The sequence below is a fragment of the Ammospiza caudacuta genome, chromosome 11 (assembly GCF_027887145.1).
Source record: "Ammospiza caudacuta isolate bAmmCau1 chromosome 11, bAmmCau1.pri, whole genome shotgun sequence".
Classification (NCBI taxonomy): domain Eukaryota; kingdom Metazoa; phylum Chordata; class Aves; order Passeriformes; family Passerellidae; genus Ammospiza; species Ammospiza caudacuta.
Window position 1 is genome coordinate 16941253 of NC_080603.1, and position 71755 is coordinate 17013007.

At 46.5% G+C, this 71755-nt stretch overlaps 1 protein-coding gene across 2 annotated transcripts; it reads right to left on the reverse strand.

Moving 5' to 3' along the window:
• Positions 1 to 4909: 4909 nt before the first annotated feature.
• Positions 4910 to 54382, reverse strand: IL1RAP (interleukin 1 receptor accessory protein). Of its 2 annotated transcripts, none has more exons than XM_058812055.1 (11): positions 54285 to 54382; positions 38460 to 38527; positions 26199 to 26484; positions 25257 to 25449; positions 23376 to 23541; positions 22364 to 22435; positions 21133 to 21262; positions 20057 to 20205; positions 16589 to 16738; positions 15202 to 15345; positions 4910 to 5628 (listed from the first exon to the last, which is right to left on the reverse strand). In XM_058812055.1, the coding sequence occupies exons 2-11, from the start codon at positions 38524 to 38526 to the stop codon at positions 4910 to 4912; spliced, it is 2076 nt and encodes a 691-aa protein (XP_058668038.1). In that variant the 5' UTR covers position 38527; positions 54285 to 54382. The 2 variants fall into 2 exon arrangements, with proteins under 2 accessions (XP_058668038.1, XP_058668039.1); XM_058812056.1 differs by lacking the exon at positions 4910 to 5628 and adding an exon at positions 8518 to 12597.
• Between the last annotated feature and the right edge of the window lie 17373 nt (positions 54383 to 71755).

Below are 71755 nucleotides of genomic sequence, written 5' to 3' on the forward strand. Positions count from 1 at the left end.
AATACCAGACTGATTTTGACACTCTCAGTATAGCATATTTTGAGCTTTGTTTAAAAACTTTCCAAAACTTGTTTATGTTAAATAAAATATAATTTTAAATGGCAATCACACATTTTCCATTTTCATGGAAAATTTTGATGTCTTGTGTTGATTTTGTTCTGCTTGAAGACAGAAGAGGAGGGAAAAAAATAAAATCAAAGAAAAGGGATTTGCTGTGAATGGAAAACTCAAGTTCTTTGTGATTCTGTCTAGTTCACTGCAGGCTCATTCCCAGACTTGTCAATATGTAACTGCCCACATGTGGAATTTCAAGGTGTCACTGTAATCAGCAGTAGCCAGTGAAAATAGCTCAATGGGATCAGATATTCCCAAATTACCTTTTTCCATCAATAGTACTTCCAGCTTGGCTGTAACTGTGGGTACATAGATGTGGTAATGTTTTGTAAGCATCACCCTGCACACATTAATAGTAGGCTTTTGGTTCTTCATCCATTAACCTATAGATCTCAGAAGGTAAAAACTCGTTATTGAACAAGTTTCTGATGGGAGTCAGTGTCTCAGTGTCTTCATGGCTGATCTGGAGATAAATAAAACATCATTTGCTAATAACCACGGCAGATGGAACAAGGATTGCCTGTCATCGCCATTTCCCGCTTCACCAAGCATGCAACGTGATCTGCCTTGCCTGATGAACTGGCCCCAAGCAGGCACAGAGCACTGTAACAAAAATTCATCTAAGACCATGCCAGTGGAATGCCCAGAGACACCTCAGCCCTAGCACTTCCTTGGGAAAGGTGTTGGACACAACAGGCGATCAATTCCTGTTTCCCACTGAGATGCAGTGGGATGAAGAAGAGAGTCAGTGGGAAGCAGAGAATTCCTGCAGGTCAGGGACTTCAGTTCCTTGTTCAGCCCAGGCAACAGGAGAGACACTCTGCCACCTATGGTCTGAAAATTATTAATAGCAAAGAAAAGGAAGAAAATCTTTTGGAAAACAAAATCCTTTCATGGGCAATGGATTGTCAGATGATTTGGCAATAGAGTGCAAGTACTCCCACAGACAGAAAAATACCTGAAAAGTCTCTTTGCTGCAGCAGAGGCGTAGAACCATCACCCCATCTGGAAGCAAAACCCAGGTTGCACAACAATCAGACACAATATTAAGGCTGAGGCTGAATATTCACTTGAACAAATACTGATGAGTTGGGAAACTCATTGGCGTTTTCAAGCCAAATGAGTTGGTGGCAGATACATTTTAGTGAAGTACAAATCATTAGCCTGATTACAGGCACATCAGTGGAAATGCTGTGTCCCCTGATGTCTGGCCATTACTGTGTCTGGTGCTACAAAGAATTCAAGTCATATTCTTCTGTAAACCATTCTGTAGCATCTCTATGTGTCATTAACACCTTTGCAAAAGGAGCCTGCATGGTGCGTTTTTTCAGAACAGCACCACATTTCTTTGGATGTCCAGTGAGGCCAAATGCCTGGGTGGTGAGCAGGGAGCACATATATCCCCCTATAGACCCTGATATGGTCTGCCCTCCCCTGCTTGACATGGCTCTGGGTTATACTCCTAGGCTGGGTGTGTCACACAGGGAAAACACCATCCCAGAGGTGGTGCTGCCCTTCATAGATATTGGTGGTGAATCAACCACAGAAGATAAAATATAAATGTGGAGCAAGGATTAAAGGTTGGAAGCATTTTCCCCCTGTTTCTGGCATCTGTTGGTTCCTTCACAATCTTGTCATTGTTTGGAAAAATGTCTGCTATAAATACACTCAAATCAGATGCTCTGAGATCAGCATCTAGTGTAACAGATGAGAATAAAAATCTGTTTGATGTTAGAAAGAGAGTTTCTTGTAGTTCTTGCAGGTTAGTGATTCATATGGCATTTCAGATGTGACGAGCAGCCCATTTTTGGCATGTCCAGTGGCACTTGCTAGGGAGAGACCTCCTAGGCAGCAGGACAGTCACTGCAGTCACTAAAGTGAAGACAAGTTGATGCTGAGATGGACCATGTGGCTTCTCTCTGTCCCCTAACTGTTTAGTTACCCATGTTCAGAGTCTTCCTGACAGCACCAGCCTTCTACAGTTTAAAAACCTCTAGGAAGCAGTGGAAATATTGTGCAAATGGCTCTGCACATCATTACCTGGTAGCCTTCTACCATTGCATGCTTAGATAGGTATTCAACTTTGTATAAGTGTTTTTATATTAAGATATAGTAGAAATTGTACATATATACTAACTCTGCTCCTGCTGAACTGTTCTTTTGAAAGAACCATGGGGGGTGAAGGAGGTTGTAATACAGTGCTGCCAGTTAACTTTGGAAATGATGACATTTTTGTATTTAATTGGCAAATGCACGGGTACCAGAGAAGAGAGCAGTGAGTACAGTCCCTCTGCACCAGTCGGTGTCAGATGGGACATGAACAGATTTTACAGATTTTCAGAGAGCAGAATTCAACACTGCAATGAGTTTGTTCTGGTCCTAAAGTAGGACATTGAGATGAGATATAGGGTATCTCTAACACCTTCCTCAGCATGAGAGACAAACACAATGGAAATTGGTTCTAGGGTTTCTTACCATATCCTTGCTCAGACATCCCTCCAACATGATGTGCCTTTGGCCTCTGGGACCTTGGCCTTGGGAGGCAGGGTCTCTGCACACACTGGAAATCCACCATGTCTCAGTATTTGTTATGAGAGCAAACAAGACCCTGGATCCATTTGATGGGTCAGAAAAGAAGTGGTAAAATTGCACTAGCTCTGTTGAAGCATCAGGAAAGGCAATGGTCATTACTAGTTTGCATTTGGTCTTTCGTGAAGAGATGACAGTTTGCCCCAAAAGGCTGCATTTGGCCATTTTTAGCATCTGTGAGGAGCTCCAGCTGCTGTTTCCTCTATCTATTGTTGTAGTCAACTGAGACAATACCACACTCAAATAAGGGCAAAGTCCATAAATAAAAGCTGATTAAATGCCAACAAATAACAAATATGTTGACTCTGGAGGCTGATTGATTACAAATTATTTATATTTTGTAGCTGCACTTTTCATCACTACCAGACTCACTGACAGTACCATCCCACATTTAATTGTAAGCAACTGGAGTAATTTCATGGCATTTTGATTACGTCTCACAACACATCCTGCACTGTGTCAGCTTGCTCTCCAAATATCTCATTCCTGCTTCTCCTCTGATCAGTGAGAATAGCCACATATGGACAAAGCTTTTCTGAGCAATTTACAATGTTTCTGATGGAAATTAGAGAGAAATCCACACCTGGAAACTTCTCCAGTATCTGAATTTTTAACTCCTATGAGTTGGTAGGGGTTTGTTGCCTTTTTTTTTTATTAGATTGACTCAGCATCAGATTTTTTGGTTCCTATGTCTCAGTCTGTTGCGGGAGGCTCTTAGGATTCAGCTCACAGAGGCTTCTAACAGGAGAGCTGTCAGCTGTGCTTGATCTCAGAAGGAAAGGAACGAAAAAGTCAGGGCAATACTGAGGAAGAGGGTCTGCTGAGGGAAGGAAAGTGATATATGAATTATAACTGGATTTCAGCACTATTAAAATGGGTGAGACATGGCCCTGTTCTTCCTCACAGCTCCAGCAAGTTCACCTGATGCCATCAGATAAAGGTCCTGAGGCCACCAGACCCTGTAGCCCAAGGGCTCAGATCATATTTTCAAGGCAGAAGAAAAATAATTACTTGTCAATCTGATACACAATTACTGGACTGACTAGAGTGGTGGAGGAGACCTTTTTTGGTCTCAGGGAAAGGAAACAAATGCAGTGTATTAGCAGATCTGTCATGCCAAAGCATCAGCTGAAGGCGAGCAACTGGCTGCCAGGATTAGCACCCTTCCTTGGTGGGGAGAGAAGTCCTTACACAATGTGGAATGAGGCAAATTAAGTTTTCAGTGCAGGAGAAGAATGGGAAACACTGCTGACAGCCAGCTCAACAGACTGATGAAACAGCAGCCCCAGGGAGACTGTTCAAAGGCTCTTTTGGTTATTTAATGAAGTGTGGTTGAGTTTTGACCCCTCAGATTCAGCACCAGAGGTTTTCTGTGAGCATTTGAGGTCTTGCTCCTATCCCTGGGCTCATTGGCTACTCACAGAATTTTTTTAATCATATTCCCTGTAATGGTTTTCTTTCCTGCTGTGTGGAAGGCCTCTCAACTGACAGAACAAATTCCTCATATGGTGAAGCAGAGATAGGGAGCAAGCCCAGGAGCGCACTGCAAGCTCAGGGAACAGGAGGTGACCTCAGCCAGCTTGGGCAAACCACATCTCCAGGCACTGCCTGGTGAACATACAGCATTTACCAGTTCCTATGGAACTTTTCACAACAGCAGGTTAAAGAAATCAATTTTATTTCGAGAGAAAGGGCTTGTCTTGAAACTGTTGAGCAAGTTCTTTTAGACCATAGTGCATAACTGCAGTGGCAGGGGCTCCCATTACCCTCATTAGCAAAGTTTTTGACTTTGCAAAATGCAGGCTGCCTTTTCCCCAGGGGTTACTGCCAGCAGGATGGCTCTCCCTGCTCCCTCCCTCCCAGGCCCCAGCTCGGGCCCTGCCCTCCTGTACCCGACCCCTGCAGCAGCCCTGCTGCAAACACAGCCACGGTGTGGAAAAGCAACGCCAGAGAAACGCCTTTTCAGCTCCACTTTGTAATTTAAATTCAGGAGAAGCAGCCGGGCAGGAAGGCCCCAGCCGCTGCTCTGTGCACAGCTGCGGGTCCCTGGCCCAGGTCACCAGCAGTGGCATTGCTGCGGTCCTCTATGCAGGCAGAGCAGTGACACTCAGTGGCACCGTGCCAGCCTGTGACACGGTAAAAATATCCTGAGGCCGCAGTGAGTTCCTTTCAGCGGGCCAGCACCAGCAGTGCTTCGGCCTGTGGGTCAGAGCACGTAGAAGTCGTTGTTGTTTGACAGGTCACTGTAATGGCAGAGGGCCAGAGCGGGGCCCTGCGCCGGCGGGGGCTCGGCTCGGCCCCTGCCCTGAGGGCCCTGTGCCGGGGGCCGGCCCGAACCCGGGTTGCAGAGGTGACTGTCCCACCTGGGCTCGGCCACGGCCTGCTGCTTGTGTCTGCTGCTGCCATTGCAGGAGGTCCCGCAGCACCGGCACGTCAGGAAGTGCTTGGCTCGCTGCTTGGCCTTGGACTCGGAGGCCGAGGCCGTCCCTGCGCGGGTCAGAGTCACAGGAGTGGCGCCCCGGGACTCGGGCTGCCCTTTCAAGCGGCTCCGTCTCCTCTGCACGGGGTCCAGGCTGATGTCGGACTGCGAGGAGCAGCTCTCGTTCCAGCCGGCGCTGGCGCTCAGGCTGCGCAGGGGCAGCGCCAGCCGCAGCGCCTTCCAGAACTGCGAGCCCGAGCGCTTGGACTTCTCCCCCTTCCAGGTGACGAAGGAGACGGATTCCTTCAGCTGGAGGATGCTGGGGTGGGTGCACTGCAGCGGCCTGTACTCCACCACGATCAGCTTGGTGGCGATGGCGTTCTGGCACATGATGCCCAGCTTGAACTCCAGAAGGCTGATGCTCTTCTCTGTCAGGTAGTCGGGGCTCAGGACCACGATCATCCTGCGGCTCCTCTGGATGAAGTCGAACACGGCTTCAGTGGTATCTAAGAGTACAAGGGCAGAGGAATTGGGGTGCACAAGGAGGAGGGAGTGGGGAGAGAAAAGCTGAGGAAGCTGTTTGGTGGCATACCTGCACAGATCCCTCCTCCCACAGAGGGAAACCTGGCACAAGCTCTGTGACTTTCAACTTGCCCACTCTCCTGCTGGCAGCATTTGTGCTGTGCAGAGGGTTTTTGAGAAGGCTGAGGAGGTAAATGAGAAGCCAGGATATGCCACGATTGTACTCTGACTTCTGCACAGCACCGGTCACGCCCAGGCATTTGATAAAGGGTGGGTCTTGTTTGGGAACCACCTGCCCACAGCTTGAGCAATTCTTTGCATTAGGGGATCAAAGCAATCACGTCATCCTGCCCCAGCTCAAACTGCAGGGGCTGACCCACCTCGCCCCTGTCATGCTCTCTCACCTTTAAGAAGAAACCTCCAAATTTAGAAAGCAAAAATGTCAGCCTTAAAGCCCTCCACCAGTTCCCCTAAGCATGATGGGGGGTGAAAATACTGTCCTTCAAAGCATTTCTTGGGATTAATTGCAAGTTGTAAAGCTCAGGAAGAAGCTTAGCTGAAATGGTGCCAGGCAAGAGCAACACCTCTTTTACCAGTTTTGAAAAGCAGCAAACCTGAAGGATGTCCTTGGACTTCTACCTGTGGCTTGGGACACAGAAAGTATATTGAAAGTGTAGTGGCTAAAGGGTGAGCAGTGGAAAGGATGGGAACTATATGGCTGTGGCACTCAGCTCTTTAACAAAAGCTGAGTAATAAAACAGGAAAAAACTTTAAAAACCCATACACTTACGAAGTGCTGGTGCCTGAGATGAGAGGGGACCCAAGGACAAATTGGTGTTCAAGCAAGACAAGGATCATTAGAGAAAGAGCTCTTGCACATTCAGAGAGAAAAATCTGCCTCTAGGAATGTCTTTCAAAGAGCTGTTCTGGGAAGAAGAGCTACCTCCTGCTTCCCTTCCATTTCACACTGCTAAAGCCTTCATTCCTCAGGCTGGAGACTCTCCTCTCTCCCTGACAGTGGAACACTGCTCCTTTATATGAATAAAAATACTGTTCCTTCCCTGCAATGGCAATGCCTCTTGATTCTCCCAGCGCTTGGCTGTCTCTTATCTCACAGCAAAAGGTGCACTGTGTTGCATCTGAATGCACCTTATTTTAATATGGTACAGAGCAGTACTTTTCAAAGAAGTATGACTAGCTGTAAAACTCATTGTCACTAGATTATTTGGAGACCCAGATAGAAAAAATGATCATACAGTAAAATGCTAATGGAGAAAGTAGGGCACTGTTGGGATAATAAAATACTGGAATTAAAATCAAATTATTTTGAGGGGTTTTTCTTCTTGTATAAAAAGGTTAGTGGGATTTTTACCCCCAACACACACAGGACAACTGGGATTCATTGAAACCAAAAGTAGATGATAGTCAGTTCTGTCAGAGTTGTCACTTACCATCATGACACGTTTTTACCACCTTATTTCAAAGGCATAAAGAATTGGCAGCAATTCCTAAGTCCAGACCTCATTCAAACTTTTCTACAAGTGATTGAAATCTATTTTGAAAACAGCCAGGCTTCAACAGTTTGTGAAAGAAAAAGCTCTTTTGCTGTTTGAAAGGTCTTTCTTTTTGAAACTGGAATCACAGAACCACAGCAAAATGTAAGCAGGAGCAGCCCCTAGGAGGTCTACCTGCCTGTTCAAAAAGCCCAGGTTCAATTAACATAAATGACTCTGATGCTGCTGAAATGAAATGTTTTGATTGAGGTGACAGTGCTGGTTTTCTTTTATCAATTTTGAATTTGCAACGCTTTTTGAGACTTTTAATTTTGACACTCATGTTTTTCGACAGTCTTTTTTTTTTGTGACTTGTTGTTTGGTTTTTTTTTTGCAAGGAAGGTGTTCAAACTTCCAAAGATATATTTGATTTTGAGAAAGGGATGCATTTAGATTTGGCTGACCAGGATACCTTGGGATGTTCAGTTTGCAGTGTTTACCCAGCTCAGGAAAAATCCTGAGCAGACACTTCACAGTGTGCAGGTAGGATCTTCCCCCTCAGTGAAACAGCACTGGATGGGACAGACAGCAATAACACTGCAGGGGCCTGGGGATTCAATACTCTTGGTTATCTGCTTTGTACTACAAAACCTTGCATCTTTACTAAATGTTTACAAAAGGCACTGCCTATTTTTACTGGTTTACTTGTGTCTCCCCAGTTCACCCCAAAGATGTAACAGATTATAAGGATTATGGTCACAGATCCCATATCCATAAACCTCACATCCAAAGATGGTCACAGGTACTCATTTTGCTAATGGTCTGCAAGTGCTGGGCTGTCTCTCAACTTACCTGCAGGCGGGCAAACATGGGAAATGGGCAAGAAAGTGACTTGGATGAGAAAATACGAATCTCACTGAACCTAGAAACTGATGGGCAAAGTAGCCTGAGAGTGAGTTTGATTTCTGTGGGTTTGGCAGATTTCTAAAATTCTGATTGGATATTTAAAGCAGAGATTATGTTGCCTTTCCATCTTTCTGTCTGGTGATTGCCAAGTGAGCACTCTTCAGATCAGAGACTTTCTGTGTGTACGTGTCCACTGCTGTGAGACATCTGAGTGCTGTGTGTCACTGTGTTTCTGCTTGGGTGGTCCTGGGAGCTCAGGTGCCTCTGCAGGCACAGCAAGAAAAAGCCAGGAAAATGTCCCATTCCAAGGAGAAGCCCCAAATGATCTTGATGCTTGGACTACCCACAATCATCTTTCTTTAACAGCATTTTGCAGACGTAATGGGAAGATGGTACTTATGAGAAATGCACAAGGACTGAAATGCAAAAATGAAAATGTTTTATTGAAAAGCAAAATAAAATAATACTGACACTTCACAAACCAAATCACACAAAGGCAAAAACATACAGAAAAGGGAAAACTCTGCAACAGCTGTACAACATCAAACAGCACGGGAAGGGAAGATATTTTTTCCAATTTGTGCCACGCTGTTTCCCAATGAAAAAACAATGAAGAACTTTGCATGAGCTGCATGTTGATAAATGTTAGGTTAGAGCACAGAAACTCAAATCAACTGATTCGGATGGATGCTGTGACAGAATCCCACAATGGAAACTGCATGTGGAATAGAATGAAATGACAGGCATATCTGAGGCACTTGCACATCTGCTTTACAGTTGGGACTGAGCTTTACCCTTGGCCTGAAATACCCAGAAAAGCCAGTGGTAAAGCTCCTGGTGAGTGGGACCTGCTTCTGGACTGTTCCTTCCACACTGCTACTTCCCTCTGACCTCTCAGGCCCCTTCCAAACCATCACACCTTTTGCCTTGCGGCTGCTCTGCTGATGTCTCTCAGTAACCCTGCTCTGGGGTTGCAATGACACCAAAGGCCACTGCAGTGCATGCCTGAGAAAATTCAGGCCTATTAATTATTTGGACAACTCTTCCAATAAAATCAGCAAAATACCTGAGGCGGATTTAACTTCCTAAAATAATCAGACTTACTAAAACATCAGCATAAAACCTCTTGGTAACTCGGGTAAAAGTGAGATATGATGTGGTGAGGTCTGAGATGTCAATTCAATTTATGAGTATTTGGGAACTGATCTTTTAAAAATTAAATGGAACCTAATACAGCTCTGTTTGGCTTCAGGGCCTTCCCTCTGCCTGCAGATCTGGCAGCTGATTACAGAGATGCTTAAAACACAAACAAAAAGGTGAAGCTGGGCACAATGAGAGGGTTGCAATGGGTTCACAAAGCCAAGCATGGGTTTGGGTGCTATCTCTTATAAATGAAGTTTTCTGGAGTGTGGGAAGCAGCTCTGTCCCTCCACAGGCAACCACAGCAGAAAAGCTCATAATAAAACTTTTAAGCACCTCTGAGCAGATGAGGAGCTCCACTGCCTCCAGTGAAGCTGACTGCAATTCTACCTGCTTAAATCAAAGCTTACTTGGGGTGGAAAAGATGAAGAGGACGGTAAGAAAGAAGCCCTATTTGTTAGACATCTGTACAGTGTCCTGGTTCCAGCCAGGACAGGGTTAGTTTTTGCAGTAGTCAGGAGGGGGCACGTCCAGGACACTGAAGTTATTCTACACCACCTTGCATTTGCAAGGGGTAGAGGGAAGGGGGTCTCTTTTGGAGAAAAAGGGTCCCAGCACAGCGCAGCTGGGCCAGTGAAGGCAGCAGAAGGAATGGTAAATTATCAGGGGGTTTGTCCATGGGAATTATTCATTTCTTGTACCCTCTATCACCAATATTGTTGTTGTTAATGTTCATTTTCTTATCACATTATTGTTTCCAGTAAATTTTTCTTATCTCATGGCAGGATCTTTACCTTTTGTGCCTCAAATTCTCCTCTACTTCCCTCTGCAGAAGAAGGGAGAGGGGGAAAATAAGGGGCACATGGTTTCAGGGGGAGCCCTGAATTGTGGGGTACCATTCCTAAACACAACATACAGTACCTGACTAAGGGCATGGGGGGCTGTAGCTCCCTGCAGCCCTGGAATAACATTATTAATCCTAAAATGCTTTTTGCAAAGGGCAAAAGGCTTTCCTGACACCATTCAGTCCCACACCTTTAAGGCTGGGCTTTTTACTGGGACGCCCTCAAAGCTTCCAGCTCAGCTGGGTGAATAGTGCATAGACTCCTAATTGTAGTGCTTTTATAGTACCATTATAAATGCTAATGCCTCACCCACTGGACACCAAGAGAATAAATGCATGAGTCAAAGGTGACTCAGGAGCAACCATCACTAATAAAAATAAGTATGCACTTGGTGTGTGTAATACTGAACTCCACAATTAAGTGGGCAGGTCCTTGCACTAAGAGCTGCAGGAGTGTGGAGACACCTCCAGAGCCTGAAGTTTTATTTGACAACATTGTGAACCATAGCACCAGTCAATGCCAGGGCCCCACTGTGCTTTGGTTTGTCCTACAGGACAGATTAAACTCCCCTCCTCAGCATGAACTGTGTGATGGAGGTAAACTCACCATGCCTTCTCCTGCTGAAGCAAGGACACCTACACAGTGGGGTTTTGTGCTTCTGTTTTGTGCAAATGTTGCAGAAGCTGAGATACACTCTCTGTTCTGAAGCTTTGGGCTAGAATCAAGATGGGGAGAGACTTGTTTTGTAAAGCCAAAGCTAGTTTAAACCTAAACCCTGGATTAGAAGTGGCGACGTTGTTCAAAACCAGGCATTGAAGAGAGTCATTATAAAATCATAGAATAATTTGGGTTGGGAAGAACCTTCAAAGGCCACCCTCCCTGCAATAAGCAGAGATATATTCAGCTGGGTCAGATTGCTCACAACCTTGTCCAACCTGGCCTTGAATGGTTCCAGGGATGGGGCATCTACCTCCCTTGGCAACTTGTACCAGTGTTCTACCACCCTCATTGTAAAAGATGGCCTCCTTCAATGTAGTCTGAATCTATTCTCTTTTAGTTTAAAACCATTACTCCTTGTTCATAAAGGGGTAATTGCAAAAGGCACTACTAAAAAGTCTGTCCCCCACTTTTCTTGCAAGCTCCCTTTAAGCACTGAAAGCCACAAAAAGCCTTCTCCAGGGAGAACATCCCCAGCTTTCTCAGCCTGTCCTCACAGTCTTACCTACATGGACAGAACTAGTAGCTTTTAGGAAATTCAAGTAAGTTTCTGGGGTGTCCTTCTGAGTTGTACTTATATCCATGTTATTCCAAAAACCTTGGAAGCACCTTGTATGATGCTTTCCCCCAGCTAGTGGCACAGAGAGTAGGCAGGTTCAGTAGTACATTGGGGTTCCTTGTAGTGCTTGTGAAGTCCCCGAGTTTACTCTACAAATAAACATCTCTCACATGCTCCACAGCCTGCACTCATGAGAGATTTCCCTGGATTACAAGCAGCTCTGAACGATCTGGGGCACTTGTGAGACTGCAGAGTCCCAGAGATTGGGACACTTGTTCCTACATGTGCTACAATACAAATAGCACCCAGTACAGTTGTGGGGTTTTTTTAATACTTCTGTAACAGCCATTTCCCATTGCCAAACTACCTGGATGCATCTGCTTCAAAGGAAATTTGGGAAACAGAGATGAGGAGCTTCAAAATTCCACACTCCCCACAGTGCAGCAGGAGTCTGTGATCCCACAAGTGATTTGGACTACAGACCTGGGACATGCAGGAAAGGCTCCAGACTGGAGCCACCTTGCAAATTGTTCCTCAGCCTCTGCAACAGGGACTGAGGACCAGAAAGGAGTGAAGTTACTTAGGACTGGAAAGAAGCTCTGTCCTGGATGCTAATGAAGGTCCCATAGGAACTGGATCTAGGAGTACTGGCCATGCTATCACAAGGTGCTGGATGCATCCCACCTAGATAGCAAATTTAAACCTTAAGCCCAGGGCTTGTGTGGTTGATAACAAGGACATACATTTGCAGAAAGCAGGTGTTTGCATCTTCATTTCTAATGACAGAGCAATGTCAAAGCTGCAGGGAAAACATGACTATCCTCTGAAATGCTTGGGACATGGTCCTTCATGGAAAAAACCCTGAGTTCCTCCCCACTCCCTGGCCTAACTTGTGGATTTTTGAGGTGTGTTTTGGTTTGTTTTCTGACTGGGTCAAACATTTTTCAGGGATATGCATCAACCCATCAAGGCTTAAACTCCTGCTAATTTTTTTCACTGGCATTTCCACCTGCAGCTGCTTCCAGAACCTGCCCTTTGGGAACTTGGATTTCTCTCCTTTCCATTTAATGACATTCAAGGCTGCCTTGGCCTGCTTCAGTTCCTTCACTTTGCTCTTCTTGATGGCTTTGTACTGCACTAGAATGACTTTGATGTTGCCCTTGGAGGCCATATTCTCTAGGCCAGCCTTGAGCTCCAGCAGGGCCTGTGTCCCCTGCAAGACGTAGTTGGGGCTCAGGACAACAAGCAGACGCCGACTTTTCTGGATGAAGCTCAGGGTTTCATCTGTGACAACTGGGAGAAAGAAACATTGAGGTGGTTAGTGATGCTCAGAACATGCTGCTGAGCTGCTGCTGTGACAGCAGGTGACTCTTGAAGGGGAAAATAAATCCCTTGGAGGCTCTCTCTAGACTACACTGGTGCTTCCCAACCCTGTTAGTGACTCCAGGTGGGACTTCCTACACCAGGGCTGGTTCCCACTACCCCATCCAGTGGCATATTCTCCATCACTCCAGACTACCTATAGATGCCTGTCCTCCTCCCATGCTACACAGAGATAACCAAGAGAGCTACACCTAAAAGTCACTGTACTACACATCAGTGACACCACCCAGTACTGTGATATGCCTTGTGGCCAAGAGGGCTGATGATCTCAGGCTGAGATTTAGCTTCCTTCTAATGAGAGGGGGGAAAAGAGGCTCTCTGGAGCAAAGCAGGGAAACTGCCAGCTGCATAACACATGAACTCAAGGGAAAGACTCACCCTGAAGAGGCTTTAGGAAGTCTGAATGTCTGTGCTAACATCCTCATCTGGCAGATGTCCAGAATGACTCTGGATACTCCCTTCACTCCTCTTGCCTCAGTTTCCCCACACAAAGTAAGTATTCACACCGTCCCCAAGTGTCCTCATGGGATAATTTGCTTTGGTAATGCTACCATCCTAACTCCCGTTACTCATCCATCTGCTCCTGCTGCTGTCATCTATGAAAGCAGATTAGAGCATTTTTAGAACTGACTCTGAGGACTTTCAGTGAAGTGTCCCAAAAATGACATCCTTTGAGCTACAGAAATGTCATGGTAACTGTGGATCCTCTTTAATTTTCTAACATCTGCAGGTAGACTGTCCTTGGCCATCGTCTATAATTAATGTGAAAATCCCTTGTAAGTGTGAATCCGGGTGCTTGTACTCTCTGCTGCAGGATCTCCCACACTTCCTTGATAAGGGAACACTCTTGACTGGTCAGAAATTACAATGGAGAGTAAAATAATGCTGACAGACAGCTTCATTTAGCTGTCAAGCACATTTGATTAGTTCCTGTCAGCTAACTCACGGGATAATCCATCTCCCACTGTTTCTTCATCAAGGACAACATAACTCTCTACCCATGACACAGATGCACGCTCTGGAAGCATGACACCAGCTGCCAAAAGCTATTTCCTGGCCCCTGTGCTTTCCTGAGAAGGAGATTAGTCAAATCCTGGCTAAGAAGCTCCGGGGAAGCCCCAGCAGCATCACGGATGGCAGTGCAGTGACAAACCACTCCGGCAGCACTCTGCCAGGGCTGGCAGGGACTGAGGGGGGCACAGATGGAAACCTTTGGGGTAAGGTGAGGGACACAGAGCCCAGGAGAGCAGTGCTGGGAGGAAAATGACACCCTCTAAAGTGAACAGGGCAAGAAGCAGCAGAGGGAACAGGAGGGAGATGGACATCTGGTGAAAATGGCTCAGAGCAAACCTGTTCTGAGCCTGACATTGGCATCAAGGAAATTGAGCCTGGAGGGTGCCCTGCCACATCATTCAGGCTGTCTTCAAGGAGGAACAGCACCAGGATTGCCACTGCCTCACTGAGACACATATTTATTTACTCTCAAACTTTAAGGTGCTCCTAGATCCTGGCAACAATCTAGAAAGGAAAGATAACAAAACCCAGACTGATTCTGCTCCCTTTGTCAGGTAGGTGGGCTGAGAATCCAGCAGTCCCCCTGTTCCTACTCAAAAGGGACACTCCAATGGACTTTCCCAGCACAGGTTTTGTCACCTGCCCATGAATGGCTAAAGCCCATGAATTCAAAGCAGGGTGGCTGCACTGGCAGAAATTCAGACTTTGAACTTTTAATAGGCATCAGGATGATACAACCAACTCAGCCTCCAAAAAACTAAAAATCAAGAGTGTTGTCTAGATTTGTGCCCTTGCTGTGGAACTTGAGTGAAAGTAGGTGTATCTGGATAGCTCCACAAACTTCCATTCTTGGTGATTCCCTGCCTCCCTGAAGCAGACATTATGTCCAGAACCTTGTATGGTTTATCTCAAAACAGTAAAAAAGGACTACATCTTACTGCAGAGATGAGTCTCACTACCTGCAACGAAATTGTAGCAGCTAAATTGTATGCCATATTAGACACAAACTCCCTAATTAACGAGGATGAACGGGATGCACATTATCTTCTCACTGGAAGCTTTGACACCTTCCAGTCCTTCCTGAAGTAGACATTCCTGGTTTTTACAAGGATTCTCCGTTACCCTCTGTGAGCTGATCCAGTATAACACTTTCCCTGCCTCTTCTAGCCTTGACTTTATCCAGTTTTTTAAGGCAGCTCAGAGGACTTGCATGAAGATCAGTTTTCTGGTTTCCCATGCTGACATTCCTGCACATCACTCCTGGAAAGAGCAACTGAAACAGCCAACACCATCCCCACCGCAGCCATTTTGGTGGCCAGGAGCATCTGCAATACTGTCATGTGAAGCAAAAACATTAGAAGACACTAAAAAGAGTTCATTAACAGGGACAGGGAAAAAACCAAAACATGATCTGGATAGGCTCGTTGCAATCAATGATCAGTACCTCAGAGAACAATACAGAGGACGTGCATGGAGCACAGTCCCCTGTGAGATACTCACTTCCCCCAGGGAGGCTGTCTCTGTCGAAGATACACAGCTTGTACCCGAACTCGTTCTCCAGGACCCCGCGCAGCGTCAGCAGCACGAACTCCTCCTCCTCTGCGTTGCGCGCGTAGGACACGTACACATCGTACTCCTTCCCATCTGAGCATGAGAGCACAGGGGACACAAAGGGCACAAGGACACCTGTGAGACTGCCCATGTTGGGCCTTGGACTTGCAACAGAAGCAGGCAGGAAGGCTCACTTGGAGCCCAGGCACTGCAGGTTAAGGCATGTCGTGTCACAGACATATTTTAGAAAAATCCTCGTTAGGATCTTTTCTCCTGAGAAGCTGAGAAGCTTCAGCTTCTCCATGTTTTGCTGCTTTGGAATGTGATTTGGAGAAGTGTTTACCCAGCATGTGAAATTGTTTTTACTTGATGACCAATGACAGCCACCTGTGTCGAGGCTGTGAGCAGTCACAAGATTTTATTATCATCGCATTGCTTTCTATTCCTTTCAAGCCTTCTGATGAAATCCTTTCTTCTATTATTTTAGTATCGTTTGAATATATAATTTTCTTTTAATATAATATATATAATAAAATAATAAATCAGCCTTCTGAAACATGGAGTCAAGATTCTCATCTCTTCCCTCATCCCGGGACCCCTGTGAACACCACCACAACACAGATTCCCACAGACCAAGCCATTCTGTCCAGGCTTCTTTTGCCTTTTGACACCTCAGACTCTGCTCCCTCTCGCTGCTGTCTATCCACACGAGCAGCCCCACCAGACAGAGACTTGCACCCTGCCTACACCCTCCGAGAGCTGCCGCGCCCCGTGGCAGCTTCACACCACAAGCTGCAAGGGCTCAAACACCCTCCTCCTCCTCCAGAGGAGAAATCTCACCTCAGAGTCCCTAGCAATGAACTCCCAGTAACACAGGGAAGAACTGAGGACAGAACGGTGGTTTCCATATCCATCCTTTTGGATGCCTTCCCACATTTGAAAGCAGATCACTCTGGATCAGATCATGAATCCTTTACAGAGAGTCACCAGGGAATGAAGGGACTTACTGAAACCTGATGATGTATCTTGACAATCTCTAGATTGGATGATACAGCTAGATCAGCAGGGCAGGGCCCTGGGGAGCCTGGCATGTCCATGCTCCACCTCTGCAGAGAATACAGAGGACCTCATTCTCTTTTTCCCTGAGCCAAAAACCTGACTCCTCTTGCTCTAATGAGCAATGACCCACACAACTGCATGTAGATAGAGAAATGGAAGGTCAAAATGTTATTATGCTGTGAAGAGGCTTAAAAATAGCTTATAGGAAAACTCCTCTATGAAAATAAAGGGCCTGCAGCAGGATAAATAAAAGAAAGAAAGCATTTTAACTCCTTACCTAGAATGGTTTCATCCGTTCCAAAATGAGCCCGATAGAAGAGGACCATTTCAAGCCAATACACGTGATAGATGACTATGAGCACCACAACGAGCAGGATGGTGGCCCCCAGACCACAGGCCAGCTCCACTGTGTACTTGGGTGCTACAACTGAGAACAAAAATAGACAGGGGGTCAGGGTTAAAGAACAGGTGGGACCTTCAGGTGAGCAGAACAAGCTTGTGTCATGTGCAGCCAAACACCACAGAGGAACAGCCAGGAGCCAAGCTGCCCCTTCAGAGTAAGGTTATCAAGTCAAGGCTTTTCTGACAGAACACGTGATGGCTGGCCACCCTGAAGCCCCAGTCTGGGTTATCAGCTCTGGTTATGCTGGCAGAGCAAATCCATGGCACAGGCTGGACTTCTGCCTCTGAGTGAGGCCCTGGTGATAGAATGACCTGTTGGTGGAAGAAACCTGTGCAGGCCAAAGCCAGAACAGGAACATGACCTTTGCAGCAGTATCAGCAAACTCTTGGGGGAACACAACTGCTCTGAGTTCTAAGAGATCCAGATAAAGCATCTGCAGCAAAATAAAGGCAATGTTTACCATTCTCCCTCCCCATCAAACAGACACAGGTCTCGTGGCTTGTCCCAGACTGACACCCAGGATATAACTAGCCATGGCCTGACTCTTTTATACCATGAAAGAAGAATCAGAGTTCCTTACAGAAAAGCTGAAATGCTTGCAAACAAACTGGGCAACCTGTGGGCGTCAAGCCAGAACATTACAGGCCCCCTCCAACTCATGCACTGTCTGTCACACCACTGCTGCCTCTTTGTACTAAGGACAGAAAATTTCTAACTGTATCCCTGGGCAACTCTGTTGGTGGCAGTTGATGTGCAAATTGGCAAACTGCACAATAACAGAACAACAGGGAGTGGAAACACCACCACATTCCAATATTTAATAAGCTGCTAATAAAACTGAATTACAAAATCGAAAATGGAAGGAATTTATCGACATTCATTAGGTGATGAGCAGCAGAAGTACATGAGAAGGAGAGGGAAATCATCCAGAAGAAGCAAGAAATGTATATGACCTGATGTAATGGAAGAGTTGGAGCCAACACACAGAGCCACTTGCTAAAAGCCAGGTGCTGAGGGGTTGGGTTCTGGCATGCCAGATGCTCCTATGGATGTGCAGTGGGATGGGCTGCACTGAGCTTAGATAAGGCTGCTCTGCCAGCAGCAGCTAGGGATGGCTCTTGGACTTTGCTGTGGAATAGAGCAGGAAGGAGGAGTGGTGGGTAAGCATGTCTGCTCAGAGCAAACCCAGTCAACTAACCAAGAACAGAGCTGGGGAGGAAAAGGGAGGATAGTACAGGTCAGTCCACTAGAAAACAGTATTCAGGCACTGATATTTAGTGAAAGAATTTGAGTATTTCAGATTCACTTCTGCTACATGTACAAATATTATCACCCCAGAAAATTATATATGGAGTAGGAACTCACTGACAGATGGTTTCAGCCTTTCTCAGTTTTGTGTGTGGTCTATTGTTCCTCCCTAACAATCCAGAAAAGGTTTGTCTCAAAGGAATGAGACTAAAATAGAAGGACAAGTACCAGGAAGAAAAAGATCTTCCAGTAAAGACCTCCAAGAGCTTTCTCATGCTTATAATGCAGAGTAGAGGGAAGAAGGTGTCTGGTGTGAGTTACACACACCATGGCAGCATTCCCTGTGGGAGAGGGGAGGTCTGGCTTACAGTAAAAGCAGGTGTTGAAGCTCTAGATGAGGCTGATAAGGAGACAGAAAAATCCACCTTAATCAGGAAGCCTCACATAGCTTTTATTACTGAGAGGTGGGTCTGGGAAACAAGAACCAAATCTTTGATGAAAAAAAGATGTTGGAAAAACCCACACAGAAGAGAGCTGAATCAGTCTATACCATCCATGCTGAGGTGGCTGTATCTAGACTGCAGCATCATGACAGCAAGGAGTAAAACCAGAGAGCACCGTGGTGTGACTGTTGCGCTCCCTGAGCAATGCCAGCGAGTGCAGACTGTTTCTGGAGGATGCCAACTGCTAGGTTGTGTCATGCAAAACCCTCACACAACCAAATAACCTGAAATCATTTCAAGCAGCCTGTGCCCTCAGCTTCAGTTGTGATATAGTGTCACTGTCATATCTTCTGAAAAATACCTTTGCCAGGATTTCTTCTCCTGGGAAGATGAGAAGCCTCAGAGTAAAAAAACAATATTATCTCATTTGCTTCTCCCTGTTTTGCTGCTTTGGAATGTGGCTGGAGGTCATTTACTAACAGGTGCATGTTGGATTGGTTTCATGTGAATTTTTTTTTACTTAATGATCAATCACCATCAGCTGTGTCGGACTCTGAGGAGTCAGTCACAAGTTTTTATTATTCATTCTTGTTAAACCTTCTGTCTGTATCCTTTCTTTAGTATAGTTTTAGTATAGCATTCTTTAATATAATATCTTATCATATAATAAAATAACAAATCAGCCTCTGAGAACACAGAGTCAGATTCCCATCTCTCACCTTGTCCTGGACACCTTACAAACTCAACAGTACAGGGATGGGATAAGGACAACAGATCTGTCCTTTCTCTACCCACGAACTTGCCCATGGGGGGGCCCTTTGTTCCCTGCCTCTGAGAAATGCAGCAGTATGCCAGCAGTGCCTACAGAACAGACTGTGTTAGGCAGAAAGGCCTGATGGAACTCTTTGCTCCCTGTCCTGGTTTAGGGCAAATTTGGGAGAGAATCTCCAAAGGAGGGCCCCTCCAGAAAGCAAACCCATGTGGTCCGTCCCCCCAACTGGTTTGGGAAGAATTCCTCGGAGAGAAGTGGAAAGAACCTCTTTATTTAACAGGCACAGCACCCCCCAGCACACAAAATGAACAATACCAGATGACACCACTCTTTCACCGCTCTGAAAAAAGATGACAAATTCAGAAAGTCTCTCTTGGGGGTGGTCGCTCTGTTCTCAGTCCCTCCGGCGCCGGGGCAGCTGCTGCAGCCACAAGGTGCAAACTCTCGGTGTTCCCAGGTCCCAGTCCAGAGCCGGTGCAAGCAGGTCCAAAAAAAAGGAAAGGAGAAACAGTCCAGGAAGAAATTTGGACTGTTTAGCTAAACTAGCTAATGAGCAGAAGCAAGAGCAAGCAGAAGCAAAGCAGAAGCAAGAGTGAGAGCAAAGCAAAAAGCAAAAGCAAAAAAGCAAAAGCAGCACCATGTACTGTCCTGTGCGTCCTGCCAGCAATGGGGGAGCGGCTGATAAGAAACCAAAGCAAAACTTTCACTCTTCAGAGCCAGCCTTGAAGGCACAGAGCATGATATCCAGCATAAACAGCACACATGAATGGGGATACAAACATCATAATGTCACCCTAGGACACTCCCTTGCTGTTTTTCAGGGCAAGTCTGAAGGCAGCAGCAGAGCCCCCAGCACCCCCAGCCCTGCAGGCTCCGCACCTTTCACGCGCACCACGGCCTGGCTGCGCTCCTCGCCCTTGGCGTTCCTGGCATGGCAAGTGTAATTCCGCTTCAGCTCCTCCGCTGTGGCTTTTGCCACTGTCAGAGTCCTCACCAGAGTCTTGTCTTCAAAATCTCTGTTAATTTCACTGTAAGAGAACAACTAGAGCATTACACATGTGAAAGTGCAGCAAGTTTTTAGTGACAGGTATTCCTTTCCCTGATATAACCTCTTCCTTTAAAAAGGCCAAAACACATTATTTGATATTTGTAAATCAATATACACTTCAGATTGCAATACAGCTGCAGCTATTCCTTTATCTGATTTTCCTTAATATTTATTTTACCGCTCATAATTTTCTCATTGCAGCTGTGCCACATTGCCTTTTAGAGGAAATGGAAGTTCTTGCCTATAAACAAGAAGATCTCATGAACTCAAGATTCACAGCTCACGTCACATTCCCTATGCAGTCCTGGATGAGTCACTTTGTCTCTCTCTGCCTGAACTGACCATCTGCAAAATGAGGACACAGTATTTCCTTTTGCCTTTCCTTTTTCTACATTGGTTTTTGCAAATCAGCTGGGGCAGTGACTGCCTTCCACTTGTAACTCAGCATCCAGCAAATGGGACTTTGATCCTCATTTGGGTTCTTTATGTGATTCAATATCAATTCTTCCTAATCAATACTATGTATAATATTACATTTTTGTTTTCAGCCTCTATTTTTCTGAAACACTTTTATACCCTATGCTATTTGGGAACACTCCTCTAAATAGAATTGTCAGCCCCTGTTTTATAAGTCCCATAACAACAGCAGCTGTTGGCATCACTACCAGGACCTGAACAAATGATGATGTGAACTGGTTAACAAATCTCCCTCAAATCCATGTGTAAGATGTGACACTGTGCAGGTGTGGAGGCCTCCTCCTTGGAGGTCCTGGTGCTCATCACAGCATGGTGCAGACACAGGGGCTTCTGATTAACAGGGAGACTACACACTCCATTAGGACTGTCACATGCCTGTACCCACACAGGACCCAGGGAATCAGAAATGAAGGTTCACATTAGACATTACCTTTGTGTGACTTTTATCCTGGGGTCGGTGATGTCATCTGTGTTTCTCCCATCTATGGTCCACCACACCTCGGTCCGGGAGTCCTTTAGGAACGTGAAGAAAACCTCACAGGGCAGGATAAGGTCATCACCTGCAAAGAAAGGAACATCATCTCCTAGGAGAAAAGATATTGCAATGCAGGAACAGCACCCCCCTCACTTTGGTGCTTTCCAAAATCCTACCAGACTAAGCTCTGTGTCCCTTCAGGAAAGAATGAGGCCAACATCCACTTTCTGACATAAACTGTAATAACAGCTTAACATCCCTGGACATGAGGATTTGTGACAGACAGATAAATAGAAAAAGATGTCCTGCCTCCTCAAATGTGTTACAAATTCCTTGACTTCATGAAGTGACCTACCCAAAGGGACATGCTCCATGCCAACCAATTCCTTGGAAACCCAGGCAGTGCTAATCAATCCCACTGCACAGGGGACAGATGCCACAAAGTGATGGCTCAAGCTTCACAAAAGCATTTTGGTTTGGAAATACTTCTTCAGGAATTTGACTTCTGCCCAGGATCAGACTTGGGAGTGTGCATATCTTGGTGATCAATAAGTGATTTTATCTTACAGAGGACTACGGATGAAATCTGACCTTCTGAGCCAAAACAGCTGTTCTTTAAAGTGAAGACTCTGGTGCCAATCATCATCATTGACACCACATTTATTACAGCAATGTAATGGGACACAATCCATTTGATATAGGGAATTGCTCCAAAAAGCTATTAGGCAAAACTGATGGTGTGGGGGAAGGGGTGAGGGAAAGGGTGTGGTACCCCATTACCCAGGGATGCGAGGTCAGCATTAATTAGGAAGTCATCAGCCAATAAAAGGGGAGGTGAGCAAGAATTGGCTAGAATACTAAAGCCACTCTAGGCGTGAATGAGGGAGGATGGGAGCAAACCACAGCCAGGGCTGAAGCAAGGTCCTACAGGGATTCTCCTAAGCAGCTGAGTGTCCCCTTTTCATCTGCTTCTGCAGCTACAGTTCTGTATCATCACGCCTGAATATCTTGCAAAAAATCAGCTTTCAAAGCTGTGCTCTCTATCAAAAACTGGCATCCCATACTGTCCACCAGGCAACCCATGGCAGCTCCAGTCCTCTGTGAGGGAAAGCACCAGAGATGCAGTGGAAGGGGAGAGCTTTGTGCCTGGCTGTCCCACTGGGATACTGCGAGTGTTGGACTTTACCTGCTTCCAGTTCGTACACAACTTTCTCATTTGGAGAGGTGAACTGTGGTGGCAAGGCCTTGTTTGGAGATCCTGCAGGAGACAACAGAGAGCCCCATGGGGCCCCAGACTTCATGAAAACCTGGAATCCTTGCAGCCTCACTCCCGATGCCCTCGCGCCGCACTGCACGTTCCCCAGTCTGACTCGTGAGGCGTTCCTGCTGCAGAGTTCCATGCACACACACATCTAATCCTAATCCACAAACTCAGGGCCAAGTCCTGATTTTAAGGCTCCCCCGAAGTTTACGTAAGGTAGTTTGGGCCTCTCACATGAGAAAAGCTCCATAACCTTCTCATCTCCCACAAGGCATAACCTGCACCAGTTTCTTTTTACTGCTGCTTCTAAAAAACAAAATACAAACCTCATTTTGTGTCACCAATATCTATTTCAACCCTTAAAAAAGCTGTTTCCGTGGAACTCGGAATGTATCCTACAGCTCACGACGTTTTTAACTCTACAATTCCCTGGCAGGTAGGCTGAGCCTCTGTGCCTGGGATGGATGTGTTGAAGCAGTGGGCACCTGGAGCTCTGCCTGGCTGATTAGCAGTCTCAACCCCAGCACAAATGGCTTTGAGATGCCAAGAAGACCAAGACAAGCTGGCTATGGAGTGACAATCCCACAAACAGTGATGAGCAAAGGGCACAGGAGACCACAAGCAGGAGAGCCAAGGTTATGCATTCACATGCCAGCAGAGGGTACCCCTGGCCATCTCATGGGCTGAACCTCACCAGCCTGAGGCTGGCCACTCTCTGTGTTTGGGGCATTTGACAAGGTGGTAGGAGAGACATCTACTGCAGTATGTTCTGGACAGCCACACAAGTCTGACCCCAGCAAGAAAAAAACCATCAGGTCAGCTGGGTAACACAGATTGACTACAACCACAAATGGATCCTGCAACAAACTCTTCCAGCTGTTTTTGCCACTTCTGCAGTTACCCACATGCATTTTACACATTTTAAAGTCATTCTTACCCACCACCTTCATCTTTACGGTTCTGGTGAGATTATAGGTTCTTCCATGGTCCTTGAATGTCACAATGCAAGTGTAATTCCCTTTGTAGGCACTGCGGACAATGCCAATGACAAGCCTGGGCCCCTGGGGATATCGCTCATAGAAGCCATCCACCGAGTTGCAGTTCTGGAGTCAGGCAGAAAAATACTTGAGTTTGTACTCAAAAGTGCAGATATTGGTTTAAATGCTTCTATGAAGATCTGATTTAAACTGTTAATGTGACACTTGGGATCATGATGTAGGTCAGATCTAAATATCATGAACTTCGAGCATGTTGGGAGTAAAGACTGCTATGTTCACCTTGAAAATTAAGTGATGAAGCAGATCACCCTAATAACTTTATCCCACTTTAAACACAGACAATTTTATAAAGGAGAGATCTCTGATCCAGAAGTACCTTGGCAATCAAAGTGAGCACCTCAGCGGAGTGAAGAACAAAGTAAAAAGTGATAAGAAGAAAATGATGACGTAATCACAAATGGATACCAGGACTAAAGGACATGTACCCCATTGATCTCCATCTTTTGGGACTAATCAAGCTCTCCTGGCTGCCTTCAGTTGAGGATGAGGCCCCAGAATTTGCAAATAGCAAACGAGAATCTATAGTACATAAACCTTAATAACTCCTCTCTTTCTGTCAGGCAGGGAAGGAAAACTGCCAAAATACCAAGCTGGAGATCCCTTCTCAGAAAGAGGTTATGCAGATAACATCTTGATTGTTATAAAACCCAAAGATGTGCACATTTTCTAAGAGATTATTTTTTAATGGTACATTTCCAAATCTGATACATCCTAATGGGGTAGTTTAGGACAGGGGTCATATACCATTTTTAATGGTTTTTATTAGGCATGGGATGACTTGCTGTCTGAAAAATTACTTCCAAGGGGCTTTTTGTTTCATTCTGCTAATTGATTGCCGAGATGTGAATTTCAATGAATGATACAAGTAAAGCATTTAAACTACTGGAGTGAAATGGCTCCTCTTGAGGAAGTTTTTCTTGTAGGGTTTTAGAGGTGGGGTTTTTCCTTTTGGGTCTTTTTAATTTCTTTTTTAAATCAGCAGATACATTTGTTCACAATTTCCCTTATTATTAAATTCATTTATACAAAATCTTCTGTCTAGAAATACAAAAGTACTTTATAAAATGTTATTGAAGAACTTATTCCCATAACTCTCAGACTTTACATCCCCTGAGACTTCTTATTCTCCACTGACTAAAGGCATCCACCTAGAGAGAAAGAGTGAAATCTAATTTAAGAAAATTGAGCAGTAATTCTGTAGGCAAGAGCCTGAGGATGGCTGGAGACAGTCTAATAATCAGAAAAGTATGGAGGGTGGGGTAGAGATGTATCAGTCTTCAGAAAAGAGGTTTGCTATATTGTGTCAAACAGGACACCCATTGTCTTGCACAGCCTGATGTACTACTTCACTTCCTGACCTCAGAGGATTTTGGAAAGGATGCAATTTTCATTAACAGGTGGGGTTTTTTGAAAAAGAGGGAATACGAATGACAGTTTCCTTTACAGGAAAGTGAGAGGCTCTCACACAGCAGGTCAGTCACACTGCCCATAATTGAACTCAGCCACCTAAATCCCTCCTAGGAGTATTTTTCACTTGTGCACACTGGTCAAAAAAGCTTCAGTATTAGCTCTCAATTTCTTTCCAAGAGCAGTTTTACCCTTGAACCAAATGGAAGCAGAGCTCTTAAAATTAGTAAAGCTTCATTAACAGTATCATCACTGGGGAGACTCTGAAACGCAGTTCCACAACTGCCATGCCAACCAGTGATTTTTCACACACACCACTGCATCTCCCTGCTGCCCAAGCAAGTTCTTCTTACCAGGTACCACTTGACAGTTGGTGTCACACTGGCAGGGTAAAACCCATCAATATCTGGGCATGTGATCTTCTGATTGGCATGCTCCAAGTAGAACATCTCCTCAGTGGGTTTTATGGAATGGCTCACACAAGAGTGCTGGTCTTTTGGAACAACTTCCAAGGGAAAAGCAACTTTGCTGCAGTAGGTTGTGTTCCTAAGGGTGGGCAAGAACAGGGCTGATTAGTTGAAACTTGTTTACTCCTACAGCAGTGGAATGGAATGAAATAAAAATTACATCTGCAATAACAAGCATCATAGGGCTGATCAGGTACGTACAGCCTTAGCTGACTCATTTGTAAATGGGAAAGAAAACCCTACCAGAGGTGGCCACACAAGCTCACAAAAGCCTATAAAGATGACTAACAAACAACATCCACTCTCCTGCTGCTAAAGCAGATCATAAGGTCAAAGACACAGACAAAAGACAACGTGAGGAAGACCAAAAAGAGCTCTTACGCATAGCAGATGCCACGTTCATTCTGCACCACAGTTAGAGACACTTTTAATTTCCTAGAAGTCTGAATCTCATGAATCTTTGCCAAATTAGCGTGCAGTCAAAACATTACCCCTGTATCTGAAGCTATTTTTACTCTAGACATGCAGATCACTTCTTAATGGTGAGTGCCTGTGGATTTTGCCATGGGCTCAGCAATAATATTTTCACGGACACTTGCATCAAGGAGAGGCATGCTCATTAGTGTCTGCAAGGCTCCAAGCATTATTGCCATGTAAATTGGCTCAGCACTGAGCAGTCCTATAATTGCAACATTCTTTTCCCATTAATGCTTTTGTAAATGGTAGTCTCCCCACAGGAAGTTCTGGTGCTAACAACATCATTTCCCCACCTCCACAAAAGTCCTTTGATTGTACTGAAGATGTACAGAACTGCACCACACGACCTACCTGAGCATGCAGGTGTAATTCCCAGTGTCATTGAGAAGTGCAGGCCAGAACCAAAGGGTGTCTTTGTCCTTACTGATGTGATTGTCAGGGAGACGATAATTAATGGGCTCCTCCAGATCCCGGTCCTGCGCGATCCGGTACCAGATCAGGGTTAGGCCAGCAGAATGGGCTGTGCTGTAGTTGTACTTCAAGAAGGTCTCAAAAAGTGGGCATTTGATCTTGGCAGGTTCCCCATCATAAATCTGGATCTGCTTCATGGTGTCCACACCCCAGTCATCACAGCGCTCTGCAGCCAGGAGGAACAAGGCGCCTTAGGCTTGCAAGCGTGCAGGGGGAAAACAGCTCTGCCCGTGCCCCCCACAGCCCTTGGTTCTGTCCCCATTAAAATCAGAGACAAAACTGTAGTGTTCTCAGTGAAAGCAAACTGAGCTTTTATAAAACAGAGCAAGAACATTGAGCTCATTTCTAGAGAACCTGGAAACTTCTGTTTTCATTTGTACACCTCCTACATTTATGCCAAGCTATTTATCTCTCATCAGGACAATAGAATAGGATATTCCTGCATAAAACTAGGCTTCCTACAGAGCTCCAAGAAAATTTACCACAAAAGTCTTATGTAGGAAGACAAAATTTGGATGACAACAATGCCAGAGGTGTGTGTGCATCCACACACAATGATAGGGAAGATGGAAATAGATGTGCTGAAATAGGAGGGGAAAAAAAAAAGAAATCAAACATCAACCCTCCCTTAGAGCTGTGGGTCACGTTCCCTGCCAGAAGAAGCTGGACTGTGGGTTCCAGAAGTGAGGACTGTCTTTCCTGTGATGGATTCATGTGACAGCTGTGCACATCAGGATAATACAATGAGTACAAGCAGTACTAAGTGACAGAGAAAGACTGTTGATAGTGAAGTTTAGAACTGGAGCCTAGAGGGCAAAAGAACAGTAAGGAACAGGTATCAGCAGGTTATCTTGTATTTCCAGGCAGTGCTCAGGTGCAAACCCCAAGCACAGCTCAACAACAGGCAGTGGCTCAGTGTGGCTCACAGCAGACTTGGACTCACACAGAAAATAACCAGCATGAGAACAAAGCTGTATAGAGCTTTTTCTTTAATTACTTTCTTTTAAAAAATATTCTTGTCATTAGCAAACAATTTCACCACAAAAAGCACAGTCCAAACCCATTTCTCTTCCAAGGACTCCACTCCATTCCTCCTACCCATCAGGATGCACAGGCAGACAGGGACTCAGTGCAAGCAAAGCACAGTGCCAGGGTGTCAGCAAACCTGGGAGCAACCTGCGCTGTCAGAGCCAACTGAGACACACGGGGAGGCTGCTGTCACTGCACCTCCTGCTCCCCACGCTGACAAGGCACAGCACAGCGTGGCACACTTCCCAGTGCCTCTCTTGGAGCTGCTGGGAGGCATTTGCTAGGGCAGCCTGACGTCTGAGAGCCCAAAATGAGTCAAACAGGAGAGGGGTGTGCTGCCTGCAGCAGTCCTTGGGAGCAGTGTCTCAGCACATCACACACAGGCTCACCAGAGACAACACTGCAAATCCTCTCCCATTTGTAGATATTAGGAGAACTCAGACTGAGAGGAGAAACAGAACACAATATGCTCTTTGAGCCAAATTCTTCTGAATTCTTCTGAACTGACTTCACAGGCCCAAAGCAGGATTTCTGGCATTTATTCTTCCCTAAATAGACAGTGGGATGTAGCCTGCCCCCAAATTCATACTTAATTAAAAAAAGCAGAGATAAACCTTTGAGAAGACAGGCCTGCAGCACTTAAAGGCAATGATACTAACTCCTGTGGCTCAGCAATGGTTAGTCATGGGCAGGAGGAATCTGGGCCAGTAAGAATAGAAATGTTTTCTGGCGGGTTTACACATAAATGTAAATGCAAGCTGCACTGCTCCTCCTGCAGTATGCCAAACACCCATATGACAGAGTGCTGCCTCTGGAGGAAGAGAATGATTTGGGCTAGGAAAAGGTGGTGAAGCTACCCAGAACACAAGCATTTGTTCTGAGCAACCCCAACCCCAAATATCTGGAGAGTGTTCATCATCTGAAATCATACAGATCTTTCAGAAGTATCACACACTATGGCTGCTACCACAGAGTGTGTTGAGGCTCCTTTTCAAGGACTAAACCACTGTTGGAAGCCTCACACCCTGAGAAGGAAGGAGCATAATGACCCATCACATCCTGATCAGGGCAAACTGGAACCAGCAGGCTGCTTTATGCTGGTGGGGCCATGAACCAGGCATGGTCAAGTGTCCTTAGAGTGGCAATGAGACAAATGAGCCTGCAGAGACTGCAGGATATAGCAGGGACTGTTACTCATGGAGACAGGACATTTTTTTCTGTAAAGAAAGGCTTCCCCTCTGAAAGGAGCAGACCTGGCTCTGTAAATCAGGATGCCCAGGTTCTCTTCCCAGCATTGACTTGCGTCTCCTCTTGGGCTGCATAAAGGCAAATCACCCTTATTACTTCAAATGGCAGGACTGGGAAGAGAAGAAACTATATAAAACATTACTGTACTGAAATTCTTGGAGTCAAGATCAATGAAATTTGCAATCATGAGCAGCTCTTGCATTTTGCAACAGCCCATAAATCAGCACTGTAAAACTACTTACCCGTTCAACCTGAATGAGTTATTGAAAATAAATACAACTATTTTCTTTTTTTTTTCTTCCTGCATTTCTCTAAAACAATGCCCAGGCCTTGCCTTCTTGGCTTGGGAAGAAGGGACTGTTATTGTTTTGCTGTAAGAGCTGTACCTGGAGGTTTTGTCTCAGAGCTGGCCTGGCTTCAGGGACAGGGTCACAGCAAACAGGTGGTGCTAAGGCTCCCCACATGCCCTGCCCTGGGGTGCTGCAAGCTCTGAGCTGAACCCCAGACACAGCTGGCAATGAGCAGCTGCACCCAGAGCACAGGAGCAGCTGTGCAGGGGGAGATCCCAGGCTGTGCCTCCCTCCCAAGGCAAGGACTCCTCCTGGCTGCAGGGCAAAGCCACCCAGCAAACCCCGAGGGTCAGGAAGTGCTGCCATGACCCATCACTGAGAGCAGGGATGGCAGGAGCACCACAGGCTGCAGCAAAATGTCCTTAACACATAAAACACCGAGGACAGAAATTGGGGTGCTTTGCACAGCTTCCCTCCCCGCTGTGCCATGCTGACAGTTACTCTGCTATTTCTACATTTTGGGGTGTTTTACTTCCAATACAGCTGGGCTCTGCCTGATATAATGTGTGAGAACTGCAGGGCGCCCCTCACACACACCTTTATGAGCCTCCTCCTCCTCAGCTGTGACAGTGCTCTCCTCCCTGTGACAACAGCAACCTTTGCTGTGGTGGCACTCCTGCAGCAGAGCCCAGCAGATGGGGCAGCATGTCCACACATCCATCAAGTAGAGGGGATACTCACATTGTTATTGCTATAATTTTATTTGCATCCAACAGCTCCCCAGGACATTTTGTGCTCTTTCCACTATTTTAAGGTCTACTGGATATTCAAAGCCCACTTGCTGCTAACATCAGCATGCAACTGCTTGTGTGTCAGTCTAAATTGGAGATAGCCTGAATAAATGGCATGACTGACCCTTCATTGGCATAAAGCAGTCCCACTAGGAAAAGAAATATATGCACATATTGATATATCCTGATTCCAGCAACAATGTGATTTGAGGGAGCACTGCAGAAAAAGGATGCAAGGATCCAGTTCCAATTGTGAGAAACAGCACTAACTTCTATGGTGGTGTGCCCATTTGTAGCAACTCACACTTGTTTTCACTGGCTAAGCCTCAGAAGTGAGTTTCTTCTCTCTTGAAATGTTTCCTGCACAAAACAGCTGCTGGAGTTAAGAGCAGCTCCTGATTAAATCATCTGGGATCAGCATTCATGCTGTGACTCCAGAGGTCCCCTAACAAATGGAAACTAGTGAGAAGATGGAGCTATATCCAACTCCACCTCTCTTCTAGGCTGCAGCAAATGGAGCACTACACATACACCTGAGAGACACAGTAAAATTCTCTAAAAATACACCATCCCACAAATGCCCCTTCCTAGAAATGCCTCTGCAAAATGATTTTTAAAGAAGCCACCCTGTCCTCAGTATCAATCAAGAGCACTGCAGCTCCCTTGACCCCTCTCACTGCTGAATGCTGTGGAATTGCACGGTGAGCCTATGACCCACAACACCTATCTGGGACAGATAAAATGAGAAAAGGCAAGAAATGGTCCTGTTTGCACAGCTCTGCTTAGGAAAAGGGGTGAGGATCATACAGGCTGCATGGTGGAAGGAAACACCTACAGTAAAAGCAGGGCAATCCCCAATGAAGGGGAGAAATGATGCATCTGACTCCATGGATATCAGAAAGCTAATTAATTACTTTATTTATACTATATTATTCTATTATATATATTACATTATATATACAGTATATTATTCTATTATCTACATTACACTACATCTAAACTGAATCTGCACAAGCATTCAACTGCACTCGACTGCCCAGAATCTTGTGGCTGTCAGCTGACAGTCCCAACACACGCACCTGGATTCAGTTGGTCAGTGAATCAAAACACTTACACCAGAATCCAATTACTAATTCCCTTCAGGTAAATAATCTACAGTGCATTCCCCACTTGTGAACAAGAGGAACAGCAATTGAGATAAGAATTGTTTTTTCTTTCTCTGAGGTTCCTCGCTGCGATTTCCAGAAATATCCCTGGGAAGCTGTGCCTTGCTTTTCTCTGTGAAGAGAAATGCAGCCACAAACACCCATCTCCAGAATTGGAAGACAAAGTGCAGGCAGGGCAGCAGGGTGAGGATAAGGATGCCCACCTTGATTTCATGTGCCTTGAGGGGGCCTGCCGTGCATGCAGACAGGGACCCTGCAGTGGCAGCAGGACACAAAGCCATCAGTGAGTGCTGTCAGATTAATGATCCCTGTTCCTCACACCACTTCAGCTGCAGCATCAGATGGGGCTGCATTATCAAAGGATGATTTGGTTGGAAGGAACCTTAAAAATCACCCAGTTCCAACACCCTTGCTGTGGGTGCACAGGCCATCACCCTCTAGACCACATTTCTTAATGACCCATTTAACCTGGCCTTGAACACTTCCAGGGATAGCTCATCCACAGCTTTTCTGGGCATCCTCTTCCAGTGTCTCACCACCCTCACAGCAAAGAATTCCTTCCTAATATCAAATTTAAACCTACCCTCCCTAAGTTTAAGGTCATCCTCCCTTGTCCATCACTAGACACCCTTGTGAGAAGTCCTTCTGCAGCTTTCTGTCCTGGAAGAGCTCTAAGGTCTCCTCAGAGCCATTTCTTTTCCAGGCTGAGCAGCCCCAACTCTCGCAGCCATAGGAGAGGAGCTCCAGCTCTCAGATCAACTTCATGCGCTCCTCTGGACTCACTCCAACTAACTGATGCTGGGGATCCCAGAGCTGAACACAGCACTGCAGGTGGGGTCTCACCAGAACAGAACAGAGGGGCAGAATCACCTCCCTTGACCTCCTGGCCACACTTCTTTTGTCCTGACCCATGACACAGTTGGCTTTTTGGGGCTGCCAAGTCACATCTCAACAGCTTCCTACTTTCTTCATCTGTCCCTGCTGCATTACGTTAAAGCAAAGCTGGTATGAGTCAGCCTGTACCCAGGGGCACAGCAAGGCCAGCCTGTTACCATGATGCACGGATCAGCATCAATAAGGCAGAAAAAGCTGATCACACAAAGCAGTTAAGCAAGAATTAATCGTTACTACCTTTAAAAAAATTTTCCTCACCACCATCTTTCAAGCTCAGTCGGTGAGAAGGAAGGGGAGGAAGCCAGGCTGAATGAAAAAGCCATGCTGTGAGCACAGGAGGTGCCAGCTGTGGCCAGCACCATGTGTGGGTGCATCTCCCATTTATGCCAGTGCCAGGAGCACCCACTCTCCCCACTGTGTCTGCATTCTTCCTTTTACACCCTGCACGAGACCACCCCTGGCTGTGTTCTCTGCTCAGCAGTACCCCATCTGACCATACAACAGGGTAGAAGAATAGAAGCATAGCAAAAAACAAATGAGAAGCTCTGCCCTTAACTGGGAGAAGAGGCACAAACCAAAACACACTGAGATGGGTGGGAATGACACAGGAGCTGGGTGAGGCCCAGCCAAGATCAGCTGGCTCTCACTGTTTGCTCTCACTACTTCTGCAGCAGTGACGGTGGCCACAGAACACCTAAAACTGCTTGTAGCTGAATGCTGCCTTGGAGGCTCAGCCTAGAGGCTGTGCCAACTCTGCAGAAATTTGTAATCTCACTTCCAGTGGAAACACATCCAAAGAGGCCTCTCATAACCCCACTGCCTTCCTCCCACAGCCTCTCCAGTAGAGCAAGGAGGTGGAAGTGGTCCTGGCACAAACCTCCTACACAGCCCAACCCCATCCATGTAGCTCTGCTGTGATGGCATTGGTGACATGGTTTTACACTTCTCCCAAGTTCCATCATATTCATCCTGTGTTGCCACTGAGCTGTGATGCCCTCACAAAGCCTCTCATCTAGATGCTGCACACTAGGATGGAGTCCCTCTCTCCCCCTAAGTGCTTTTATAATTTGAATAGGTAGGACAGCTCAGAAAAGAAGAAGGAAAAGTACCTTCTGTTGCAGAATGGCTCCGTTTTGAAAAGCACCTGTACATGGCAGTTGATTAACTTTAGACCCTGAATTTCTAATTTGAACAGGTGTGAAAACCTGCCTCTGCCAAAGCCATAGAAAACAAGCTGACTGCATAAACTGTTGACTTCAGGGGAAGCAGCCAAAGCAAGACATCCAAAAAGCCTGTGATTCTGTAATGGAGCCCAGAGCTTCCGACTCTGAATCGCCTTATCTCATCAAGCACAGCCTCTAACACTGGGTAGTCCTTATTTGTGTCTCTTAGAACTCCTCCACAGTGAGCTCTGTGACTTCACTCTCTATCTGTGCACAAAGCTGTTTACTGCATGTGGCAGAGTATTTTGGTTACTCCCAGCAACTAGGCCAAAGAGAAAAAACAAAAAAAAATTTATATTCAGATTTCTCTAGCAAGCTTGACATATTTTTCTGGAGGCTTTCTTTAAATTTGAGATCAAAACGATAAAGGTAGGGGCATGAACTGCTTCCCTGAAGGATAAGAAGAGCAAACAGCTACTTTCCATCTCACTTCATTGAGAAAATTTATGCATGAAGCAAAGCAGAGCAGCAAAGGAAGAGGAGAGGTACAGGAAATGGAACACCCCATTGCAAAGTAGGAGAGGCTGCATGAAAAGGGGGTTTATCTGATCAGCATCACTGCTGAGCTGTGCTTAAGCTGGCAGGGGCTCCTGTGTGCCTGGGACACCACACTGGGACGTGACAAGGTCCAGGCTGAACTCGTGGCTCTGCCAATAGGCTTGCTTAGCTAAACCCAAGCAGCCCAGTCCCTGCACTCAGCCAGGTGCTCTGCTGCCTGCTTTAAAATACAGTCAGCAATTGTCCCCTGCCCATCCCACAGGGATGTCTGCACTACAGAGATGCTGCAGCAGCTGTCCCCAGACAAGGATGGGAACCAAACAAACACAGTAGGCAGCAAAATGAACTAAAAGGGACCAAGAGTCCAGCAGAGTCACCTGGGTGCCACAAAAGCTCTGACAGTGAGAGCACAGCGCTGTGGCTGTGACAGGGGGACATGACAGCTCCCTGATGCCCTATTTGATACACACACAGGGGCAAAGGTGACTGTTCAGTGCTGTATCAGCAACACACCCAGAAAGGGCTGCTTTCCTCCACACACTCCTGCACTTCAGTGCAGATAGGTCACACCATGATGTCTGCACAGAGCTCACCCCTCACAACCCATTTCCTCAGCTGACAAGAAGCAGACCTGAGGTTTTATCTGCTCAGTGGGCACAGCTCTGGCTGGTGTGGAGGGAGGCTGGCAGCTGTGGGGACACGTCTGCACCCAGGTCAGCTCTGCTCCACGGGTTTTATCTCCATCCACTCCAGGGCTGTGCAGCTTTCAACACTCTCAGTGTCAATGACTTCATGCCCCCAAGTGCCATAAACTTCTACAACCACAGTAGCTCACAGATGGGTATGGATGGTTATAAAATCACGTCCTAAATTAGGACAGCAAGAAGCTGAGATTGGAAGAGTAGGAGGAAGTCAGGAAATCCCAGGAGATGATGGTGGGGGAGGGATTTAGTCTCTTTAGAAAACAATAATGCAGTTTAATCTGTTTTTCTTTTGACTTTACACACTAAAAGAAGCTTCTCAGCTTCTGGGGCTGTCACAAATCATAAGGAAAATAAGGCGACTGGAGCCCCATCAGTAGAGTAAGAGCCATATAGCAATAATCCTGAGGAGCTGCACAGGGCTTTCCATCTTCAAAGTGTTTTACAGACAGTAATTTATTAATCTGCAAATTTCCCCTGGCCAAAAGCAACTGTTCTGCCTCTCTGCTAAGCATGAGATCCACAGTGCAGTTCGGCACTCGTGAGAGACAGTGCAGCCAGTGGCTCTGACCTCTGGAGCTAGACCTGTCTTTCTTTCTCACTGCAGCCACAACTCCACTGCTCCAACTACCACCTGAACCCAAAAGCATTGATGACATCAATAATCATCAAAAACCAAAGTAGCTGAAAGCCTTTGATATGGGGGAGTGTAAACAGACATGTTCACGATCCAGCAAATAACAGCAAAGCCTGAAATAAAGCTCCCAGGAGAGAAACTGCTGGCTGCCTTCCAGCCACTGCCTGCCATGCTGGGGTATCATTCTGGCCCAGTCCTGGGCTCATCCTACCACACAGCCTGTCTGATAGCCCCCAAGGGAGCCACAGAGGCATTTCCTATGCACACATGATGATCCCCCCACCAAAGGGCTGTTTATGCACAGCAGGTACCTGCTCACACCACATGGGTCCATTAAATAACCAGCATGAGGCGGCTCCTCCTCTCCTGGCAGCAATAGTCTTCTGCTTTTGCAATCCCCTAAGACAGTACTCCCAGCCATGGTCATTTCCCCAGCCCTCATGCTACAAAAGCTCTTGGAGGGCGAGAGAGCAGCCTGGTTAGCAGAGAGGGAAAAATTGAACAAGAAGCACAATTACAGCCACATTTTGTTATAAGTTGGTATCTAACATTGGCAGCTTCATTCAGAAACAAGAAGATAACTTTATTCTGTATTCATAGTGGCTGTTATGTTCTTTGTCTGACTGGTTTTTCATCTCTTGTGAGCCAGTGTATATTTATATGACTTCAGTAGTGCCAAAGAAAGTATTGTACAACCAGACCTGGGTCCATGGGTTTTTGTTATCCTTCCCTGGCTATCAGAACATCTGGGTTCATGAAGCACCCTACAACATGAATTCCATCTTGAGGATGGCTTAGCTAGGCAGGGAGACCTTGACTACCACTGTAAACACTGGCCCAAAGGTGATGAGTGATGTACTCGTGCACTCCATGCACTGCTGGTCAGGATATTGTCAAGAGCAGAAGATTTGCCCACATGTTCAGCATGAGCAAACAGAAGACTCAGGCACCAGTTCGGTCTCAGGCTCTGCATTTCTTACTCTACACTACTCAGATCACATTTCTTCCCTCAAACAGCTTGCACCTCCCTTTCAGCGACTGATTTTGTTTCAGCACCAGCCTCCATACGCAGCAGAAACAGCAGAGCCCAGAGAACAGATCTTTAGAGCCACAGTGCTGCAGGCAAAATCTGGAGGGGAAATAAAGTTTGTGGGTTTGTTTCTCCAGTAGGAAGCAGGGGGAAGAGTAATGCTAAAGCTTTCTGACACACTGCCAGAGAGACTGAGAGCCATAGTGGCTTAACTGGATGGAAAGGCCACTTGCAGCCAGAGCAATGCTGGTATTTTGGAGCTGAAATTTAGCAAGTGATGGTTCCTCACCCCCTCTGTAAGCTCACAGAACCTGGGACTCAGCAGAGCTGGTAGCCCTGGCTTGGGTAGACCCAGGTCATTATTGCTGACCAGACTGCTCCACTGGGAAGGATGGCAGAGCAGGAAGAGTGGCAGCAAACCATGAGACAACTCCTGTCCCTGCCTCCAGCCTTCCTCAGTCCAGCCCGGGCTGGAGAGAGAGCTGGTCCCAACCATACAGCATTACATGACTTAATGCTCAAAGCACAGAAAAGGACTCAGCTGAAATGACAAATCCCAACCAAGTCACACATGTTAAATGTCCCAGGAACCAGGTTCCCCAGTGAGAGCTGCCCATTTCCATGGCCCTGCTTGATGTTAGGTGACCACCAGGGCAGCTGCAGACTGTGCACAGCCCTTCTGCATTCACTCCAGATAAGCTCAGCTCTGCTCCCCCCACCCACATACCCTGCTCCAAGAAGGAAAAGCAAGCCCAAATGCTGTAACATTTCCAGAACAAGGCCACTCTGCCGTACTGCTATGTATTTATGACTTTGCAAGGGTGAAACGAGCTCCAGTCTCCTTTTGGTGCCAGTCCCAGGAAACCCTGCAGTGAAACAGAGGGCTGCACAGACGGCTGCCCCTCCATCCAAGTACAAACAGCCATCCAAGCCCATCGTGAATAACAAAGGACATTCTGACAGCCCAAACCGGTTTATGAAGTCCATGGCACAAAAAGGAAGCTTTGAACTGAAGAGTGCATCTGACACCCACAGACCTGCAGGAAATTAAATGCACACACTGCGGTGGAATTGCAGGAGAAGTGTATTTTAACTGACTACGTGTCTCATGTATTAAGACTTGACTCACATTCTTGCAGCATTCTACAAGGGTTCTGGCCACCCTGTACAACAAATCTCTGCTAAAGGAGGTATGTTTAAAAAGTACTAAATGCCCTGCAGAAATGCATGGAGGGTTCTGGTTCTTCCAAATCAACTGGCACGAGCCTGTGTGACCCAAATGCCAGGGTGCTCATTTCTGAAATCAGCTTCTTCCTAGCCAACTGTGTTAGCTTCCAGAGCTGCTCTAACATTTCCTGGGCAATCCTGATTCAATTGCACCTACCTCTCATTTCTGCAAAATCCCAAGATGACTGCACGTGGGGTGTTGTAATGCTGCCTCAGCAGGAGGAGGATGTTGCGTTGGTGGAGAGCAGAACAGCTCGTCCAGAAGCACAAGCAAAGCAGGGATTTTCCCAGCCAGCAGCTGAGATCCATGTCCCTGGGCCCCTCCTTCCCCACACACTCCTACTGCCTAGGGCTCACTGGAGGAGACCTAGGCCATATATTTTCTCCATTGCTGTTTCCCCTGTCAGCGAGGATGGGACAGGCCCCACTAAAATACAGCCCTACTGTGAGTGCCTGCAGCCCTTGGGCAGCCCAAGGAGAAAAACCTCCCAGGCTTCAGCCTGTGCCACGAACACTGCACTGAGATGAACCTTGCTGAAGTGCACGTTGTGAATCTGGCCCACAATAATTCAGTGTGGTCCAAGAGAGAATGACAGAAGAGCTGTTCATCTGCTCGGGGTACATTGCAACTGCTTGTTTGCCAGCATTGCAGAGGGACAAGAGTTCATGGGGGGACTCGTCAAACCCCTGTACAGCCCTTATTTCTGAGCATTTCCCCCCATAAAACCAGCTCCTGTTCTTTCCTCCCTCCCCCTTTCCACTTGCCTCCTGCAAATCATGCTGTCTCCTTCCACCCCCAAATAGGAAGTCCGGAGCCGAGACATGCACAATCTGCCTCTTCACAAGAGCTGGGCTGAACGAGTGCCAGAGGAGCTGCGAGCATGACAACATACTTCCTGTCAGGAAAGTGACTCAGTGAGACTGGTATCAGAGCTCCTCTTACTCTAGAAGTTCCCCTCTCCCCTTGCATTGCTAAGGCATGAGTCAGAATTGGAGAGCTGAATCTCAGTCCTCTCCGGATCCAGCCAGGGATAGCAGAGTTCAGGTTCAAGCCTGGGTCCTTCCTGCAGCTCAGGGACAAGGCAGCTCCATGGGCCAAGCTCTGGATTCACCCCTCACAGAAGGGCAATAATGATACTGACACAGGGCACAGATGGAGTTTGAAAGCACTTTTAGGTGGAGGTGCTGTTGCTATTTGCTCATGCACCTCTTCATACCACACTGGTCATCTCTACACAGACCATTGTACAACAGCCCCCCAGAACCAACATTGTGTTCATGCATTTTACTAAAGTATTTTATACACAACCATTTCATCCAGAAACACTGCAAATGCTCAAAACTCATTGCAGACAGTTTTCTTCTCTGCACAGAAGTGGGCAGGTCCATCACATGCCATGTCCTTACCTGAGCCTCTGCCGAGGGTGACCATGGACAGCCAGAGCAAAACCAGCAGGACACTGACCATCTTCATCCTGGGAGACAAAGCACACAGACCTGGTTATCTGACACTGTTTTACCACTGCAGGCCATTTTTAAACTCTGTGTGTTTATTCCCCCATTCACCCTGTGACCCTTTAACTCTGGCACACCCCTCTTTTATTTCATTAAGATTCCTCAAGAACAGCACCTTCATGGCAGCCTCACTCTGCCTGTGGCAGCTCGCCAAGCTTGGGAGATGATGGCTCTGAAGAGGACAGCCCAGCTCATTGACAAGTCACCAGAATAGTCTGTATCAGGAGCACAAGGAGTCAAATGGATGTTTGCAGGCTACAAACCCCAAGCTCTGACTCCCAAAAGAAGGTGCTTTGCCAAGACCTCCTTCTGGTCACCTCTAAGAACAAGTGCAGAGAGCGCTCGCAGTGGCTGCAGCACATCTGCACTGAATGTGTGTCTGACACTGACAGGACACCACACCAGAGCAGTCCCAGCTGGCAAGGTGTGCTGCCAGGGACCTGCAAAGGGGCCAGCTGCCACAGCCTGCTTCAGCCTCTCCTGCAGGCAGTGGAGACAAGACAGGGCCTCACCAGCCCTTCCCAGTCAAACCCTCCTTGGAACTCAGGAGTAAACGAACGCCAGGTTTGTACACTTTTCAGAAAGGATCTAAACAAAGGCTTACCCTTTCTAAGCAGCAGTGATAAGCAAAAAAACAATCCCAAACTTTTCCATTCCCACTACAGAACACAATTTTCTGTAATTTGAGATAAATGTACACTGCCAGAGTTTCACTGGCTGCCCACTCCAGTATCTGGCATTCGGCTCTCAGAGCTGCTCACTCACTGGAATTAAATATCCCTCTGTTTCTAGGTTTTTCAGGATGCAATTTATAAGCTGGTAGTCATGAAAACTGACATCTACTAGATGCTCTCATTAAAGGGGTTAAGGTCACATTTGATATTCCTGTGTGCTGTCAGATCACAAAGGGAGAAGAGATGGTTAAAAGGCTGAACTTCATCAAAGCATCTCAGCTCTGCCAGGCAGATGCAGTAATGAGCATGGTGATACTGTCAGGAATGTGCTCATGAGATGACAGAGAAACCTGCTCCATCAGGGTGTGCTAAAAGTGTGGGGGGAGAAGCCACAGAGCTCCCTTAAACATCTCCCTCAAAAACTTGTCCAGAATATATGCAGTACACAGAAGGGCTTTGAGCATAGGCAGAGAACACCTAAGATTGCACAGATTGCAGAGATTAACAAGAACGGGACACGTGAACTGCACTACTCAAAGCCCAGCAGCGGATATTGAATCCTTCCTTTTCAGGGCTTACATCTGAAAAGCCTTTGTGCGATGCCTTCCCTCTGCTGGGCTCATCTCAAAGAGACAAAAGAAATCTGAAGCATGCCTGTTCTTCCCTGCACAGTCCATGGAAAGGGCTGCACACTGCCTCTGAAGCCATCAGGCTTTCAAAAATGGCCAAGAAGCAAGAAAGGAAGTGAGGGGGTTTTTTTCCCTGGGGTCCAGCTGAGAGGGCTGAGCATCCCCTACCACTTCTTCCAAATTGAAATGCCAGCTGCTTATCAAACCTCTCTCTATTGCCACCTACAACCAGCTCCCAATGTTACTTAAGACTCCATAGGGAAGAAACAATGTTAAGTACTCCCACCCCTTGGAAATGCTGAAGAAAGATAAAACATTTTTATGCCATCAGATTGGACAGCGAGATCCAACATGCTGCACTCCTGGTAGGAATTAAGGAACTTTTGGTAATTGAGATGCTTGAAGAAAGGGGGTGTAAGAAGTCATTCCCATAATCCAGATCCCTCATGGTTCCCTCTCCATTTGTCATCGGCTAAATGCACAGCGTGTCCTAACTCACCCTTATTTTCCAGCAACTCCCTCCTGCGTTTTGCACAAATCAGACTGAATTCAGCCCCGAAGCAAGCAGGAACTACCACGGACTTTGGATGAGTTTCCCTTGTATTGAGCAAGGCCATTTGCGTGGCCTGAGGCCAAAATAAACTACTACATTTCACTGGGTGATACATGAACTCTGCAGTGAGCTAATATTTACATCCATTAGCTGTGCTCACAGGAACATGCTCCTTTCAACTGTCTCACAGAGCCACCAGGTTCCCATGAGCAAGGTATCCAAGATTTCCATGCTCTGCATACTAGCAGGAAAATCCTTTTTTTCTTGCTCTACCCAGCTATAAAATCAGGAGCCTTACAGACAGAGTGATTTCCTTCTGGTTCATTCCAGGCTTTCCAGAGATCTTATCAGTGGAGACAGACAGACACAGAGCCTGTCAGATTACAGCAATTTCTCCATTACAGAGAAGGGACACAGCTGACCACAGCCCTGGCTGCTCCCACTCTACACAAATGCAAAGGACCATGGAAGGGACAGGCACAGAGTCAAGGGCTGGTCAAGGGGAGCCATCACACCCTCCTGGATGCCCTGACCATGCCAGAATTTCCCAGCCCAGCTCCATTCCTGTGGCACATATTACTCAAAAATACTCCAAAACCCAAACAGCCCCAAACCTGTGATATCCCCCCAAATAAAAAGGTCTTTCCACAGCAGTCCTGTGGTGACACAGGAGAAGAGCATCCTGCTGCAGAGAGGGGTGGGTTTTGCAATGCCCCGAAGAACCACAGGACCACAACCCACCCTGGTCTTGCCAGGAACAGAAGAGTTTTGTCAACCTTTCCCAGCAACCTGCCGGTGTTTCGTGACAGGACAGAGCATGTTGCCATTTTTCCTGCCTGTGATGCAATTCCAGCGGTGTCTGATGAACTCCTTGTGCAATCCTGTAGAACTGCACCAAACACCAAAGGAGCCAGAGGCCAGGGAGTGCAAACCCAGGCTGCAGCAGAAGGCTCCTCCCAGCTGCATCCACCCAGTGCAAATAAAAGTAAAAGGAGAATAAAATCAGTGAGCAGGAGAGCTTACCAGCTCAGAAATCACACTGCAGCTAGCAAGCAGGCAATCAGAGCAGCCAGGAGGCAGCTGGAGAGCTCTGATACATCCTCAGCACTCCAGGAACTTCTCACGAGACCAATATACTCTGAGGTGCTCTTAATGTCTCCATAAATTAACATTTTAATAATAATTCATAGAGCGGTTAGAGAAATGATCCATCACAGCCCTTGCTAGAGTTTTTTTTCAGGAACTTCCCTTGAAATGTTCACTTTGTTTCAAATCAGAAATTGTTCCCTTTTCCTTCCGGAGCACCTTTTTCTTTAAACTTTCACCTTCTGTCTGCTGAGGAGCAAAGAAAAGTGGTGTGGGGGGAAGCACAATCATGGAAGTGTCTCATGCTCTTAACATCAAAGGGGGTGAAAAGTCTGATTTTTTTCATTTTATACTGGTCACAAGTGGGCTTTCTGTCAGAAAAAAAAAAAAAACAAAAACATGTATATTTTTATTTAAAACACCTTTTAACAAAACACCCTTGCCAAAGAGACCTCAGCAAGGCATCAATCCCTCCTGCCTTTAGCAGCATGGTCTCTGCAAAGCCCACACACTCTACCAGCAATTATAAAAGCAAAGACAGATGTCAAGTAATTAACAAAGAGAACTGCACTCAGAGTAACTACTGCACACTTATTCTCAAAGACACTGTACCAATTCTACAGAACAATGCTGCATTTTCCAGGAAAAATGCCTTTGTCCCTCCTAACCAGAAGCCTCTATGAGAGCTGATAGGTTTTTTGCTTTTCATGGAGAAGTCACACGAGGGCCTGCAGAACAAAAGCGCCCTTCAGAACCTTGCCACTAAGTGCTCTGACTGAAAGGGAGTATAAAATAAAGCAGTTTCTGAAAGAGGAAATAAAAAATTTCAGCCAAAGCACATTTTGCATAGTATTTTCTCTCTGTAATTCTGTCCCAACTCAAAAGCATTTGAAAGCCCCCAAAATTGGGACAAAGACACAGGAAGGCTGGCAAAATCCAGAGTGGGCTAGCTTGGGAAATGCTTTGGTTCTGTGCCACAAGGACTTGGAGATGGAGATTGATTGATGGGCTCAGAGCAGAGCTGGTGCTCAGGAAAGGGGCTCAGCTCTCTGTTCCCACTCACAGGGTGCCCACAAGCCCTGGGTCCCTGCACCATCCCACTGCAGCATTGCAGCAGGCTGCTCCACGAGTCTGCTGGGTTTTCTTATGGGGAAAAATAGATGCACAGTTCAAATAAATTCAAAGAATCCAAAAGGCAGACAAAGGGTTGCCTGAAAAAGCAGCTGCAGAAAAGTAACAGCAAAAACACTAATGGAAAATGGGAAAAGGCCCTTCAGCCCCCTAGGAAACACTTTTGCTTTTCAGTATGTGCAGGAATAAGTCAGACAAAAGGAGGAATTACTGTAGCATGAACCATCTTGGTGCCACTTAGCCTGCACAGTGTCTCTCTGAGCCTGCATCTCCTCCAGAGGCCATGTGGGCACTGCCTGGCACTGCCCTTTGCTGTGGTGCCCACGGTGCCACTGTGTCCTGCCCAGAACTGGTCAGTGCCAGGGACAGCCCTCCAGAGGAACAGACTGTGACACCCAGGCAGGAAGACAGGGCACAGCTTTTGGAAGTCCAGCCTTTACTGCCCAGGAGGAACGACCACATTAATGGCAATTTTCATCCCCAGCCAGCTCCCAGGAAGGGATCCAGAGCAGTTTGATGAGGAGCACCCAGAGCAGCTGGCAGCACTCTCGCTGCTCTCGTGCATGCCACGCCACACTCATCACTTCAAACACAGCACAGTGACCAGAGGGCCCAGTGCTGTCCTTGGATAAAATATTCACATCTCTCCTGAGGGCAGGGAGCCCAATTTGTCTCAGCAGCAGCTTCCAAACAGCCAGGCACATTTCAGCAGGGATCAAGCAGAGCTGAAGCCTGCCCTGCAGTCACAGGAGCCAGAGGTGTGACCCAGTCACTACATATAATGGTGACACACCTAAGGCAGGGACCTGGAGTCCCATCTGTGCCAGGGTGGCTGCACTCACCAGGCATCGCCTGCCTGACATCACAGCAGGCTGAGAGGAATTTTTTTCTGAAATTTTTCTATTACAAAAGTCATTTATGTCATCAGAACCACAGGAAATGCTGAAATTTGGGCAGCCTGAAAGCTTTTAACCAGCTAGAATCACGGCAGATATTATACACCTGCTTTGCAGAGGGGAACAAGAATTAAACTAGTGGGGGTCAGATGGAAAGCTGCCCTGGTGAGAGGTGTCTCCTGTCACCAGCACAAAGGATTTTCTGCCCTGCTTGGTCAGACCTGGCCACTGGCACACAGCTTTACAGCCAGAGCTACTGAGTACCCTGAAGGACAAAAATAGCAAACCAAAATGAAACACACAACAAGAAAACCTGGGAACAGGTTTTAAGTCTTCTTAACCAGTGGCTCAGCCAGCTCAGGACATGACACCAAGCATCCAAGCTGGCTCCCTTTGCCTGTCACCCACCATGGCCCTTCCCTGGCTCCCTGCCTGCACATCCAGGCCAAGGGCTGCAGCCTGATGGCTTTTTAATAAAGACATTTTACAGAATCCCCAACATGGGGATGAACAAGCTCAGCATTGATGCTCCAGAGTCACCGTGGGAGGTGATCCCAAGCTATTTCTCCTTCAGCAGAGCAGCACAAATTGCAGAAGCAAGGCTGCCCTTCCAGGAGCACCAAGGGCTCCCCAGGGCAGGGCTGGCAGCAGCCTCCCCTCAAGCTCAGAGGCTTGGGAAAAGTGTGGAGACTTTCATTCACAGTGAGTCATTCCTGGGAGCTTCCTTGGTAGCGCAAGATTTGCCAGTGCCAATGTTTGGGACATGGAGGTGAGATTTCCAGGCAGGGAATTTGTGATTTGCTATTGGCACTTAAACATCATCTCCTGGCATCCTTTTGGCTCAGCAGATTTAATGCTAACAATGAGAACTCAGAGGTTTTTTTCACCCTGACAAAAGAAAGAAGTGCAATCTAGGCATGTGGAGAGAAGTGGAGGGGGGGGCTTGAAAATGTACCTGAAGAAATTTGTAATCCCATGCTTCCCTTTGCAGTTCTCCTGGGGTCCTCTCAGGACCTGGAAAAGCAGAAATGCTACAGATTTTGCACACTGCTCTGCTGGAGTCCAGGGTGCCACTGAGTATGCTCTGCCACCAATTTAGCAGGCAGAGCACACTACATTTCATACATCCAAAATAAACGAGCTCTCTGTCACCTCTACAAAATATGCACACCTGGACAAGTCAAATAGGCAGCTGGGACTATTGCCTAGAGATCTGTGGAGTGGGCTGGAAAGGGGCAAGCAGAGCCACAGCTATAAAATCAAACAGCATGGATTACAAATGGATCCACACTGGCCACTGAGCAGTTCAAACACTGAGCTACAAGAGCACTTCTGTGCTCAAGCAAAAGGTATCCAGCTAAGAGAGTCTATTTTTCATGTGTGAATAGCCAAGGAATGAAAAGTTTCCAACAGTGCTTCAAAGAGAGCTGAGATCTTCCATGAAGACAGACACAATGCTTCTATTTTGGACAGCTATGTTATAGTGGAGGGAGAGTTCTGAGAAACACACACAATACTGTGCTGCCACAAAATAAACTGAGAAAAACCAATCTTTGCACAGAAAAAAGGAAATCTGCAATCAGTGTGGCCCAAAGACCTGAGAAGACCCAAGGAATCCAAAGTGAGATCCCCCCTCAGTGGAAAAATTCCAATTCTTCATGGAACACTTGGAGACATCTGAGAACAAGGATTTAATTTATACATTCTGCCTCCTGACATTTGTAATGCTTTTACAATGTAAGCAGCTCCACTGCCCTCCCTGGGAGGGTGTTCCACTGCCCCAGTGGGCGCAGCAGCACATCCACACTGTGCATCACATTGCACAGCAGCAGCCCCAGCCAGCTCAGCACGAGTCTCCAAATCCAGAGAACACAATGCAGACTTGAGCAGGTTTTCAGATGGGCTGAATGCCTTTTCAGGACAGGCCCAGGACTCTCAAACCCAGAGCAGCTTTCCCAGGAGGCGTCTCCTGGCCAGCCCAGCCTGGTCCAACCAGTGCCCTGCAGCCCCATTGTCCATCTGCCCTGTCACACCAGGGGCTGCACCCAGCCCTGCTCAGCACCACCTGCAACAGGCTCTCAGTGCCAAAATCACTCCAAGAGCTTTTTAAGCTCAAGCCCTTGCTGGCAGCTACATACCTGCTCCTTCATCTCCTTCCCACTAAGTGCTTGAGCACCAGATTCCCAGGGTGGCTGCTCCATATTCAGACAACATCCTTCCCCTTTTGTTCCTCCAGAGAGGGACACAACAGGCAAAATTCCTCCAAGCACCACCATGCTCCAGAGCACATCATTGTCTCTCCCCTCCCTTCCCTTCCCAGGAATCTGCTTTCCTGTGGTGCCACAAACTCCTCAATGTCTCCAGCACTACCAGGTTTGCCTGTGCTGCTGCCAGTGGGGAAGCCCAGCTCCCCCTGAGGAATGATTCCCTCAAGTGACTCTGGGTAACCTGGGATGAGCAAAATATTCAAGGGTAAAAGCCAGTCAGAAGAGATTTTCTTTCTCAAGTTTGGGCCACACAGCATTTCCACACCTGGTACTTATATTAATCATGTTAATTTAATCCCATTTAACCTTACAAGTAAAAGCAAACAAGAATAAGACATCAAGATGCTTCAATCCCTGTCCTGCAGCTCAGATAGGCTGCTCCAAGGGTGCTCTACACATCAATCAATTTAAAGCAATATAAAAATAGAAGGCCCAGGAGCTACCAGCCTCCCCCAAGTCAGCACCTCACTTAAAAGCATTTCTCTGGAGGTCCTTCCAGCTCTCCACATTCCCAACCCACCCACGTGGTCCTCCTGGTGACTATCAGAGCAGCTTTCTATTGCATACCTGTCCCCTTCTGGCCAGCATTGTATAGCTGCATTCTGCAAAGGGGACTGGAAAAAGCTGTGTACACACAGAAAAAAGGAGGAGAAGAGAAACAAGGGTGAGACAATCCTTCCCCCCCTGTGATGTGTTTTGCTCCCCATGTCTCTAACATTTCCCTCTGCAAATATTTGGCTGCACCATCACAGGGAACTTGCTCGGGCTCTGCCTGCACTGGCCGCATCAGTGCATCTTGAAATTCAACCTTCAAAGAACAGCCCTGAAACTTGAAGTCCTGGAGCCTCCTGAGAGAAAAAGTCTGGCTCTGTGACCCACAGCACCCACACAGTGGGAAAGCTGAGATGGAGCTGCAGGCAGCAGTATGCTGTGACTGTCATCAATATTAATTATTTGGGGAGAATATGATTGATCTCACAAGGGCAATGAATTCATTTCTCCAGCTGAATGACAAACAAAAGGCAATACATGCACTGCTGACATTTCCAAAGGCTACGAGGTGCAGAGACACAAGGAAATGCTGCTCTGCACTGAAGTCCTGCTGCAAAGAGCCAAAAATCTGAAAAGCCTCTGAAATGTTCATTTCTGAGCACCCTCAATGCCAGGAAGTAGATGCCTTCATATTCTCAAACCTGTGCTGACCCCAGCCCTGGGCTGGCTCCCATCTTTGCACTGAGAGGAAGCAATCTCTGAGCATCTTTGGGAAGGTGGTGTCATGGTTTGACTCTGGCCCAGTGCCAGGCACCCTCCCCTCCTGTGCCACAGCTGGGCAGAGGGGAGGAGAAATTAATGAAGGGTTCGTGAGTTTAGATAAGGACCAGGAAAAAAAACACTCCAAGGGCAAAACAGGCTCAGCCTAGAGGTACAAAGTGGATTCATTACTAGCAGAGCCAGAAGAGGATAATGAGAAGTAAAAGCCCTTAAAACACTTTTTTCCCCCCAGCCCCTCCCCTCCTTCCCACCAACAGCACAGGGAGACAGGGCCATGCAAAAACCAACACAGCTGGGTTGAGTTTCCCTTCTGCTCTTTGACACTTCATGTCAGCAACTACAGAGTCACTGCACCTGACAGATAAGGGGGAAAAAAACATTTCTAAGGGAGAAACATGACCCTCCTGGACTATTCAAGAGGGCTGAAATGCAAGGTACAGCTCCCCTGTGCAATGGGAGAAAAGGAAGACACAGCCAGCCTGGAGAAAAGCGTTTCTGTCTCTCCATGGGGTCAGCAGTCTGTGTGTGTGAAACCTCCCAAGGATCCAGAGCTAACCAGGCTCCCAAAATTCCACACAGCAACATGAGAGAGGACAAGGAAAGAGGAGAAAGGTAAATGCACTGGGGCTATTTCTTCAAGAGAATGGATATGGGGGAAATCCCATCCCAGTCCATTGGGATGCTATTCTGGTGGAGTCTGAGCTCTGTCCTTCAGTCACCCCAACACATCAGCTCAAATCAAATGCAACCAGCACAATTTGCTGCAGTAACACATTTTGGGATCCAGCAGCACATCTGTGTTCATTCAGAGAGGCTGGGTGCCCTCAAGACCTCCACAGCTTGCCAGCTGGGCAGCAACATCCTCCTCCCACTACCCAGATCCCTTCTTGAAAACAAGGGCTGGAGGTATCTGTGCCTGAGGGGAGAGGGGCTATTTCTCAACAGAACAAATCCAATTATTTGTATTAGAGTGAATTTGCATGGCTCTCACTGACAAATTAAGTATTTTTTACACATCTCAGAGCTTTGACTCAACAGATTGCAAATAAATTCATGTAGGTGGGGCTCTGGATGTTACTATGGTGGGAGGGAGGTGAGGTTTTACCTTTTGCAACAGGACTAACCTGCGAAAAAATAACTAGGAATTTGGACTCCTTACACTGCCATTTACTAGGCTCCTGTAAGTCTCTAAGGTTGAAGATTTTAAAACAGTCTCTAGTTTAGAGTAGAAATATGAGTTTCTGGCTAATAAACATGAAATCTGTATATAGGCATCAATCACCAAATGCAGTATATGAAAAACTGTAGTGCCTCCCTGATAATCAGGCATTAGAGAACTTATTAATGGCTGGCCCCTGAACTGAGTGCATTAGCAGAGGCTTCTGAAATCTGTGCCTCTGTTTCCCTAGTCATATTTAGAACAGCCTCTCCCAATCTCACACCACAGCAGTGCATCTTAATATCTCTAAAGTGCTCAGAGATGCTGAGATGAAAGATAACATATGAGTGCAAAGTATAGATTAATTCCCTGAGCTCAACAGTCAGTGGAGCTGATGGAGCTAAAAGTAACACATACCCACCACAAAAAACCAGGGTTCTGAGCCTATCTTAAATAGTAGCTACTTAAGGAACAGGTCCCTTGGAACAAGTAATTTTGGGGCTGGTTAGTTGAGTCCCAGCAAGCAGGAAACAGAGAAATACAATGCATTATTATGAAAAATGGACGCTTTTCCAGATCTTCAACCTGTTCCTACAGAATTTGGCTCATTTCAGTTAGAGCTGCTCACATTTTAGCAGCCACCACATAAAGAACATGACCAAACATAATTTGAAAAGCTATTTCCCTTTCTGTTTGTTTTTATAAATTATTAAAAATCCAGTTTAAATATTGCAAAGAAAACTTTAAATTGAGCAAGATAAGTTTTGGCATCCTTCCAAGTAGAAGGCAAACCCCAAAATGTTACTGCAAATCCAACAGATGGGTGTTATTTTTCACGCTTTAAAATTTCATTCCTTTGCACTGAGATTAACTGTAATTAGCTCTTTATTTACATCTACAACAAAAAGTAAAATGATAAAGAAAGGCAGCTATAACCACAACTCACAGGCAGAAAAAGGCCAAAAAAAGAAAACCAACAAAAATTCCCTCTGAGAAGAAAACATGTCTTTCTTGCCAAGCAGCATAATTGTTACAAATATACAGTTAAACAACTCCACAACATCCTGTCAGCACTAAGGATAAACATTTAAGTCACAGTGTTGCCAGCCTTTACACAGAAATTGATCAAATACCTAAGAATCTTCCTCAGAACGCTGGAAAAATCTCTCCTCCCTCTAAACAAACAGCATCAGCCCTAAGAGAGGCAAGATACTCCACCACACTTTTATTTCAGTAATGCAAGGGATTAAAGAAAACTGTGAGGAAAACAAACAAACAAAAGCAAACCCAGCAGCTTTCCCAGATAAAGAGAGAGGTATTAAAACCTAATCTTTTTTTTTTTAAAGCCCTCTTCTAATTCTGATAACACCTTGGCTGAGTAAAGCTGAAGAGGCTCCTTAAGTATCTGGTGTAAGTGAACGATTCACGGTGTAGCTTTGTGTTTCAGCAAAGCAGCGCTGGGAGCTGCCTGGGGAGCCCAGTGCCATGCTCTGACCTGGCACTGCCAGGCTGCGCCACCTGCACCCAGAGAGCCCCTGAGCCACGGCCAGCGCTGCAAGGGTTAAACAGCACAGCCTGCCCAGCCTGGCCTGAGCGAGCTGTTAGCAATGACAAAGAGCGAGCGGCCTTGCAGGCAGCCTAAATGCTTCAGAACCAGGTGGGAACCGTGCCACGACAGCTCAGCGCCCGTGACGGACACGGATGGGAGCGCTGGGCACGCAGGGTCCCGCCAGGCACAGCCCTGGGGCTCCTTCTCTGGGCACCCAGGGCTGGGAGCTCCTCATGGCCCTGCTCTGAGTGGGATTCCCAAGCTAATGGCTCTCTGGCACCTTCCCAGTGCTCCCAGGAGAAGGAGCCACCTACCACTTCCCCGAGTGAGCCCAGGATTCATGGAAACGTCTCATTCTCTGCTGCAAATAGAGCATTTAATTTAACAGCCCCATTTTGTTAACACATGTAAATGTAAAAAGATTCCATAAGAATCAATGTAACTTTTTCATCTAAATATCAAGTCAACACATAAGAAGGCAGAGTAGAGGGAGGAAGAGAAGAGGAGGGAGGAAGAGAAGAGGAGGGAGGAAGAGGGAGGGAGATCCAAACACCAGGGACCTTGAATCCACTCACTGCAAAAGTTAAGGACTGAAATAATTCTCATTTACTCATATGAGAAAGTGAAGCTCTCACTTTCTCACTCTCTCCTTCTCTTTCCCTAACGCTCTCAGATACTTCTATCTTTAGCCAATTATCCTTGCTGTAATTTTCTTTAAATTGTAATTGGATAATCATCCAGACTCAGGGGAAACCTTTGTCAGAGGAATTCCTGGGGATATATTCCCATTTGATGAAACTGAGGGTTGTTAGGTTAACAAAGGACTGACTAAAGACACGATTCTTCACTTGTAGTGAAAATACTGTTTCACAAGCAACTATTTTTAGAGAACCCTGTAACAAAACACACCCACTTGTACACTCGTTTTCCTGTATTTTATTTTCTGTAAAATCAGACTCCAAAATTATGAATATCATATTCTGTGCATGTGTCTTATTGGAACTTCTGAGGCTGAACACAGTAAACGCAGTGACCAAGACTGAAATTCCCCAAAGGGCAGGTACCACTGAAGCAATTTCCCCAAATCAGTTCCCTCCTTGCCCTCTCTCTGAGATCATCTGGCTCAGTCGCGTGCAAAAGCCTCACACAGACCAGCACTGAGGCTGAGAAACGTCAGATTAGCCCTGTGCCTGGCAAAAGCACTGCTGTGGGGGGGACAAATCCTAAAATACTCCCAAAAGAAGCGGCTGCTTTGTTCCAGTTTAGCAGGGAACCTCAGGCGCACGTTTTGCTGGTGGTGGAGCAGAACAAAGCAGCCACAAACCTTGGATGGCAGAGCCCCCCAGCCTCCTGCAGGGTGTGGAGAAGGGCATGGCACACCTGAGCCAGCCGGGAGAAGGGCATGGCACACCTGAGGCAGCTCTGCCTCTGCATCTGCCCCACTGTGCCCAGCCAGAGATGCTCCAGGCACAGGGCTGCCACCAGCACAGAGCACACAGGCTCTGCTCATGGGGGCACTGAAATCCATGAGCTGTGTCAAGAGAAAGAGAGGGGAAGGAGGAGGAGAGCAGAGCTGCACTGTAGAACGTGTTTTAGTTCCCAGATAACGTGGCGCTGTTCACAGATTTCAGCTTATATAGGCTTTTCCCTATTTCTATTTTTATTCCCAAAGCACTCCCCATTACTGTAGGATAAGGGAAAAAAAAGACATGAATGCATTCACATGCTGATATAATCTTCCTAAGTGTCCACCTGGCCAACCTGCACTCTGGGGCTCTCCCACACCAGCAGTCACAAGGGCTTTATGGCAAGTTTTTCCAAGTCAGTCTTGCTGAAATGGGAGGACACTTGACCAGAGACGGGACCCAGGACACACGGGGAAAGAAATATGAATCATGTGCCTGCCAAAATAACCAACAGAGAAATCCAAGCAGAAGTGAGAAGGAGGAATAAAAACTCAAATTTTGGACTCTCATTCTGAATAAATAATATAATTCTTCCTCCCTAGAGCTGGCATCTGGTTCATGCAGGTCTTGAAGGAATAAGGCTAGGATAAAATCTTTCTGCCTCATTCTTCCTGAATGCTTATTTTAGAGCTAAAAATTACAGCTCTGAGGCCAGCAGGGAGGCATTTCCCACACCTCCAAGTATCCAGGCTGCTACACCACTCCTCTTAAGTCTCTCTTATCTGTGTGTGCTTTGTGGTACCAGGTGTTTTGGGGTAGTGCTACCTGACCCCGGGAATGAGGCTGCTGGAGCCCAGAGCAGTGCTCATGCTCAGATGCAGAATACCTGCACAGACCAACAGAGTCTGGAAAGGGAGAGCCCAGAAGTGTTCACACACAAGTTTTCCTTCTACACCCTGGAGGGATCAGAGGACCTTCTGGACTCTGGGGAGCCATGGACAGACATCAGCAAGCATCATATCCAATGCAGACACTTTGAACTCAAGCTAGAAGCAGGGACATGGAAAGCAATCCCAGGGCTGTCTAGATGCAGCTCTGCCTTGCACAGAGGCATGGAGTCAGAAACACAGCCTCTCACCCCACAGCCCCTTCCTGCAGCTCCGTGCAGCAGCTCCCACCTTCCCAGCTCAACAAACATTTCCAGTCACTGCAGTGCCCTGCAGGCTTCCACCACCCCAAGTCCTCTCAGGCTTGCTCTCCACATCCCCCATTATCCTACATGCTTAGGATGCTGCTCCTCCAGACAGGGTGATCCCAGCAACAACACCGTGCCTACTTCCAGGGAAGAATATCTGTATTTTAGAGTTTAATCCTCTCTGCCTGCCCTCTCCTGCTCACCACAGGCAGGCAGTGGAGACAGAAAGCAGGAGCCTTTCCAGCACCAACCTGCCCACCCGAGAGCCTGTGGGCTGGAGTGATGCTCTCCATGAAAACAAGGGATGCCTTTCCTGCAAGGAATACAAGACAGCAAGTAAATCTTCCAGAGCTGCCAAAAGCAACCTGTTATAAATGACCCTCTAAGTTATGAGATATGGACTCTCCACAGTGCAGTTAATAAATAACACCTCACAATCCTGGAAGCGTGTGTTGGGTGACACTTCTGCTTGCCCGAGAGGGGCACAGTTAAAAATGGAGTGTCAGGAAAATAATACTTTTTAATTATGAAGGAGATAAGTGTTTTTATAATACAAGGAGCTTGCTGCAATCTCACAAATCCAGAAGTGAAAAGCCTAGGACAAAAAATGGAATGCATGGAACAAAATCCATCATTTTATAAGAAAAGAAAGATCTGTAAAGCCAACCAGAATTTTATCCAAGCGCTATAACCAGCTATTCACAAAGCAGAGGTCAGGATGAAAAGACAGAGTGTGCATGTGAGAGGGCATTTATAATCCAGTTTACTGTGACATCCCAAGGCCCCACGATCAGGATTCTGTTGTGCCAAGCACTGTACAGGCACACTGCAAGAAACCAGCCCAGAGTGAGGAACAAGCACTGCCACTATAACAGGGGAGAGCGACATTGGCACAGAAAAGGGACACCTGAAATAGTGAAGCACTGATGGTTTCCTTTTTCCCCTTCTTTTTTAGGAAACCATCCAGTTTGCCTCCAGATACACTCCCACCCCCCCCCCCCAAAAAAAAAAAAAAAAGAAAAGAAAACGTGCTTCACATAAGGGGGCAGCTGCCCCCAACAAACACAGCAAAGGCCATCTTGCTGCCAGCATCTAATCGCTTCCAGTCTGTTTTCTTGCACATGTCTCTTTCACTTTATTTCCCGGCTACGGCTTAAGCCTGACCCCTTCCTCTCCCCACTTCCATTTCAGAGACCCGTCTGACAGCAGAGAGCAGCTATCAGAGGCTCAAGAATTTGCGATCCGGATAAAAATTAAAGTTGCATTTCCCGGCGCGTGTAGCGCTCCAGCCAGCAATGCCCAGATCCCCTCGGCATCTCCACGGCATCTCCACGGCCCAGGGGAGCGAACTGAAGCGAATCCCTCCGCATGTCGGGGACCGGGGCATCGCAGGAGCGGCGGACACAAACCCGCGGTCCCGCGGCTCGGCTCGGTCCCCGCACACCGCGGCATCGCCGAGGGATCGCCCAGGGTCCCCCGAGGTCCGGGAGGTTCCCGGCCCCATCGCGCCCGCTCCGCTCCCGCATCCCTGGTCCCATCGCGCCCGCTCCGCGCCCCCATCCCCGCTCGCTGCCACCGTGCCCACCTGTCCTCCCTCGCCCGTGGCCGCCGGGCGCTGCTTCTTGGGCTCTCCCGAGCGCTTCCTCTTCTTTCCTTCCTCTCCCCTGCCCGTGCCAGCCGAGAAGCGGGGGCCGCTGCCGGCTGCGCGCCGCCGCCGCCCGGCTCCCCCCGCGCCGGGGCTGGAATCCGCCTCCTCCGACACAAACTTTCCCTTCGCGTGCGGGGAAGTTCACGGCCGGGGCGGGGCGGGACAGGCTCCCTTGTCTCTTGTCCCTTGTCCCTGCCCACGCCTACAGGAACACGGGCGTCCCCCGCGCCCCCTCGGGGCAGCGCGGCTCACCTGAGGGCGCGGGGAGCGCACAGCTGTGCCCGGCACGCCGCGCTCTCCTCCTCTTCCTCCTCCTCTTCTTTTTCCTCCTCTTCTTCCTCCTCCTCTGCCTCCTCGCCGTCGTGGCCGATCCGCGCCCCCGGCTCCGCTCCGCCCCGCCCGCCGCTCTCCCCGCGGCCGCGCTCGGGGCGGTCCCGCCGCGGTCACTGCGGGGCAGCGGGGCCGGGGCAGGAGCAGGCACAGGCACAGCTCAGCTCCGTCCCTCCGCTGCTGCCGGCTCGGCTCGGGGCGGGGGAGGCGGGGTGCGAGGCGGGGTGCGCGGGGCCACGGCTCCCTCTCCTGGCCGGAGCCGTCCTGCCGGGGGCGGGAGCCGGCCCCGAGCCCGTGGAGCTCGCCCGGAGCCTCTGGAGCCTGCCCGGAGCTCTCGGAGCCGGCCCGGAGCCCGTGTAGCTCGCCGGGAACCTCTGGAGCCTGCCCGGAGTCCTCAGAGCCGGCCCGGAGCCCTTGGACACGTTCTGGACACTTTCTGGGTGGAGCGGGCTGGCGGACACAGCCTTGCCGCAGCCCCTGAGCACTCAGGGCCACCTGCCCCCTGGGAAAGTAAAGTTTCCCCATTCTCCTCTCTGGTGTGCTGGGGTTCCTTCCTGGTAATTTCCTCCCAGGGCTCCCTGGACATCCTGATGCCGCCTCGTCCCAGAGAAGTGGCGCTGGTTTTGCTCTGTCGCTGGCACAGATACAGCCTTGATGAGGCTGAAATTGTTGATGGATGAGGAGTGGGCTCCTGAAACGGATTGCAAGGGCAGTGTCAGGGAGTCTAGGGAGTCTGAGGAGTGGAATAAAATTCTGCAGAGATTTGGGCCAGCACCTGCTCTAGGAGAATGTGGCCAGTGATTTTAAGTGCAGCCCCTAGTGTAGGAGTGCCCTTGCCCAGGAAAGCTCATTGTCCTCTCAGGTTGGCCTGGAGTCTCTTCCGTCCTGGCAGTGAGCAACCTGCCCTTATTGGTACTTTTATCACATCTTGGCAGGCTGACAGCAGAGAGAAATGGCTGGACACAAAGCCTGTGGTGCTAAGGAAACTCCAGTCTGCTCAAAGTGCTGCAGCGCTTCTTAGCACTGTTGGCTACAACCCCTGGACTGAGTTCAACACCTCAGTTGTTATCCTCAGAAGGTGATTCCAGGATATCCAGGAGACCAAATTTCACCCCATCCCGTGAAGCTCCTCTGCAACAAACCTGTCCTGGGTGCAGAGTCTGGCCAAGGCATCGGAGCCACTGATAGCCCCCATTCCTCTGCAGGGCTGCATGAGGCACTGCTGCACACGTGGCTGCTGTGAGAGGGGGTCCCTGCCCTCAGCAGCCCCACCACCCCTCCAAGGTGGGCACACCTGAAGCTCTCCCCACCCTGGGGAACAGGAGCTGCAGCCTGGCTGTGCCAGGGGCTGGGAAGGAGCTGTGGTGGCAGCCAGTGCTGTTCCTGCAGCTCCTGCAGGAAATCTCTTCCTCCTGTACCTCTCTCTCCTTCCCTTCCCGGGGTTCTGGCAGAGCAAAATTAGGCAGAAAGTTTCTTATCTCAGCAGCTTCTGCGTCCTGGTGGTGAATGCCCTTGAAAATCTGCCTACTTGGCTTGTGCTTAGAATCAGCTCTACTCAAGCCATCTCTAACCCAATTCCATCCAAATATTAAAGCAACTTGTTAAGGCAGAGCTCTGTGAAGACTAATTTACCCCACTCTAAGGGCAGATTGGTGCATATTTTGCTCCATGCGACCTGCACAGCTCCAGGACCCCATCTTGACTGCAGCTACTTTAGGTATCTGTATAACTTGGCTGCAATACTGAATATAGGCAAACTGGAATAGCAAGGCACATTTTATGAGCTGTATTTTCCAACATACTTACTGAGAAATATGTGCTTAAAATCATCTGTTGAAATATGACAGTCCACTTTTCTCATAGAAGATGAAATAACAAAAGGGTTGCATATTTTAGTCATGATACCTAATGCAGCTGTGGGAGTAGCTCAGCTGTCTGGTGATTGCTATAAGAATTAATAATAATAATAATAATAATAATGATTCCTTGTTCTAGGTAATATCTGCCATCCATAGATACAGATCTGGGATAGGACATGTCATGATTCTTGTTTGGGAGGATCCAGCACTGTTGCAATACTGGTAATGCAGGTTAACAGTCACCAACACACACCCCCTGGGAAATTCATACTGTTCCAAACTCCAAGCCTGCCAGTGCAAATTAGGGTCTTTAGGCCAGGGTCATTAATTTTCTCTAATCTTGATGAAAAGCCAGAATTCAACTTTAGACTTCATTGAAAGGCTCATAAAAAAGATTCAAGACCAAATTTCCAGAGACTGGTTAAAAGCTACAGCTGATAGCAAAGCCCCAAACCACACCTGTTTATTGTGTTTTCATGGGAAAGGTTTCAAACCCTTTTGTTTATGGATTGAAAGAATCAAAAATTTTCTACTGTAAAATAAGGGTAATATTTCTCACTTGGGCTCAGTGTTGTCATAAGGATATTTTTGTATTGCTATTTTTTCTCCCATCCTCTCTCCACACTTGCACATGCTATTTCTGTGCAGGTTAAAATGCAACACAGTTACACTCTAGAGTGAATTATACTATGTTTTGAAGAGCAATTCAGTAAATAGAAAACATTTTTAAGCTCAAAAAGGCAGCATTGTTCCACAATTTTTGGACAGGGAGCAAAGAGTAGCATTACTAAGTGAAACCACGGGGGGGACTTAAATAGCAGAGGAATGTGTTGGTGTTGAGCCAGGACACTGGAGCTTCTGGCATTGCAACTGCTGTGAAAATATTCCACAGACCTCCAGTAACAAGTGGCCAAAGGCTTTGTTTTGCTCCTGTTCTATTCCTGTTAGGCAATTTGAAGTTACAAGCACAGGAGGATCCCGGATCATAGAGCCCAGTTCTCTGCTGTGCCAGGAATAATGTTGTTTATGGTCTTTTTCATGAAAGGACCATGCTCCCACTTTAAACAATTCTGTGGTTTTGCCTGTTGCCCCTCTGTGAGGTTCTCCTGGGCTGTCCATGTCCCTGCTGGTCAGGAACCCTTCCCCACATGTTCTGGCACCAGCACTGGCTCTCATTTCAGTAGCTGCTTTGCTCACTTCTCCTTACTCAGGTATTTTTATGGAGATGGTTCCTGTCTACCTTTCTCACTGAGCTGCAGAGGACTGGCTTTTCAATCTTCTTTCCTAAATGACTCTCAGTTCACCTCAGACCTCTTCCCTCCATCTGCTCTGTGTCAATTAATCTCAAAGTTCATATGGGTTACCAAAAGTAGTTAGAGTATTAAACGGGAGGAGGTCTCACTGATGCTTCATACACTGAAATTAAAGTCCCCATTTCTCACTGAAATATCTCATCTGGTAATCCCAAGATTGCATTTATCTTTCTGCAAATAAGCTGTAGTGGTGACCTCATATTTCTCCTCCATTTTTGCTTGCAGCACTAAGTTCCCAGCCTCGATCAGAGACTTGTTACTATTCCCTTGTCAGTTCCCAATTCCCTTGTTTTTTGTCCCAACTCTCAGCCTGCACAGAGTTTTCTGATTTGTTTGTTCTTAGCCAGCATTTCTGATACTGGGAGATCAAGGTAGTTTCATAACCTCTAAAAGACATGTTCTTGCTTGTTACTCACACCCACCTAACCCATTTTTCCTCCTTCCTAGTTCAGGAAATAAGCCCTAGACTACATATAATTATAGTCTGTGCAGTTATAAATGAACGTGCCTTCTGTGTTTGACACCTGCCTTTTAACTGGCATTGAGAGGAGCACACCTGATAACCTAAGACACAGGACACAGGAAAGATGGGAGAATGACAGATATTTCTGACATAGCAGCACATGGACCTCCCATCTGCTTCTGTCAAGGGAGCTGATGCTACCCACATGGAGCTGAACGTTTTCTGCTGAGACCATTTTGCAGCGAGGAACCTGTGCCTGGCTCAGCAGGCAGGCTTGGCTTTCAGACAGGTATGAACTGCACATTCACTAAAATGCATGAGGAGTCACAACTGCACGTGTCAGGTAAGCCTGACTGACAGGGATTGTGTATTCTCTGCGGTATTGGCTATGCCCAAACCACATCCTGGATCTCACTTCCCAGTGAGGCATTTTGTGTGAACCACTGTAAGAGCCCTGCACAACGAGGAGGATTGGAAGCACAGCTTTGTTGTGAGTTCATCTGTGTTTATTCCTGAGGATGTAGCAAATAGCTTTTGTCCATGTTAATATGCTAAATATCATTAGTGTCTCTTCTCCTGTGCTATTACAGTGGTAGGACTGCTAATGCAAATGGTTCTTAAATGGAAACTTGACCTTACATGACTTGCATCCAAGTCCATTTAAATCTCTGTCACACATGTTTTGATGCAGCCTAAGGCCGGAGATATTTACAGTCCTATGAGTCTGTGTTTCATACAAACTAAAGCTGTTTCAAACAGTGGTGGAGAGGAATATCTTCTCATCCTACTGAAGGCTTTGGCTTTTGGCAGGTGTCTGACCCACAAGTACACAAACATTGGGCCCTGTTTGTGTTTAGGATGCCTGAACATCCTTTTGCACAGTGTATTCAAACACACCAAATCTGTGTAAATTGCCTGACTGTGGAGGTTGCAGGAACACTTAAACTGGGTTGGCATTTCTGTTGGGAAAAACCAGCATCTGTCTCAGTCAGTCTTTGAAGAAAGCCTCTAGCCTGGCCATTAATTAGGCTGCAGTTTACCTGGCTTGCTCAGTGATGCCAGTGAGAAGTGGCAGGCTGTCAGCAGATTAATAAAGCTGGATAGGCTGAACACAGCCTTGGCTTCGAGGCAATTCCCTTCTGATGGGTATTTCTACAGGGAGTGGTCTCTGGAGATGATTTCAAACTCCTGGTTTCTCTGGCTGATGGTTTGCTGACACCACTGCAGAAGGGAAAAGGCACTAAATTAACACATTGTCTTTCCTGGGTAAATGGAGCCAATTAAAAGATTTTGTAAAAGCAAGAAAAGGCTTAATGCAGTGTATTTTTATCCTACCTATTTGTAAGAGTTCCTCCTGTTTGACATAGGTTTATACAGGTGTTTTGGTGCTTTAATAATTTTTCAACACTCTTTTTCTGAACAAAACCCAACTTCTCTGGAGAACTGTAACTGTCTGATAATAAACTGGAATGGTTAAGGAAAAAAAGAGAGCATCAAGTGTGGTAAATGAAAAAAAATCCATTAGCATATTCCAAAATCTTCTTATTATAGTCAATAACAGTTTATTTTCGCCTAAAAATGCAAGATCATTCTGCAGAATGACTTTTTAAATCTTTGATTTCACTTCAGCGGTGATGAAGCAACATTAACCTTTAGACTCTGAGTTTATCTGTGCATATGTTCAGGATTTCTTAAGGAAAACAATTCTTTTGTGTAGCTCGTAAAAAGATTACACAAGCAACAGAAGATTTTAGGAGAAACTCAAGAAATTGCAGAAAGCCTTACACAATCACTGGAAAGGGCAGCTGCAGGTTAGCAAGACCTTGATGGACAGAGATGCTGTTACTTGCCAAAATGGGGAATTCCTCTGTAACAGGCAGGCATGATTTAACCAGAGGGCAGGACCCTCTGCTCCTGTTAATCAGCACTGCTAATGGAGATGTAGCAGTTCTCACTGGTGGAGGGTTTTGGCAGTGCTGATTGCTCTGGTTAGGCAGAATAGCCATCTGCACAGGGAGTGATTCCTGGCACCCTTGCAGCTCTTTTCCCAGGTCAGTGTATTTCCTGGCGTTTGAAAGTTCCTTTCTCTTAATAGCTGCTATCCATCCTTATAAAAATGAGGATAACAGATGAAGCAGAATGGCCAGTTTTGCTCTGCCTCTATTGACCTCACTGGATTTACATTAGAGAGGATTTTGGAGTAATAAATTTGCATTTGCACAATTACTAGGAACTGTAATTCCTCCCACCCTGACTGCTATTGATTCCCAGGTGCCAGATCAGTGCAATGCAGCTCTGTGCCACTGTAAAGGTGCAACAAATATTGTTAGCCTCCCAGGATAAAACAAGCCTGGACAAAGGTTTCTGAAGGAATGGGTGAGCCACAGGAATATTTCATTAGTTTTGTGGATGGTGTTCAGAGAACAGCTGTAAAGGCGAGCAGAGGAAGTGTTCAATTTATATGGAGAATTATGAAAGGCTGCTGCCTGCATGTGTGGGTAAAACCTCCAGCTCTCACAGGAATGTGGGCATCTTGAGGAAAACACTTCGTTTAGGGCAGTAAATTATTGCTATGCAACTTGACAAAAAAAGACAGAATTAAGTCAATGGAAATTGGATGGATATACAGGCAGCCTTACTCCACAAGCCATGCTTATGGAAACTTCTTTTTTTTTTTTTTTGGAAGCAGATCTCCCACCTGCCTCTTCCTTATGAAATGAGAGATCTTAAAGATCACTGAAGAGGAGGGAATCAAGAGCAACGCATTTGTTAGCAAGTCATAAATTTGCAGGGAGAAAGCGCGGGGAGCAGAAGAAGGATGAACTCGAATTTCGCAAGGGCGAGAGGCGCCCTCGGAGCCCAGCAGTTGCTCGGCTCTGGCACGGAGCCATCAGCTGGGAGATGCAAAGGCGCAGAGCAGCATCTGACAATGAAGTTCACAAGTTGTTAACCAGCAATGGAAAGATGCTCTCGGCAGGCTGCAAGTGAAACGACCTCCCAGGTTTAGCACTCAGTCTTCATAATATGCCAGAGAGGTTTCTGAAGAGAGTAATTGGCCAAAAGGAAATGAACAATAAACCCTGTGATGGAAGTCAATGCTCCTGAGAACTTCTAATTTTTTTCACTTAACATTCTCTGTATTACTATTTCTCTGTATGTAGCATGGATGAAAGATCCTGGATGAACTGGAGTCCTCTGCCCACCCTGGGAAGGCTGAACTTAGAGGACATTTCAAATCAAGGTTGTTCATCCTGGTAAACACAAAATCTTCATCTGATCCGAAACAAAAGGTGTCCTTTCATGTTTGAGCCACTCAACTTTTTTTTAAACCACTTAAAATACTTCAGATTTGCATTTTTTTCTTTAAGATTTTGACTTCTATTTCAAGCACATTAAAATTCTCCCCTCCACTCCTTTTTAGTCAAAACTCTTCACTGAATTCTTCTTCAGTTTATAAATAGTTTTGGTGCCTCTAAACCATCATTTTTATGACTTTCATATTTCTGGCAAAAAAGGAACTGCTATTATTAGCCATCTACAGTCTTCAAGACATTACCCAAAGTATTGTCAAACAAACTCCTGTTCCATTATTGCTGAGAGAACACCCTATTAAATGGATGGTGTTTTATATTTGGCCAGTCACTTCACACAGGTTTCTCAACCCACAGCTGTGAAATCAGCTAGCAAATTGAGGTTGAAAAATACCCTTGGAGGAAATTTCCAGTTTGTTCTCCCATGGCTTTGTGCTCCCAGTAGCCTTTTGCCTGAGCTCAAGCCACCACGTTGAGGTTCACCAAGAACTACACCTGACAATGTGGATGGAGAATGTGTGTGAGATCCCACCCTAATGGACACAAGTGCATGGGATTGGGCTGAAAAGTCAGGAAAATATCATGTGCTGGTGCTACAGTATAACAGAGGAAATTTAGTGTTTTGGATATCAACATAAGTTCATGGGGAGGTGGGGAGGGATAGAATGTCAGAAAATAGTGCAGAAGGTAATCTCACACCTGAGGAGTTGCAGCTGTACTAATCACCAGAGATTAGGAACAGGCCTGCTCTTAATAGGTCACAGCTGTGTCCAATAAGGAGATGAGTGCCACAAAAGAGTGGGTTTGCTGGGTGAAGAGGGGAGCTGGAGTTTGTTGGTTGTACTGTGAAGAAGGAGCCAGTGCTGTGAGGAGGTGGCCATGAGAAATCATCAAGATATGGAACTTTTGCAGTAAGATAACAGGGGAGGAGCTGTTTATAAATAAGCTATGAGTCCCCATTACTTTCCAGATACATCTGTGGGTAGTTTTTGGTTGGTTCTTTCCTTTAGCTCCACTTTTCTGCCCTTGCCACACCTGAGATATAATTACAACCTGTGTTACCTGCACATAAGTCAGGTTTAAAGTACAATTTTTAGCACATCTAATGAAATGAAAGTTCTCCTTTGCAAGGGGTAATAGGAGAAAAGGTAATAGAAAACAAATGTTACCTGGCAAGTCAGGTAAAAAAACTTCAAATCTGGACTTCCTTGTGAGGAAAAATATGGGGCTGCAACTCTTCCATTCTCCATGAGCACTCTGCTCCACTGGTGAAAAGATATTTCCTTAAGCTTTTCATGTGGTGAAATCACCTAACCTATCCTTCTCAGACATGGAACTTTTCTGCTCACACATGCTGTCAGTTGTTCTGTGAGGTTATTTCTCATGCAAACCAAAATAGTTCCTGATTTAAAATGTTCCTCAACCTGACTGTTCACATGATAAATGACATAATGGAGTCGCGTTCGTTAGCACCAGAAGCAAACTCCAAAATAGAAGCAGACAATTACTAAACAAACATTCTGTAATTATCTTTTTTTTCCTGACCAGCTGAACGATGAAGAAAGCAGCAATGTGCAGAGCTCATGATTAGAGCTGGTCATTTAGGCAAGAAAAAATATCGGGCTCTGGTGTATTTCATCAATCAGAACGTGGAGGGAGCTGGTTTCAGCCGATGGGACCAATATTGTGGTGGATGTTGATAATTTTCCCAATGTTGCCTCCCACTGACTTCCCTTTTTATATTTTTAATCTGTCTCCTAAATCACTTCATGCAGCTGTCTCTGGCTTATTTTCTTCTGTCTTGCATTAATAATTAATTGGATTGCTTTTGGTGTGCCCTTGACCTTTAGCCACTTCCAACACTTTGATATAAATCTTTGGATGTATTGCATTATACATTCCATTATAGATGTTTGAATGCTACATGGAGGTGTTCACACGCTGGCCTGTCCTCATAAGAACTGCCAAGAGTCTTTTACAGACCTTTTTTACTACTTCGTTGGTGCTCATTAGTCCATTATCTGGCAAAGTAACAGTCTTCTTCTGAGGCACATCACTATTTCAATTACAGAATGATCATAATTAGACTCTCTGCTCATTAGGACTTCATTGCTTCATCTAAACATGGGAACCTGTATAAATCTTAATTAAAAGAAGAAGAATTGCTTGTTGTTTAAACATGAGTTTAACCTTAAATAGGAATCTGCAAATTAAGGAAAAGTTTAAGTGCTCTTTTACATATAGGTAAGGTAATGCTTACTGAGGGCTTGCCCAAACAGAATAAGTGTTCCAGATGTTCAAGGCAACACAGCTGTGGGATTATTTGCTGGGGATTCAGGGAAGGCTCAGGGCAGTTCTGCCTGATGTACTGTTGGGTCCCTTCCACCTGCCTGGCAGTAGAGGGGCAGAAAGTTTGGTTTCTCTTAGATTAAATGTTAGGAAGAAATTCTTTACTGTGAGGGTGGTGAGAAGCTGGCACATGTTGCCCAGAGAAGTTCTGGATGCCCATACCTGGAAGGGTTCAAGGCCAGGTTTGATATGGCTCTGAGCAACCTGGTCTAGTGAAGGGTGTCCCTGCCCATGGCAGAGGTGTTGGAACTGGGTGATCTTTAAGGTCTTTTCCAACCCAAACTGTTCTATGATTCTTAATATGCCATTCTGGCAAACATTTAATTTGTTGAATGAAGAAGCAGTTTCTTTCGATGTGAAGCAAAAATTGTCACTGGGGAATATCTTGAAGGGGAGAGTCTGAAGTGTAATAATTATTTGTTAAAAATATTCAGTGTGTATTTACAAAGAATGAGGCACAACTGCAATGCAGTCTGATGTTTTGCCATTCCCAGAAGTATTTATGACAGATATTATCATTAGTTAACTCCTGATGAGCCCTAAAATGGGAGTGTTTGGCACCGTGAAGTTTTGTGGCTCTGTGGAACTGGGTTTCTGAAAAGCCAGGGCACAAGTCCTCACTGTGGTTTGTTCTGTACAGTGAAAAACCAGGCTGAGGGGATTGCTGGGGACTTGCCCACAGCAGAGCATGGACACCCAGCTGAGAGCTGGTGAATCCCACAGGCCTCCTGCCTGCCTGCAGGAGAGGGAGCTGCTCAAGCCTCCAGGGAACAGCTCTGTGGTTTGCCTCTCCCGCTGCAGCCAGGTCTGCTTGTGCCTCTGGAAGCAGCTAAGCAAGTCTTTTGCTTTTCAGTTACATATCCAAAGGGCTTGTGCTTTTGTTATTGCTGGCAGCATCTGTCAGCTCCTCCTGAAACAGCTCTCCAGGCGTGCAGTAGATAAAATTTGGTGGTACTATGGATCAAGTCAACTACTGCTGGTTTCTGTAACAAAATAAGGAACATCCCAGCCTTGTCTTCAACAAAGAGAGAAGGTTTAATTTGCAAAGCAGTAATTAACAAAGCATGTGTTATCCTCTTTCTATTAACCTTAAGATTAGCCAAGAGAAACGTGGAATGTCATTTTCCCCTCCAAGCGATGTCCAGGGCTTGAATTGATCCTAGGTAAAAACAGCTCAATCTTATGGGGTTTTTTATAACAAGGAGTGGATTAAAGATCCAAGCAGAGCTACTTCATCACTGTGGCCTAATGACATTCAGTAAATACAAGTGGACCACTTAGATTCCAGAAGCAGGAGGAGCAATGATTGATTAATCCTTCAATGTTCAAGATCAGAAATAAAGTCAGGGGGATGCTGCAAAAAAGCCAGGAAAAAGCATGGAAAAGTGACTCAAAGCCCCATCAAGTGTTAAGGGAGCATCTCATCCTCCCAATGTCCAGGGAAAACATTTCTTTTTTTAATAGTTCTTTTTTTAATCAGTCAGTATCACCAAACTCATTCTGGTGGTAGCCATTATTCTAATCATCCCAATTTTTATATGCTCAGGAGATTATGCAATATCAGATCCAATGTTATTGCTCAAGGATTCATGCCTTGTGGTTTAAAGATGCAGCCTGAGGTGGAAGTGCCAGGACAGAAGTGGAACTGGCTGTGCCCACCATGGCTGGTGGTGAGAGCAGGGAGGGGCAGGGACAAGCAGAGCTGAAGCTCAGGGCTCACCTGCCCACTTGTCAGGCACACGAGTTTCCCTGGGAGATCTGGGAACATTTTGGCTTCAGTAATGAATCAAAAAAGTGGAAAGATTTGTTCTAAACACTCTTAAAATCAAATATGTGGAGTTCTACCTTTTTATCTGGTGAGTACTTGTCCCTGATTCATGCTAGGGAAATAAACACTCAGATTTTTAGAAGTATCATACAAGGGTTGAATTGCTCAGGTATTGAGAATAGTGTTATAAAATCAAAGCTTATGAAATTACAAATATAAAAATCAGTTTTTTTTATTTCCTTTTTGAAAATATCTCTTCTGCTGTTTGTTTAGACAAAATTATTGAGTATGGCTCACATTAATTTGTTGGAGTTTTTTCCAAAAAGTATTGTCTTGGTAAGAACAGAGAATTCTGTCTCTCTGTGCAGTCTATCTCTGCATACAAATGATTGTTTTTAGCTGTGATTTCCTAACTCCTGAGGGAATTAATGAGTAAAAAAGAGCTCTCCATAATGCATGCATGTATGTGTGTAAGTCAGTATATACAGTTTATATTGCTTATTTATTATTTATGTCACAACAGCATATTCAAAAGATAGGTCTATCTTTTTTTCTTTGAAAATATTCATCTAGAAAAATTACTGACCTGTCTATCTGCCCCGTCCCTCTCAGTGCCAGCTCAGGTCCCTTTTTGTGATCCCACAGTGGCTCCAGTGCAATGACGCAGCCTGTGCCAGGCCTGGGCTGGAGCTGAAGGGTTTGATTCATTCTGAGGGGTCCAGGTGCTGCTCCTGTGTGACAGCAGGTGCGTGCCCTGCGGGGATGGCAGTGGGGAGGGGGGCTCTGGACAGTGTGGGATGCAGTCCATGGCCCCGTGGAGCAGAGCATCCCCACAGCCTGAGGGAAACCCCCACCATCCCCAGGGAGCTGGGACCAGGGACTGCAGCATCCTGCTGGCAATGCCAGTCTTCTGAGGCAGAAAGACACAGCAGGCTCTTTTCATTAAAAATAGGTCAAGAATTAATTGAAATGAAGGAACATTTTTGGTAGTGCAGAAATTTGAACCAGAGTTGAACCTTCCTTTTTTTCCCCCCCCCTACATTTGATGCTTAGTATTTGAAAGATGTGCAAAATTTCTGGATTTCTGCAGTTGGTGGTGATCCAGGAATGTAATAAAGCTCTTCCCTCACTGCCCTCTCCCCCAAAATAATTCCTGAAGATTTATTCATTATTTCACACATCACTAAGTAAACATCCCCCTTCCCATCACTGGCCTGATGGAGACTTAGTACATTACTGTGTAAAGCAGAATGATCATGATCTGAAATGCAATACACAGGCAATCTCAGTATCCTTGAGGTATCTCTGCCAGGAGCATGGAAAGCAGTTCAATTTCAAGAGTAATGAGTCTAATTTGCAAGTCTCTTCTACTGAGCCTTTTGTGATTTTGCTGTTCTCTCCTACAGTTACAAGTCTTGACTAATAAACAGTGTTATTATATATAATACAGAACATTTGCATGTCTCACTGTGCAGTGAGGCTGGATAGGGTAGACCTCAGCTTGAGTTTTGTAATATTTTCCAATTAGATGACCAGACACTAGTGCTCAAAATTCCTCTTTGGTGGAGGTTGGCAATCATTGTTCCTTAGCAACTGAAGTAATGTTAAATTAAACTGATAAAAGATGCTCTAAAAAAAAAATTAAGAACTCAATCAGAGTGATTAATTTGTGATGCCCTTTTAGGAAAGGTTTACAGGATGTGTTGTGAATTTTCTGTCTGCCAAGTGCAGTTCTTCATCAGCTGGGTACACAAGCTTTGAAAAACTGTTTTCTGATGAAGTGAGTAGATCTACTCACCCCTCCCAGCTGATGAGGAAAGATGTACCCCTTGTAAAATCTTTTTTTTCACCCTGCCTGCAGTCCTGGGAAGTGCTGGCCAGGCTGGGAGATGTCAAAGGTGTCACTCGAGGCACAGATCAGCCCTCAGGACATCAGGAGATGATGTCCCACCCCAATGCTGTGGACAAACTCTCTCCAGCACCTGTTTCCACCATGCTGGGCCACCTCTTCTCATGCACAAAATACTGAACTTACAAACAGAAGAAAATCACAACCTCCACACCCCAAACTCTGTTTTACCATTCCTCCTTGGTTTAATTAAAACCACAGTTTCAATCCAGCAGATGGAAGACTTTGAGACTAAGCCTGTTCATTTCTTGGTGGTGAGACAGAGCCTGCTCTGTCCACTCAGAGGGACAGGCAGCATGTCCTGCCTCCTTCAAGCTGCTCCTCCATGTAAGTTTTCATGGTGGGCAGTGTGAGGCAGATTTCTGGAGGGTGGAGGCAGCAGGAGTGAGGCTTGGGGTGCATCTCATGCACAGAGAGGTGATGCTGTGCCCACCACCCCAAGGCCACCCTGGGAGCCTGCCTTGAGGAACCTGGAGAAAAGGACCAACGCTCAGGTCAAGGCAAGGCTGCAGGCACTTCTTCTTGACTGAGCTCCCCAAGCATTCCCATCTTTCCTCTGGGCTGTCCTGACATGTGCCACAGGCCTGCCATGACTTCCAGCTCCTTCACCATGCAGTCACTAGTGAAAAGCTGCTTGTTTTATGCCCTCCAGCTCCCTTTTCTTTTCCAGTGATTGCTGTTGATTGCTGGCAATCCTTCTGACATGTGCACTTAATCCGTTTGTGACAGCAAGATGGGTCAATGGGCGAGCTCTGAATAAACAGTAAGAGCTCCAAACTGGAAACAGGGATTGCTTTGCTGAGCACAATTCTGGTGTCCTGGCTCCCACTACAGCCAGAGGAAAGTAAGAGAGTAATTATGAGTTATGTTTCTTCTGCATCTCTGTTAGTGTGAATCTAGTTTATGCATCATAACAGAAAAGCTTTCCAAAAAATATTGTTCTGCAAATTTTCCATAGTGATGTCCAATTTTTCTTCTGAATTATGTTTGGCTCTTGTCCTAAATAATTTCCAGCAGCCTTGGATTTCACAGGGCATTTATACACTTGCTATAAAATCTGATGAGTTTTAAAAGGTTGGATTAAAGGATTTGACACCCATGAGCTACCTGCCAGTTGGCTGACAGTGCCTTCCAGCTTCACTCCCTTCTGTTGTTGTTATCAAGCAAATTCTTACCCAGAGATTATTTCCAATTTGCCCTGATCATGGCGGTGATTCTCAAAGTACCTTCTTTGGTAAAGACTGAACAATCTCAGGCTGGCCTCCATCAAATAAACAAATTACTCTTATAGGACTGCAGAGTCTTGAGGTGTGACCTGATCCTCTCCTCTGAAGCCATTAGAGATGGAAGTACACCCCTCCAGGTTAGTTATTTCATCTCCAGGTGAACTAGTCCATCCTTAGGTTGCTCCATGTGCTTTCCCAGACAACATGAAGCTGAACTTCACCACATGTTCTCCACTCCCCTTCTTAGCAGCTTTTACAGCAGGACTTATCTCTGCTTCTTTTTCTGCCAGCATCACCCACAGACCAACGAGCAGCTCACTGCTCCTGGCAGTCTCCTCTTGCCTCTCATGGCAGTCCTGTGATCTCTCCCGGCTATGCACAATCACATTTTCCAGTGTTTGTGCAGAATAATAGACATCCATGGAATCTGTGCAGCCCAAACCTTCCTTCGGTTGGGCAAACATGGCCTTTCTAGCATTGTGTGCCCAGCAGTCTGCAGAACACGAGAGCAGGGGCCCCCAGAGGAGCACAGGAGGCTCAGCTAACACACTGATCTTAGTGAGGTGGATCTGTTTTAGTGCAATGCTCCTACTGTTCTGTTGTTTTTCAGAATATGACATAAAAATATTCCTAGACATCTTGTGAGCACCAAGAAAGCAGGTGTTTTGTCATGGACCACACAAGAGCTTGTGGTTTCCTCTCGCTTTTAATGACACAACCCATGAATTCTGTTTATAGCGTTTTGGATAGACCACTGTGTTTCCCTTGCTCCATGCTGTCCTCAAGCTCTTCAGGCAGACAGCAGCTCTGTCACAATTGGATGTGATACTGGCACTTACCTTCCATCAAGGAAGATGTTTTTCCATAGCGTAATTCCATATTTATTGAATCAAGTCTTAAACCTCAAGAGGTAAAGTGGGCTGTATTTTATACAGAAAATGGTTTTCCCTGCCAGATGAAATCTCAGGGCAGAGTGCCTCATTTTATATAGCTGCTTGGACATTTCTTCTATCTTGGGATTAATGGTGATGGGGTAATTTAGATTCTGTAGCAACCTGAGATGGCCGGATTTACAGAGTTATCAGTCCAGCCGCTTACAGGCATCTTTGCTTTAATTGAGTTTAGTGCTGTGAAAATGATGAACTTGATGAAGAAAGCCTTTTCCACTTGCCTGGAGAATAAAGGCCCTGAGGCCTTTGTAGATAAAGAATAAAAGCTGAGGCAGGACCAGCACACTGCCTGCCTTGCCAGTGCAGCACCCACAGTGGGATGGCAGAGTGGTGCTGTCTGGAGGTGCTCCCAGCCTGTGAGGGCAGGAGGGAGCTTTGCTGCCTTGTGGTGCCTGTCCCAGAGTCTGACCTGAAGCAGAGCAAGTGGCTTCTAGACCTGGCACCTGGCTTCTAGACCTGGCAACTCTGCATTTGAGGTGCTTTTGTTTGCATCACCTAATCTCCTAAAGGAAGAGGGTGGTTTGGACATATGACTCATGAGCTGATGTCCATCTGTCTGATTCCTCTGGCTCCATAAACTGTCAGCCAATTTTTAGCCTGATTTGAATCATCCCAAACCAGCTCAAACCTAATCATGACTTCCTACAGGTTAAAAAAAAAAAAAAATGTAGTTGACATATAGAAAAGATAGAAAAGAGAGAACTGTTAATCCTCCCCTGAGGAGGAGGAGGAGGACACATCAAATGCAACAACATTGGGACAATATGAATCTGGAACTGTCAGACTGAGACCTCAAGTGGGAAAGGACCATCTCCCTAACCAGGACCAGCTTCTCAGCTTTAGCCAGTGCATCAGAAATGCCAATCTCCTGCTGTCTCACTCAAAGCCTGGCCACCCTCTCATTTTTCTCACTGTGTTGGCAGGAGATTTGTGAGTACATCACCATGTGCCATTTCAAGCTTCATTTGAATAAGCGTCCCATATAATAGACTTTTATAGCTCTCTTCTGTGAATTCTAAATTAACACAACTAATTAAAATGTTCCAAAGTTTTATGTAAATAACTAATTAGCATTTGAGAAGGAATAGTAAATTCACAGATGGTCATGCTCCACTCAGGGCCCACTGTGCACAGTGTTGGGCCCTTGGTGCAATGTCCTGCCTGGCAGGACTGGACTGCCCAGGTTTCATCCCAAGCATGACCCAGCACCATCCACCGTGCCTGCAGGCTCTGGGAACTCTGCATGTCATGGGGTTGGGCCCATTCTCTCTGTCCCTGACATTGGGGCTTGCAAGAGTACGGAGAGCACAGGAGTGTGGATGAGAACATCAAGGAAGAAGAGGTCTGTGCACAGGAGATGAGGGGAGTGTCTGAGCTGGGATTTTCAGTGTTTGTATTGGCATTGCTGTAAGGATGTTCCCCTAGAAAACCTTCCTCAGGGGTACCTTTTAGGAGTAGAAGCTGCTACACTAAACACAACACAGCTGAACCTCAGCACTGTGGGTTCCAGCCTCAGCACTCCCACTGAGACCCTGGAAGTCTGTCCTGTCACACAAACCATGTGTCCATGGACCACAGCTGGGAATGAAGCTAAATATTTTGTTCCTCTCTCATAGGACTAGAGCTTATTGATATCTGTAGCACAGTGGAGAGGTGATGCAGGGGTAATACTCCTGTAAGAATGGGGAGATTTAAAAAATAGATCTGCATCTAATTGCCTCCAGGTGGAAGTTGGAAAGTTGGCATCTGGACTCTCCTGTGTACCAGGATCCCTACATTTACGCAGCCCATGGCACCCTGCACATCTAAGTGCTGTTGCTCACAAAAAGGACCCCCACAAATACAAGGAAGGAGTTGGCCAGTTGGAGTTTGCTCTAGAAGACAGAGATTATCATTAGAGCAAGTGAAGAGGGGGAATTCATATTCCCTTCCTACTGAACAGGTCCTACAGGATTACCCTCACCATTTCAAGGGCAGCTCTGACTGTTTGCACCTTTTGCTCCCAGAGCTGCAAAGACCTGGGGGAGATGGAGAGGTTATAAAAGTCTGCTTTAGAGTAAGATAAGGGTTTTTGGTATATTTGAGTGGGTCTCTAAGGAAGGAAAATGAGCTTGGGAAGATTCATGTTGCTAGGACAATTTTTCTTGGCCAGAGGGAAATCAAGAGAGCAGAAGCAGGAGTTGGTGGGGAAATCAAAGGGTGAGTTAAAAGAAAGGAGTGTGAAGAGCCTGGCTGTTTGTGTTGA

Bases quoted from the DNA above. Each gene is read 5' to 3' on its own strand.
- IL1RAP (XM_058812055.1), bottom strand. From the start codon at position 38,526: ATGAAGATGGTCAGTGTCCTGCTGGTTTTGCTCTGGCTGTCCATGGTC. The intron at 25,450-26,198 runs GTAGGTCGTGTG...GCCCACCCTTAG, and splicing joins AATTACACCTGCATGCTCAG to GAACACAACCTACTGCAGCA. The intron at 15,346-16,588 runs GTAAGGAGTTAA...TCTCATGCTCAG, and splicing joins AACGGATGAAACCATTCTAG to ATGGGAAGGAGTACGATGTG.